The sequence below is a fragment of the Astyanax mexicanus genome, chromosome 23, assembly GCF_023375975.1.
Source record: "Astyanax mexicanus isolate ESR-SI-001 chromosome 23, AstMex3_surface, whole genome shotgun sequence".
NCBI lineage: Eukaryota > Metazoa > Chordata > Actinopteri > Characiformes > Acestrorhamphidae > Astyanax > Astyanax mexicanus.
In genome coordinates this window covers 24,794,467-24,866,555 of record NC_064430.1, presented here as the reverse complement: position 1 = coordinate 24,866,555, position 72,089 = coordinate 24,794,467, and the positions used below count along the sequence as shown (strand labels likewise).

The 72,089-nt window shown below is 37.8% G+C and overlaps 1 protein-coding gene and 1 pseudogene across 1 annotated transcript; both read left to right on the top strand.

The window, feature by feature from the left end:
• Window positions 1-36,209: 36,209 nt before the first annotated feature.
• Window positions 36,210-63,751, top strand: cdh5 (cadherin 5). Its single transcript, XM_022664914.2, has 12 exons — window positions 36,210-36,646; window positions 42,813-43,022; window positions 44,124-44,412; window positions 45,469-45,585; window positions 46,273-46,440; window positions 47,612-47,790; window positions 49,443-49,696; window positions 50,919-51,055; window positions 51,665-51,777; window positions 52,013-52,115; window positions 54,709-54,951; window positions 57,518-63,751. Exons 2-12 carry the CDS (start codon window positions 42,813-42,815, stop codon window positions 58,006-58,008), a joined length of 2,304 nt encoding a protein of 767 aa, XP_022520635.2. The 5' UTR covers window positions 36,210-36,646; the 3' UTR covers window positions 58,009-63,751.
• Window positions 63,752-67,343: 3,592 nt separating this feature from the next.
• On the top strand, window positions 67,344-69,912 carry LOC111191016 (uncharacterized protein K02A2.6-like; annotated as a pseudogene).
• Window positions 69,913-72,089: the final 2,177 nt, after the last annotated feature.

Below are 72,089 nucleotides of genomic sequence, written 5' to 3'. Positions count from 1 at the left end.
TCTCTCTGAGGATTTGCTAGGTTATCAAGGACACGCTGGCGAGCATGAAAGACCCGCTAAAGATTCCATCTCACGCCGTATCATCTGTTCAGCTCAGTGTCGGAGGGAAGGCCGCTTCCATTAAGCGCTGCTGCCCGCCGTCCAATGCCATTTCATTTGTCAGATTGGGCGGCGGGTAAGTGCCCGCGATGCATCATCTCGTATTGCTTTCCTGATAACAAGAATGATAACTAAGCACTTTCCCAGAAGCCTCGGCTAACAGCAGCAGCACAGGTAGACTGGGAGACTAATGTACAGCACACTCTGCAGAAAGAGCTCTAATCTAATGTACAAAATACAGGCAAAAGTATTAGGACACTTGCTTACTTTTTTATTATTTTTATTTATTCAGGAGTATTAAAAGAGTTTTAGAGTTTTAGAAGTTTATCCAGGTAGCTGTCTCTACAGTCTCTACTGTGTAGGAAACACTTTTTTAGCAGATACTATGGACACCATAGCAACCAGTTACATACATTATAGCAAGCACCTAGCAACCACATAGCACCATGATAGCAACCACCATGGACAATTTGGCAACCAGTTACGAACACCATAGCAACCACCTAGCAACAAAATAGCAACCACCATGGACTCCAAAGCAACCAATTTGTCACTCTAATGCAGCCACCTAACAACCATTCAGCAACGTAAAAGCATCCACCATGGACAGTTACAAACATCAGAGCAACCACTTGGCAACATAAAAGCAACCACCATGGACACCAAAGCAAACAGCTACTCACACCAAAGTAGCCACCTAGTAACCACTAAGCAACATAATAGCAACTTCCATGGACAACCAGCTGCAAACATCATAGCAACCAGCTAGCAACACAATATCAACCCAGAAGGACACCACAGAAACCAGTTGCAAACATCATAGCAACCACTTAGCATCATAATAGCAACCACCATAGACACCAAAGCAAACAGCTAGTCACACCAAAGCAGCCACCTAGCAACCACTAAGCATCATGGACAGTCATAGCAAACATCATAGCTACCACCTAGCAACCACAGTATTACTTTAAAATTAAGCTTCCTTAAAAAGGGTTTATAAATAGTTTAAAAACATCAATAAGCACCTACAACACAAACAGAAAGAAAAACAGTAAAAATAACTTTTTTATTATATCAGTTTATAACCTAATTAATAACCATTAATAATATCCGTTGTAAACTATTTATGAACCCTTTATAAAGGAGCAGCATGATTTTAAAGTGATACTGAAATCACTTAGAAAAATAATAGCAACCACCATGATCATTTTGACAATGAGCGGCAAACATCATAGCAACCACTGAGCAGCCACTTAGCAACACAATAACAACCTGGGCTAATCTGCCATTTCATTGGTTAATACTCTCTAATCTTTATTCTAATTAATAAAATGTCTCAATATGTGTGAAGGAAAAGAATACACAGGAAAGAAGAGAACACACCATGTCCATTCCAATGGATGCAGAGTCTTAAATAGTTAATAAATGAAATTATATTCAGCAGATAAAAGTAACTTTTACTGTCTAAAACTGCTTTTATCTGCTTTTTCCACACTGACCCATCCTTTTCTGATTTGGTGTTGTTTTTTATGTCACAATACTGGAGCTTGAGGTCATCCCAGCTTGTTGCTTTTTGATGGTTAAGTGACTTTGAGTTCCAACCAACATCTGTACAACCCAATTTTCCTTTTTCAGAATTCCCTTTGTCACGCCGCTCTACGTAATAAAAAGTGTATCTGATGATGAATCGTCGCTCATTTAATGAGGCAGGCAGCTTCAGAGAGAGGTCTGTGTTCCTCTCTGTGTTTAGAGGGAAATTTATTTATTTCATGTTGAATTTGTTCTGAAGCGCAGCGTGCAGTGTTAACACGCTGCGATTAGGTCACACACTGTTCCGTCATCTTCTAAATAAAGCCAAGCGCTCTCCAGCAGCAGTGTTTAACATGATGCAGCCGACAGCGTTCCGACCGCCGCTCCGGGGAAATCATCCCATCCTTTATTTCATCCTTTCCTTTTGTTCTATCTTTTCTTTTTCCCATTTAGAATTATGATCACAGCGACGTGATGGATGGTCCAGAAGAGGCGGCCGTCCTCCTCCCTGTGAAAACCAGTCGTCTTGCGGGCGGAGATCGGTCTCCCGGGAGAGGCCGCAGTGTTTTCCTCTCCGGCAGGTACGAGTAAGAGTGTCCCCGTGGCTTTTCAGACGGAATGACAGCCCCAGACTGGAACTATCGATTTTTCTCTTTTTATATTTATATATTTCCCTCTGGAGGAGCCTCTGGAGACGATGAGTGGTCCTCGGTGGGTTTTCTGCTGGACAGCTCCGGTGTCACGCCTGGGTTGCGACTATCCATGTACGAAAATGGAAAATTCTGCCATTCATAAAAGTGATCACGACCTGAAGAGAAGATGAATTTTATCAGAATCTGGTTTATTTCACCAGATGTGGTCAGTATCGGCCGAATACTGTATCTCACCATTTGATAATATAATGATATATTTTATATAGTCATTCATCAAAGCATTAAAACTTTGTTAATTTGTTCATTTTTGAAATGACACAAATAAATGAATAAACATCCATAATTCATTGCAAATGCAACCAGAGGATTTTTGAATAGTATGGAAAACCCACATTAAACAGGACATATTGTAAGTTCTTTACACAAAATCACTCTCACATAAAGATAAAGACCAGCTCTATTTTTTACCAGTTTCAGTCCCATTCATAAAAAGCTGTTCCTGGCCAGTATACACTGAGCGTTTACCACAGCTCGTGCTAACCTGCAAACTGCTGACTTGCCACGGACAGTAGGTATAGATCCCTCCCTAAGACTGTTATCAGCAACAAATCCAGAAGTCAATGGTGCAGCATTAATATTAAATAAATGTATCTTTTCCAGAGACGTCCATGCCTTTTTCAACAAGACAATGCAAAACTGGCCTGCCTGTAGTCCTGATCTGTTTCTAAAAGAGCAATAGCGACCCCATACTGTTATGCACCTTAAAATGTGTTTGCAGGAAGGACAGGACCTTAAAAAACACCGGAAACACTTAATCACTTGGTATCTTCAGTGCTACAATCTCTTTTAAGTATTGTGTGAAGGAATGGTAACATTACAAAGTGATAATAATGCTTCATACAGTTTGCAATCAAACAAAAGCAAGCCAAATAAAATATTAGAAACACTTTTTTTAAATACCATACCCTTGGCTTCTATTGATAATCTGTAGTAAAGTCAGTGCAAAGTATCATACATTTTTGCACAGTCAATATACAATACGAGACAGTAAAATAATGACAGCATAGTTAAAGCAAAGAGATTCAGTTAAATGAGCAAAGTGAATTAGATTTTAAAAACCTCAAAAAGCACATCGCACATCAAACTCAACACCAAACACAAGCAAATCTCTGATTCCCCGAGAACAGTATGCAAGCAGTACAGTTTGTAGAATGTGTAGCGCGCTCTGCGGTATACCCTGCGCTGCCGAGACGTCTTGCTGTGGTTTTAAAGTGTTTAAAGGAGTGTCACGCCACCTTCCACCTCCAGCCAACAAGCAATTAAGCCACAATTACAATAGCAGGTCTATTTATATCCCTCTTGAAGTGCGGCAGCAGCGACGGCAGCCGCGCAAAAGTGCTTAATTCTGCATATTATCCGACTGGAGCGGATCCCACTGAGAGCACAACATGGCTTTAAACTCCAACAAACTTTCCCCAGCTTCTCCTCGGGCCAAATGCACCAAATTCGCTAATTAGGACCTCTGTGACATATGGTAAACATTCGCTGGCGATTACTCCGTCTGATTTTTATTATTTTTTTTTTCATTTCCTGCACATTTATTTGAGTTTAATTCACCTTGCGCCCGAACACGACGGCTCACGTACGCTCTTACTGCGGGGAAAGACCTTTGATTAGCGCTATTAGAAAATGACAGAAACTTAAATTGCCTACGATAAATGAACAGCTCCATTGGGAAAGAAGGCCTCAGCCCACTAATTAGCAATTACATTAGACAGCTTTGCATCTCCGGAAGTTTCTACACCATGAAAAAGGCCCTCCCACCCAGCAGACAATACATGGGTCCATCACGGTTCTCCAGATTTAATGCTAAAACGGGTAATTGGGAACAGCTTGGGTTTGCTTCATTAAAGGCAGCAGCTCTATGGGCTCGTGCAGCAGGCAGATATGTTCCTCAGCTGTGGTTTTGCTCTGTAAACTCCTCCAGAAGCATCAATCGCAACAGCTGTACGGCTTTATTTGGAAGAACCACTTTAGAAACTCGCTCACTTTGTCTTCCAAAGGAGCAGAAATTTGGTTTAATAAGCTGCTGTTGAGTCACATCAGTTTGAAGAATTGAATTGAGACTCAACTAAATCAAAAAAAGACCATATATAAACCAACTTTGGCAACTTTAACACCAATGGCTCCACTGAGATGTAGACTCATGTTTAACTCAAAACTAACCCTCTGATCTGTCATAAGGGATTGATGTGAGCTGAATGTGCAGAGAAATTGTATTGAAGGGTTTACCAAACTAGGGGGTGGAGCTTAGACACAGTACAGAGGAGCACATGACTGGTGCAAGTGCAATTTAAAACTGCTTTTTCTTGAATTTATCTGCAGAACCTGTTTGAATCAGTCGGACTGAACTCAGTTTCTGTTAAATAACTATTGTGAGAAAATTGGTAGGTTGGTAAGCTTGGTAAGTAATGGTACATCTGCACTACCTCATACTATTATTCCTGTACCAACTCAAGGTTCAGTCAAAGACTTGCCTAGACTGACAGAGTTCTGAATTTAAGTCTGTACTGGCTTACGGCTGGATTTCAGACATGTTTGTTCGGCCTCAAGTTTAGACTTGATGCTTAACTGATCGGCTCAAGACTCAACAAATTTATATTTTTTTCTGTATTGGCCAAGACTAGATGTAAAGAGATTTAAAGAATATTCAAAGACATTCTAGGAGCATGCAAATTACATAACATAAATTAACATATTTTTGTAATAGCTATATGAAATATTTGAGTACTACCAAATTTTCTATTTAATAAATTCCAATTTCCTGGAAAGAACAGCTATAAATGAACAGATATGTGCCAGTGCATGCCCTCCTCTGCCCACTACGGGCAGGACAGTGTATCAGTATCATTATATTTATTCTATCCTAATTTCAATTGTATCACATCATATTGTTACATGTTGCCAAATAACAGAGGAGTTCTAAACTCCCTACATCTCACCCCCCACCCAATTTGACTTATTAAAGTTACTGCTTCGTTACTCCACATGGTGGCGTTATAATCTCTAAATGAATAGCGAACATATGAGCTTGCGGTGAAGATTATAGGTCATCAAATTCTGTCAAACTGACACCAATAAATCCAAAAGTATTTTATCCTCTTCAGTAACACCAGTGATGGTTATAACGGCGTTGGAATCAACAGCGTTACTCATGAGGTTACTTTTTTCAGTAACGAGTAATCAGGGGGTTACGGGGGCGAGTAACACGAAAGTAATGCAATAGTTACTTTTACTGGTAACTAGTTACTTTTATAGTGGAGTTACTTTTTTGGAGAAGTAACTAATTTACTTTTTCAAAGTAACATGCCCAACACTAAGTAACACAGATGCTTAAAGTACTGTAGAGATTTGTCTTGCAATTTATCATGTATTGCAGAATCACAATATTATGATAAAATCATTCTCGTGGGCAAAGTATCATGATAATATTGTATCGTGAGATGCCTTGTGTTTCCCACGCCTGATGCCCACAGTGCGGTGAGGTGGAACAGGGTGGTACAGCAACTAAAGTGGTACCACTTTAAAATAAGAATACCTTTATAAAGGGTTTATAAATGGTTTACAATTAGGTTATTAATGGTTACTAATTAGGTTGTAAATGCCTTAAAAAACATTAATAATCAGTTATAACACATACATAGAAAGGGCAACAATGACATGTTGTTTGCCAAATACTGAACCCACAGCCATCTATATTGTTGTCCTTTCTACGTATGTGTGTTATAACTATTTATTAATCATTTTTAAGGCATTTACAACCTAATTGGTAACCATTAATAAACTAATTGTAAACCATTTATAAACACGTTGTAAGGGTGGTCTTATTTTAAAGTGGTACTACCTAAAGCTAAGGAAATGTGTTGATTCACCTACAGAGTTTTGGTTTTATTCTGTTTGTATTTAAATCCACTTGTTGGCGTTTTCACAGCATCCCTGCGCTGCTTTAAAACAACCCCTGAGCGCTGTGGGTATCCTCGTGCTGTGCCAGCGCTGATTGCCTGGCATGTGTTCCACAGACCTGCAGCTGTTCGCTTTACCACCGACCTTTTGTGTGAACAGCCTCGGAGTCTCGTAAACAAAACGCCGGGTTTAAACAGACTCATCACGTCGTCACGCTGTGTCATCTGCCTCCATTCTCACCTGCCCCGCATCACAAAAGCACCAATTCAGAGCCAAATCCTGACGGGAATACGGAACGACGCGATGACGTTGTGAGAGCCGCGGTTTACGCACTAACACCGTTACTCACCGGGTGTGAATTTTCTCATTGTTTTTTTTTTTCTTTCGGAAAGCTAATTTCTTAGCACTTTGCTGGCGGCCGTGGAGAAAAAAACAGTATCTCCCACTGTTTCAGGACCAAGAGCAATATAGTGCACATGCTGATAAAACTGATACACACTGTCTGAATCAGTGTGAAACACAAATAAAAACATAAATGAATAATGAATGAATGCATTCACAACAGCTTGGAAGATGCACCTTTGACTTTCATTCGCAGACTGTGTAAACTAGAGATATTAAATGATTTCTTAATATAGTGAAGTATAATATGGTATGGCATGACAAAAACCCAACTTAGTGTAGTACACAGTACCGGTAAAAAGTTTTAGAACTCCCCTATTTTTTTTAGTTGTTCATTTTTAATTTTCAACTCTTAGTGACAACTTTTTTAATGCACTTCAAGTGTCTGACATCTAATTGTACTCTTCACTGCTGAAACTGAGACTTAAGCCCCATCCGGACGGGATTAGTGTCTCAGGGGGACATCTGTGAAAAATATTTCACACTTCTACTCAGTGATAAAACTCCTGCATCTGGACTTGTGAATTGAAAAAACAGGAGGACCAGTGAGTTTTTAGGCTTTTTTTCTCAGTCACATGACATCACAGCGTTCAGTAGCTCCTCCATTTCCACTCGCTGTTGTGTTTTTAACAGAAACGGAAACGCACAGCCAAAGTTTACTGTAATTACGGTGTGTGGCAGTGGACAAATGGCTATTTTATTAAATGTGAGGAGACAAAACTCAGAGATGTGCATCCGGACAGGATTAAAATAACTGGAGGACCACAGAGTTCACAAAAAAGCAGTAGATAATTCAGCCTGTAATGGTTTTTTCTTAGACATGCTCTGAGAGACTAATCCCATTTGGATAGGGATTAAGTCCAATGTTTATTGTCTGTTGTTTTTCACTGGTGTGTGTGTGTGTGTGTGTGGATGAGTGCTGATTCTAAATGGTTGAGTGTAAAAGGTGATTGTAAAGCATCCTTGGGTTTCTAGAAATGTGCTATAAAAGTGTAGCTTTATTTATTCATTCATTCATTCATTTATTCATCCCAGAATCCCTGATGCCTCCAAACCAAGAAAGGTCAATGCCACTTCTGGATATGGTTTATGTAAAGCTTTAAATGTTTTTACCTTCAGTTTTAAGTAGTAGTAGTATTTGTGAATGAAACTCTGTAGTGCTGGGGGGTTTATATTCAGCTCTGGAAAAAAAAGGAGAGAGCGCTTCAGTTTCTGAATCAGTTACTCTGTGTTTGCTATTTGTATAGGTTTATGCTTGTGTAAAATAAAGAGTTTTAAAATCTACAATATAACCCTGGTTTTTAATCAGAGTTTTTATGTATCTTGGCATCATGGTCTTCTCCTCCACCAGTCTTACACACTCCTTTTGGATAACTTTATGCTGCTTTACTCCTGGTGCAAAAACTCAAGCAGTTCAGTTTGGTTTGATGGCTTGTGATCATCCATCTTCCTCTTGATTATATTCCAGAAGTTTTCAATTTGATAAAATCAAAGTAATTCATCATTTTTAAGTGCTCTCTTATTTTTTTCCAGAGTTGTACATTTAGTAGCCCATGGCTTGTATTAGGCATAAATATTTGGGCATGTAGTGGATTTATAAGTGGTATATGTGGACTTAGAAAGCATAGTAAAGTGACAATATAAAAAGTATAACCTTTTTGTATTGTGTATAGAGGTTTTTATAATACAGCACAGCAGCATAAAACTGGCAGTGTGTGTGTGGTTGTGTGTGTGCTGTGCAAGACAGAGCCCACCACTTGAAAGCCCCCCTTGCCCCTCCTGCCATCTGTTGCTGCAACTTGCCTCATTTCACCGGGATGCGCCGGCGCTGCTCTGAGTAGCTTTCATATCGTCTCCCTCCTGACTGGATCAGAACCGCTCTCAGTGTGTGCTGAGCTGACAGGGAGTTCTGGCACTACATCAAGGGATCCGGCGCTGTGTGAAAGCCCAAGTTTCAGCAGTGAACACACACTGCTTTAAGGTGTACAGAGGAGTGTGTACTGCGGCGCGCTGACAGACGCAACGGCCTTGTTTTACTTCAACTAAACACGTCCCACTGTATAACCCATCACTGTATGTACAGCCCAGACCATTACTGTATATACTGTAATATACAGTTGCAAAAAAAGTGTGAATTACTTGGGATTACTTTGGTTTCTACATAAATTGGTCATTAAAGGTGTTCTGATCTCCATCTACATCGCAACAATAGACAAACACAGTCTGCCTGAAACTAATACCACACAAAAAAAAATATGTTTGCATGGTTTTATTGAACACAACATGTTACCATTCACAGTGAGGAGGAAAAAGTATGTGAACCCCTAAGCTAATGACTTTTCTAAGAGCTATTTGGAGCCAGGATGTGATGTGATTAAAGGATGTGTTGGTTAAAGCTGCCCTGCCTTATAAAAACAAACACCAGTTTTGAGTTTGCTGTTCTTAAGAAGCATTGCTTGATGTGAATCATTCCTTGTACTAAAGAGCTCTCAGAAGACTCAAGAACTGTTGACTTGCATGAAGCTGGAAAGGGTTACAGAAGTATCTCTAAAAGCCTTGATGTTCATGTGTCCACGGTAAGACAGACGCTCTACAAATGGAGAAACTTCAGCACTGTTGCTACTCTCCCTAGGCGTGGTAAAGTCCTGTAAAGATGACTGACTGCAAGAGCACAGCGCAGAACGATCAATGAGGTGAGGAAGAATCCTCTGAGGAAGAGTGTCAGCTGAAAACTTACAGAAATCTCTGGCACATGCTCACATTTTTGTTGACAAATCTTCAATAAGGAAAACATTAAACAAGTATGGACTTCATGGGAGGACACCACGGAGGAAGACACTGCTGTCCAAAAACAAAAACAAAAAAATGCTGCATGTTTGAAGTTTGCAAAAGAGCACCTGGATGTTCCACATCAGAACTGGCTAAATATACTGTTGATAGATGAAACCAAAATTGAGTTGTTTGGAAAACACACAGAGCTATGTGTGGAGAAAAAAGGCACATCATCATCAAAACCTCATCCCAAAAGTAAAACATGGTGAAGGGGGCTTCACGGTTTGGGGCTGCTTTGCTGCTTCAGGGTCTGAGCAGTTTCAGCAGACTGTGTCTGTCCATTGTTGTGACGTAGATGAAGATCAGAACACATTTAATGACCAATTTATGCAGAAATCCAAGTATAATCGCAAAAGGTTCACATACATTTTTACTCTTGCAACTTCTATACCAATCCAGCCCACACATTAAATTAATCACAGGGCCAATAGATTCACATTTACAGTATCTGTTCTAGAGAGTCCTATTCTATTGGCAGTACTTCTCTACAGGGAGCTGTAAATTCATTGGACATTTTATTGGAAACACCCATGCTTTACCCACATTTTTTAGTCACTTTATTAGAAATCTTTACCTTACCTTATAATATCAGTATAAAACACAATTTCACCCCTGTAGACCAATCAGAGCTCGTTCCGCTCGTTCACACGCTTTATATACAGCAGATAAAGAAATAGCAGTTTATAATGATATGTAAATCTGCTCAGTGTGTGTTTATGATGCTCCTGCTCTCAGACTGATCAGATCTTCCTGATTATCTCTCAGTGTCTCTCAGTGTAGCAGAGAATCCCGCAGATATAGCTATTATTATTATTATTACCATCAGACAATCAGACAGCAGCAGTGAGGTGTTATTATCAGACTCTCAGCCTGATTTACTGCCTAATCCACTACACGCCAGTGTGTGTGTGTGTGTGTGTGTGTGTGTGTGTGTGAACTGGAGAGATAACTGTCTCTGAATGCCGTCCAACTCTGAAGTGTCACCCCTCCACCGTAGGTAAACACAGCCGCTGTAATTATTATACAGGCCAAACTCCATCACTCCATCACTCTATTACTCCATAACTCTATCACTCCATCACTCTATCACTCCATAACTCCATCACTCTATCACTCCATCACTCTATCACTCCATAACTTCATCATTCCATCACTCTATCACTCTATCACTCCATCACTCTATCACTTTATAACTCCATCTCTCTATCACTCTATCACTCCATCTCTCTATCACTCCATAACTCCATCACTCTATCACTCCATAACTCCATCACTCCATCACTCTATCACTCCATCTCTCTATCACTCCATAACTTCATAATTCCATCACTCTATCACTCCATCACTCTATTACTCCATAACTCTATCACTCCATCACTCTATCACTCCATAACTCCATCACTCTATCACTCCATCACTCTATCACTCCATAACTTCATCATTCCATCACTCTATCACTCTATCACTCCATCACTCTATCACTTTATAACTCCATCTCTCTATCACTCTATCACTCCATCTCTCTATCACTCCATAACTCCATCTCTCTATCACTCCATAACTCCATCACTCTATCACTCTATCACTCTATCACTCTATCACTCCATCACTCTATCACTCTATCACTCCATAACTCCATCACTCCATCACTCTATCACTCCATCTCTCTATCACTCCATAACTTCATCACTCTATCACTCTATCACTCCATAACTCCATCACTCCATCACTCTATCACTCCATCACTCTATCACTCTATCACTCCATAACTTCATCACTCCATCACTCTATCACTCCATCACTCTATCACTCTATCACTCCATAACTCCATCACTCCATCACTCTATCACTCCATCACTCTATCACTCTATCACTCCATAACTTCATCACTCCATCACTCTATCACTCCATCACTCTATCACTCTATCACTCCATAACTCCATCACTCCATCACTCTATCACTCCATCACTCTATCACTCTATCACTCCATAACTTCATCACTCCATCACTCTATCACTCCATAACTCCATTACTCCATCACTCTATCACTCTATCACTCCATAACTTCATCACTCCATCACTCTATCACTCTATCACTCCATCACTCTATCACTTTTTAACTCCATCTCTCTATCACTCTATCACTCCATCTCTCTATCACTCCATAACTCCATCACTCCATCACTCTATCACTCCATCTCTCTATCACTCCATAACTCCATCACTCCATCACTCTATCACTCCATCACTCTATCACTCTATCACTCCATAACTCCATCACTCCATCACTCTATCACTCCATCACTCTATCACTCTATCACTCCATAACTTCATCACTCCATCACTCTATCACTCCATAACTCCATTACTCCATCACTCTATCACTCTATCACTCCATAACTTCATCACTCCATCACTCTATCACTCTATCACTCCATCACTCTATCACTTTTTAACTCCATCTCTCTATCACTCCATGACTCCATCTCTCTATCACTCCATAACTCCATCACTCTATCACTCTATCACTCCATAACTCCATCACTCCATCACTCTATCACTCCATCTCTCTATCACTCCATAACTCCATCACTCCATCACTCCATCTTTCTATCACTCTATCACTCCATAACTTCATCACTCCATCACTCTATCACTCCATCATTCTATCACTCTATCACTCCATAACTTCATCACTCCATCACTCTATCACTCCATAACTCCATTACTCCATCACTCTATCACTCCATCAATCCATCACTCTATCACTCTATTACTCTATTACTCTATTACTCCATAACTCCATCACTCCATCAATCCATCACTCTATCACTCTATCGCTCCATTACTTCATCACTCCATAACTCCATCACTCCATAACTCCATCTCTCTACCACTCCATAACTCCATCACTCCATAACTCCATCAATCCATCACTCTATCACTCTATCACTCCATAACTCCACACACAGCAGCTCAAACTGTTACAACAACCTCCAAGGAGGAACCTGCAGAGATGGAGACCACAAGCATCACGTGATAAACACACACACACACACACACACACACACACACATAACAAATCTGATTATAAATATGTTTTTATGATCCACACTGCAATGACAGTCTCTGACCACTAGATGGAGGCATAGGGCTGTCCAAATGTCTGCTGAATAATATTTATTATAATAAAATAGAAAAGTGCTGTAAAAACTGGTGTATACACTGTAACAAGTTCCTGTTCAGTCATAAAACTGTAGCTCGCAATGCATTTTGGGAGAGTGCAACAGTGCACACTGATGGTGAGTCAATGCAAATAAATGAAAATAAATGATGTCACTAGGGAAGATGCATGCATTAATATGGTTCTACAATATTATAAATTTCAATTTAGTAACTAAAATATACTTCAATGAGCGTGAGTTACAAAATGTGAATTAGAATTCAGGTTACTCAGTGCATTTTAAGTGTGGAAAGATGCACATGCTCAATGAAGAACCCGAAAGAGTGTAGTTTATTCAAGTGTATTTAACATTGACTTTACTAATAATACATAAATCTTTACATAAATATAAATTAGAAGCAAATCTATAATGTTACGTTTTATATTATTCCATACTGTATTATATTATCTCAAACTACACTATATCATCCTATATTATATTATCCTAAACTGCATCATATCATCCTATACTATACTACACTATACTATACTATATTATTATTTACTATCCTATATCATCCTGTACTATACAGTGCAATACTAAAACACCCTTACTATACAGAATAAGTATATACTATACTATACTATAGTATATCATCCTATACTATGTCATCCTGTGTTTACGAATAATACAATGATGTATGTTTTTAGTGCACTGATCCACACTGCAGTAACAGTCTCTAGCCACTAGATGGAGGCACAGATCTGTTTAAGTTCCTATCAAATCAACAAACATTATATGTCCATATATTTGTGGACACCCGTTGAAATATGCACGCACACACACACACACACACAAACACACAGCTTGTCTAGTCCTTGTTGAGAAGTACTGCCAAAAGAATAGGACTCTCTGGAGCAGATACATACAAATGGACTTATTGGCACCATGTCTAATGTCATGTGTGAGCTATAGAGGGGTATAAACCCCCAGTATTGAGCTGTGTACATTTTTTTTTATACATTTTATACTTTTTCTATCCAGCAATGCCTCTGTAATGTCTGCAGCATGTGGATTTGCATTGTCTTGTTGAAAAATACAGGACATTCTGCAATAGATGGAATAGGTGGTCTTGAAGGTAGCATAGAACAGCGTTTCTCAACCTTTTTTCTATCACGGCACCCTTTAAATATATGCGAGATGTCAAGGCACCCCAGTTTACGGACGGGGGGGGGGGGCGAGTGCTGGCGCAGTACTTCAGGTGAGAACGGACGGGGGGGGGGGGGGGGAGTGCTGGCGCAGTACTTCAGGTGAGAACGAGGGGTGTTGCTGGCGGAATATGAAATAAAATAGCGCGTGCATCGCGTGGGGGACAAAAACTTTACAGTGTGTCCCAATTTAGGGGCTGCATCCTTCAGAGGCTGTATTCGAAGACAGATTGCGTCACAGCTGCGCAGTAATACACCGCCTCTGTGGGTCGCATCCTTCAGAGTATGCTGCCTGTGAATTGGGACACACCCCGACACGAGCTGACTCTGGAAAGGAAATATGCACGTGAGGCGCAATATTTTGACGGCACCCCCGATGAAGCCAGACGGCACCCCAGGGTGCCGCGGCACCCTGGTTGAGAAACACTGGCATAGAAAACCAAAAAAAAGCACACACACACACACACACTTGAAGTGAGCTGATGGGGGGAGGGGTGTTTAGACTAAGTTGTCAGTATCTCTCCTGGTAAACGAGGTAAACGAGGTATAGAGGGCGGCCGCTGTGCAGAGACTGCAGTGCTATTACTCGATTGTAAACGCCAGAAAAATCAGCGTACGCAGTGAGATTACTGACAGCAGCTCCAGCAGCGCACAAAAATCATAATCTATAATTCATACACACTCACACTCACACACACACACAGGTCTGGAGGAACAGAAATCACCGTGAAGAATAGATCACACAGCCTGGAGTCTGATCACTAACGGCAACACGTTCACTAATATTACACAATTCACACTTCTCCAACTTCAGTGAACGCAGAAACACACACTGACTCTAAAATCACTAAGAATGAACCTCTTACGCTGTTTTTGCTCAAAATGTTCTAAAGAAGTTTGCTACATCCTGTCATTATTAACTACGTGGGTGTAGTTTTCCTATACTTGACACTGATTGGTTTGTGGAAAGGCATGTGTCAGATGTTAGCATGTTGTTAGTTTAGTAAATTGATTTATAGGTGCTGTGTCAAATTCTGCCTCCATGACAAAATCTGACTCCCTTTAAGCGCAGTTGCATCCCACAGCAGGATTAATCTACAGTTACAGTAGATACAGAAATCAACAGCCTAATCTTTTGTACTCATACTAACGCATCCTGCTTCTGCATACAAAGGGGAGACGGATTTCGGCACAACACCACTTCACTGTAAAAAAAAAAAAACATTAAAAAAACATTTAAATTGTTCTCCTCATTAAGGTTCTTTTTAAAGTGGGTCTAACTAGATCATCTTTAGCAAAATTGACTAATTGTTATTATTGATGATTTATGATTATGGCTTACAGTCAATAAAAAAGCAAAAATCAGCATATCAGAACATTTTAAATTTATATAGTAAGAACAATTGGCGTTTTTGGCAGTGTGGGCAGTGTGCCAAGTCCTGCTGGAAAATGAAATCCACATCTCCATAAAAGTTGTTATCAGCAGAGGAAATCTATAAGATATGAAGTGCTGTAAGATTTTGTGGGAAAACAAAACTGCACTGACTTTAGACTTGATAATAAAACACAGTGGATCAACACCAGCAGATGACATGTAAGAAGAACAAGTTGATACATTAAAAGTTAAAGTCAAAAATGCCCAGTTTCCAACTTTTTACACTAATGAAAGATACAGTAGTTGCGCAAACTACATGAATTTGATAGATGTTAAACATTTTGTTGCCAAAAGTACTAAATTGGTCTTATATAATATAAAAAATTTCTGAAACACTGATTTTCGGATTTTAAATAGCTGTGAGCCATAATTAACAACAGTAAATGAAATAATCACTTAAATTAGATTACTCTGTGTGTAATACATCTATATAATATATGAGTTTCACACTTTTAACTGAATTATTGAAAGAAATTAACTGCTGTGCAATGACTACTCTATATCACATCCAAGCTACATTTTTATTGTGTTTCCCATTTAAAGATATAATATAATATAATATAATATTAAGACATGTAGGGGCGTACTCCTTTCTGGGTGATACTCTATGTATGTTTTGTCCAAAGTGATTTTAGATAGGATTTTGCATTAATGTGTTAGTATAATAATAGATAGTTGAGTGTACCGTACAGGATGAACAGATGGAGTGAATGGGGTGAAATACTGGAGTACTGAAGTACTGGAACTCTGGAGTACAACACACGGCAGCAGCAGTATGAGTAAAGAAACTGTGGTTGAGCTGAGAGTGGGAGGAACTGGTTTAAGGCTATGAAATTGAAGATATTTGAAAACCGGGGGGAAGTGGGGGGGCAGAAATACATTAGGGGGGTTTCTGAGGGAAGTGTTTTAATCTGATTCTCTGAATGGGATTATACGGGCCTCCTAATCTGGACTAAACGCGATAAAACAGGTCGGAAGGTGTGTACGCCGGCGACGAGAGGGGAAGCAATCAGGAGATGAGGAGATAAAGGGATTAGATCTGATAATCTCACACTTTACCTCGCCTTCTGGATCCCGCCGCTTCAGTCGGGCTGTTTCCACTGATGTTATTCTGAATTTCCATGTTTTTTGATTTGCGTCCCAGCTGTGGAATGGGGAGGAATGGGGCGGGAGAGGGGTTTAAATGGGAAAAACAACTGGGAATTGAGGCATGTTGGAGTTTTGAAAGTTCATGGCTTTAGAATACAGAACATAGCTGACTGAACTGGAGTTTTTCTTTTACTTTTGATTTAATTATAAGCAAATTTATCATGATATTATCATAAAATTATCCTATTATTATATAAGTTTTTTGTATTATTATTTTAACTATTTATCCCATTTATAAGACTTCAAACTATACAAAAATCATATTTTCCAGCTTATTCACTTTTTATTTTTCACTATTTTTTTTACTTTTCTTTTCTTGTCATGCATGCACCCACCCTGTAATGGCAAGCTGCATAACAGGGAGGAGAATCACAGAGTGAAAAATCCTAGTTTAAACTGGATTTTAATTAATTCAATGAGTTGCAGACATGCTTAATCATTTATGGTGACTGTTTTTTTTTCAAAGATATAATTAGATTTTCTAAAATTATTTAAACTTATGCTTTTTTATTTTTTTGAATATTAAAAATGGGCCCTATTTTACATTCTCTTCAATGTATGTCACGATGCTCATTGCTAGCTGAAACCCAGCCAACAGTCTATTTTTTAATTTTCTTGCACCTGCACTGTTAAAATAGCAATCCGCCAAAGTCAGTGCACACCTGGCTGTTAAAGAGAATGATGAGCAAGGGATTATTTCAGGTTATACCCAAAACACATCCATGATTAATAACTGAAAGCCTGAATTCCAGGTGACTCCACCTCATAAAACTGACAATCAAGCAGAGATGTGTAAAGCTGTCTCAATTAAGCAAGAGGTGCTACTTTGAAGAATCTAAAATATATAATGTTTTTTGGTGTTTAAATAATTATGTATTGTTTTCTTCATAGTTTTGATGACTTTAGTATTAGTCAGGTTTGACTGGTACTGTACAAAGCAAAGAAAAACAGTATAAAATGTGCATAAAGTTCTTTAAAGCATGGTTATCATTGCTTGTATGAAATTTAAACAATTTAAGCAAACACAGAAAATTGTGTTGATATTAACCCAGCTGGGAAATCTACAGAATAGTTTATATTGTGTATACCTTTTATTCCTTCCTGTCTTTGTTTATGCATTTACTCTTAAAATTTCCTATGTGAGAAAAATCTTTCATTTAAACAATAATTATTTATTATATAAGAGTTTCACATCCATACTTTTCATTTTTTATTGCTTATGTCTTTATTTATTGATAATAAAAGCAGAACTCCAGTATCAACAAAAGCTGGCTCTTAGCCAGACCCCTAGGATAAATAATCCTGAAGGAAATATTAAATAAACACAATAATATTCTCAGAGAGATATCTCAGCCTCTGTATTAAACCATATTTAAGGGTTTAAGGGGTGCACAGACTGAATGGCCTAGATTTTGCTTTGGGTTAATCTCATTATTTTGGTTCTTATGGCTCCAACATTATTAAAAACAGTTAAATAAAGGAAATAAAAGAGATTTTCTACACTTAAAAGGGTTTTTAATAATTGTTGGACAAAATACCAAATGTATTGTACAGAGATCAAGCAAAACATTATGACCACCTCCTTGTTTCTACACTTATTATTCTTTTCGTTAGCTCCATTGATCATAAAGGAGCATTTTGTAGTTATAATTATTAAAATAATTGACTGTTGTCTAGGTTGTCTAGGTTTTAATCAGTCAGTGGCGCACCAGTGTTTTTCACTGCCAAGATAGCAATATGCAAGAAATTTATTTTCTTAATTCTTTTTGTAAAAAAATCCACTGTTGTGTAAAAGCAACGGAACAGGTCGAGGAAGTGTGTTTTTACAAATAACATCACAGCTGGGATTTGGTCATAGGCACAAGCCACACTTCCTCTTTTCTTGTATTGCTTAGATAAATAAACTGTTCTGGTTGGGGTTTAAGATAGCAATATGCATCAGTGTAAGATAGCACCAATGCCTAAAAGTGCTCCTTCCGACCCACTACAAGCTACTGCCTACCACTAAGGACAGACCTGCAGACCAGTAGATATATAGTATGTAGTGGGCACCACATGACCCACTGGTGGAGAAACCCTTCTGTAGAGCATTTCACACCAAACCCACTCTGAATGAGCCTGTTCACATCTTCACTGTTTAATTATGTATGCATTTTGAGAATGCAATCCTGTGTTTGATTATTGATATGTTTGCATAGCAATGCTCCAGTGCACCAGCTTACATACACACACACACACAAACCAAAAGCATACACACACACAGTCATATCTCCAGTGTGTGAAATTGAGGACAGACGCGGACTGGGTTTAATTTTATTTTCATGTTTTCTGTTCATAATTCATAATTCATGCCGTACATGAGTGCCTCTTCACGGTGACTGACTACATTGGAATAAAGTGGCTTTCGCAGACTGTGTGTGTGAGTGTGTGTGTGTGTGTGTGTGTGTGTGTGTGTGTGTGTGTGTGTGTGTCTATGCCCAAACACAAATTATCCATTATTTCTGGTCTGCTTAGTGGGCTGTGTGACTGACTAGCATAACTAGCACACTGTTAGCATCGCTACCGTTACAGTTCCTGACCTAGCTTAGCAACACTATCATGATGTTATCATCATAGCATCACTATGACGCCATTAGCATCACTATCACACCATAGAACAGATATATGAGCATCACTACTGTGGTATTAGCATCACAGCTTCAAAGTGTTAGCCTCATCCATTTTAGTAACAGTTCTATGCAGCCAATAGCAGTCTGGCAAAACTAGGCATCATCTCTATAATACAGGTGAATCTTAAGAAATTAGAATATTGTTGAAAAGTTACTTTATTTCAGTAATTCAGTTAAAAATGTGAAACTCATATATTATGCAAATGTATTAAACACAGAGTGATCTATTTTAAGCGTTTATTTATTTTGTTGTTGATGATTATGGGTTACAGTCAGTGAAAACCCAAAAATCAGTGTCTCAGAAAATTTTTATTTTATATATAAGGCCAATTGGTACTTTTGGCAGTGTGGGCAGTGTGCCAAGTCCTGCTGGAAAATGAAATCCTCTGCTTCAAACTATCACTGATCATCAGTAAATTTTACATTTCATTTGTAAATCAAGGGATTGGAGTCTGGAGGAAGAGTGGAGAGACACACAGTCCAAACTGCTTGTTTAGGTCTAGTTTGAAGTTTCCACCAATCAGTGATGGTTTGGATAGAGAGACATGTCATCTGCTGGTGTTGATCCACTGTGTTTTATTATCAAATCCAAAGTCAGTGCAGTTTTGTTTTCATGCAAAATCTTACAGCACTTCATGCTTCTTCCCTCTTCTACTGACAACTTTTATGGAGATGCAGATTTCATTTTCCAGCAGGACTTGGCACACTGCCAAAAGTACCAATTGGTCAAATTATATAATATTCTAATTTTCTGAGACACTGATTTTTGGGTTTTCATTGGCTGTAAGCCATAATTATCAATAACAATAAAAAAACACTTAAATTAGATTACTCTGTGTGAAATACATCTATATAATATATGAGTTTCACATTTTCATCTGATTTACTGAAATTAAGTAACTTTTCAATGATATTCAACATTTTTGAGATGCACATGTAGCTGAACCGTTAACAAAGTTCTGCTGATCCGGTTCTGTTCTTCTCTAAAGCTCTATAGGTGAAGTTCCTCACTGTGCTGAAATCTCATTGGTCGCTTTGGATGTTTACGTCTCAAGCGACTTCTAAAAATATGCAGTGATGGCAGTGGATCTGGGAGTAATACACGGAACTAATTAGCGCTATAAATACGGAGATAATCCGTGATATGTAGGAGTGAAGTTTATTTAAGTCTGTGCCCGCAGCAGTGCCAGCCCTGCCAGCGTACAACCAACCCCCCCCCCCCCCCCAAAACCGTAACGCTAAAAACATCTTACTGAGCTTCAACTATTCCTGTCTCCTTCAATCTCTCCTTCTCCTCCACCTAATTGTTATTTATTAGATTATTATTTATATTTATATATAGGAGACAACGCAAAATCAGAAATACAGGTTACAGCGAATTTATATGGCAACAAATCTCATTTATTCCATTTGTATTCTTAGACAACAGTAATATCAATATGAAGACTAATATGACATATTATTATGTACATAATGGATTGACCACATTATGTACGATGAACTTTCAGTATTTTGTCTTAATTATTCAGTATATAACCTGGAAAATTTGATATCCATACTAAATATGAATTTTTAATATGTACTATTATGTATTTAGTATCCAAGATTTAAAAAAAAAAAGATTATTTAGATTTTTTTAGAATCTGCTATTAGTAATTCAGTATTTACTATGTTATTCAAAATCCACTACAAATGATTCAGTATGTACAGTGAAATATTTGTACTATAAGTTATTTAAAATCACATATTTAGTAACTATTTATATTCTTTCAGTATCTACAATGGATTATTCAGTATTTATTTATTGATATCTACAATAACTTATTGAGTATCCACTATGAATTATCAAATGTCCACTACAAATTATCCTCTCCAAAAATCTTATTTGAACCAGTTAGTATATATCAAAGAAAGTAAATATTCAGGATCCACTATGAAACTGTGTATTTATGATTAATTACTTGAGTGTCTACTTTAAAGTATTCAGTATCCACTATGAATTATAAAGTGCCCAGTAAAAATTATTTAGAATTCTCTTTGAACTAATTAGTATCTATTAAAGAAATTAATTATCTAGGGTTCACTATGAAATTTTGTATTTATGATTAATTACTCATTGTCTATATTAAAGTGTATAGAACAAAAAAAAGATTCAATATCTTTGATATTTATATTCTTTCAGAATCTGCTGTGAATGATTCTTTATCTATTTATTGATATCTACAATAACCTATTCAGTATCCACTATGAATAATTAAATGTCCACTACAAATTATCCTCCCCAAAAGTCCTCTTTGAACTGTAAAATATTCAGTATCCACTATGAATTGTTAAGTGTCCACTACAAAATATTCAGAATCCTATTTAAATGAAATAGTATCTTAAAACAAAAGTAAATATTCAGTGTCACTATGAAATGCTGTATTTATGACGAATTACTCTATTATTGTCTACTTTAAAGTATTGAGTATCCACTATGAATTATTAAAGGTCCACTACAAATTATCCTCCCCAAAAATCCTCTTTGAACTAATTAGTATCTATTAGAGAAAGTAAGTATTCAGGATCCACTATGAAATTGTGTGTTTTTAAAGAATTACTTGAGTGTCTATTGTAAAATATTGAGTATCCACTATGAATTACGCAGTAAAATTGCCATTTGAATATTTCAGATTTCCGTGTGATATATTCTGCATGGTATTCAGTGTAAAGTGACTTTACTCTGTTAGTCTAAGCATTATTTTCAGATGGAAACCTAAAGCTATGTGCCAGAAACATTAAATACTTTTAATAATAAGTGAACTGAAGAACTGAAGAGTCACATTAACTTCATAAGCAGTTTTATTATGAGTGATCAGGAAGTTATAAACTTCTTCTTATAGACTTACAGCCTCGTAATCGAGTGCACTTGATTGAACTTCGGTTCTCTTGGTTCCTCTTTGTTCTGGAGGTGAGGGTTTTATTCTAGAGGTCCTGGGAAAGTGTATTCTCATTTGATAAAATCACGGAGAGGGGCTGAAGAGACGGAGACGAGGAGGCGGGGTATTAAAATCCCGTCCCAAATCGTTTATTTTTTTCCTGATATCGCTGTATTATGGATCAGCCCCTCCCCCGGCTCAGAAAGGCTTAGAAAGCTTCCTCTAATGGATAACGCCGCTCATCCCGGCCGGCTGCACGGAGCAAGACGGGATAAATTACTCTCGCTCTCACCCCCACCCAACCCCACCAGCTGCCGGAGACTGACACCACCCGGTTACGGAAGATTTCAGAGCCACAGCGACCCGAAATATCCTCCCACTGCCAGCTAACAGAACCCCTGCAGCTACAGCCTCCACAGACCACCTTTAGAATAGAGTTTAGATCCTGTGCCTGAACTCGGGTTCAAGAAAATGTGACGTCTGTGACGTACAGTACAGGCCAAAAGTTTGGACACATCTTCTCTTTTTCAATGCGTTTTCTTTATTTTCATGACTATTTACATTGTAGATTCTCACTGAGGCATCAAAACTATGAATGAACACATGTGGAGTTTTATGTACTTAACATAAAAAGGTGAAATAACTAAAAAATAAAATGTATATTCTAGTTTCTTCAAAATAGCCACCCTTTGCTCCGATTCCTGCTTTGCACATTTTTGGCATCATTCTCTCAATGAGCTTCAAGAGTTGGCCACCTGAAATGAAAAGTTTTCCAACAAGGAAGGAAGGAGTTCCCAGAGGTGTTTATTAGCACTTGTTGCCACTTTGCCTTCTTCACTCTGTGAAGCTCCAGCTCACCCCAAACCATCTGGATTGGGTTCAGGTCCGGTGACTGTGGAGGACAGCTCATTTTTTGTTAAGTACATAAAACTGCACATGTGTCCATTCATAGTTTTGATGCTTCAGTGAGAATCTACAATGTAAATAGTCATGAAAATAAAGAAAACGCACTGAAAAAGAGAAGAAGGTGTGTCCAGACTTTTGGCCTGTACTGTAGACATCTTGTTTTTAATGCTTTTTTTATTTTATATAAAGCAATGGCGTGATAATGACAATACAGCAAAGTAACAAATCAAACTGTGTTTTAAAAATAAAGTTGCACAGGTGCCCGGTGCACACTCCACCTGTCCCTATTACACACCTGACTTGCAGCGCTGCACAGTGCAGTGTATAGCCTTGTTACTGTTTTTTGTGTTTTTGCACATAAGCTCTCGACTATAAGCTCAATATAAAAATTTTGTTTGTTTAGAATTTATTTTCTATTATTAAACCATGGTAAATTATATCAGATTCGAGAAAAAGTCATTCGGACATCGTTCTTGTAGCCTAATTTACAGATGTTTCCATTTTTTATGTTTTATGTATCTTTTAGAGATCTGTTCTTAATAAACATTTTTATAAAAATAATAGGTCTATGCTTCTTCAGTGTTGCAATGTTAATTAATATCATTCTGACCAGATTTCGCTTCTTCATACAGCCTGGAAATGTTAAAAGCTTAGTTTTAACGCTGTACTAACTTACAAATGTTGGGTTTATATGGGTTTAAATGTTGACTCAAACTCGCTATTCCAAAAAGACAATGCTAATCCACATGCTGCTGCCTTAAAGACACAGATGCTATGCCACCAGACCTATATCTGATTGAAAATGTGTGTTATCAAACGTGAAAACCAAGGTGGAGTCCAAACCAAAGGTTAATGTGTTTGTTACATTGTATACTGAACCTTTAATCCGGTTGGTTTTGGTTTCACACTGCAGTTTAGTGACTAAGCGCAATAAAGAACTTTACTACATCCAGTCATCATAAGCTACTTGAGCTACTTAGTCTCAATCTCATATAAAATTGGTCTCAATCTCATATAGGTTTATGTTTGAGTAAAATGAACATTGTTGTTTTATTCTATAAACTACAGACAACATTTCTCCCAAATTCCAAATAAAAATATTGTCATTTAGGGCATTTTTTTGCAGAAAATATTTTTTATGCATCTTGGCATCATGTTCTCCTCCACCAGTCTTACACACTACTTTTGGATAACTTTATGCTGCTTTACTCCTGGTGCAAAAATTCAAGCAGTTTCATACCCTAAATAAGACAAAAACAGTTTTAATATAATGTGGGATTTACTTTATGGAATAAAGTAAATATAAAGCTCTGAGGTCTAAAAATATCACGTTCTGGCGGCTTATTCACCTTTATTTTTACTGGGCTCTTAAAAAAAACACCCCTGTGAGCCTCAGTAAAAGCCGCGGTCCCTACAGGGCTGACGGGTGTGAAGCGGGCGGCGCCGTGTGAAGCGGGATGGTAACTCTGAGCCCGTCTGTTATTTCGAGACATGTCTGATGTGTTTTTGGGGGCGGTGTATTTGTGTCAGTAATCAAAGCTCAGCCTGGTTCCTCACCAGCGCTGCAAGCTGCAGAAAAAACATAGCGAGAAATAGAAGCTCATGAATTCAGAGATAAGAGTGAAGCTTCTTCAGTGGGATGATAAAAGAAAGAAGAAAAGAAGTGAAAGAGTGAGAAATGGGGAAATCTGTGTTGACAGACGAGTAGACGGGTATTTATCTGTCTCTGGATGACCCTGTTTGACCCCAAAGCCAGATGGAGATACATGTTTTGGAAATAAGTACTTTTAACTTTTTTTATGGAATTTGACATTAAAATTAATTTGAAATATTGCAAATATTTGGTGATAAAAATACACTTTAAATTTTCAATTTTCAAAAAAAAAAAAGAAAAAATTCAACTGAATTCAACTTAAAAGCTCAGTTTAATCATTCTAACAAAGTATGAATTCTGTCAACTTAAAATGACAAATTGAACATTTTTAATGCATATTTTCAACAGTGAATTCTACACCTCACATCTTCAAAACATAAAAAAAAAACTAAAAAAGTATTTACGGATAAATAATATATAAAAAATATGACTATAAAAATATATTCAACTATATGTAAATATTATTTAGAAAAATATTTAAAAAATTCAAATTAACATTTTGGTCAGTTTTAATTTTTTTTTATCCAGATTAGAATCTCTATTTAATTGTAAAGTTTTCCCCAATAAACATATAATTTTACTTCTATATATTGCAATTACTTACAAATATCATCATTACATTCGCATATATATATATATATATATATATATATATATATAAATATATATATATATATATATATATATATATATATATATATATATATATATAAAGATTCATTAAGTGAATAGAAAGACCAGACTGGAATTTATCAGGAAGTACAGAGACTAAAGCCTGTGGACCGATTATGACCGATTACTGACAAGACAAAGATTGATCTTTACCAGTGTGATGGAAATGATAAAGTTTAAAGAAAGAAAGGATCTGCTCATGATCTCAAACATACCAGCTCATCTGTGAAACACCGTGGAGGTAGTGTCATGGCTTAAGTTTGCATGGCTTCTTCTGAAATTAGTTAATTAATTATTATATAATAGTTATTGATGCAAAGGGAACTCTACAGAAATATTTAGATTTTGAATCTAAATACACTGAAATAAAAGCTGAAATATTGATATTTTGTTTCTTGTTATATATTTTATTGTCAAATCTAAAAAAAGGGAAAAAATAAAGGGATTGGTTTCACAGTTTCAATACAGTTTAGAGGGGAATGTACTTCTAACACAGGTTCAGAGCCGGTTTCCTCTCGATTGGTCTCCTGACCTGCAGTATGTTGGAATGTCCACTTCAGCACTGAACCCGTCCACTTCCTCCAATTCAAACAGTAGCAGCATCCTCATTCAGCTCTCAGACCTGCAGCTTCCTGTTTAACCAGCGGAGATCCTTCAGATTCCACACAGCTGCTCTCACACACAAACACACACACACACACACACACAAAACACATACACACACATATGGCTTTCTTCTTGCCACTCTTCCCAAAAAGCCAGATTTGTAGTGCACACAACTAACAGTTAAATAGTGAAGAGATTCTCCCTTCTAAACTGTGGATCTCTGCAGCTCCTTCAGAGTGACCATGTGCCTCTTGGCCACTTTTCTTATTAGTGCTCTCCTTGCTTGGGCTGTCAGTTTAGGTGGACATCCATTACTAGGTAGGTTTATAGTTCTGCTGATCACATCTTACCAGAGCACATTCTTGGACATGTTTGCTATGTTCCCTATAAGGACTTCTCATGATTTGCTTTCAAAATTGGCTTTTTTTCTTGCCACTCTTGCAAAAAAAGCCAGATTTGTGGAGCACACAATTTAACGTAAACATTGGACAGATTCTCCCACCTGAACTGTGGATCTCTGCAGCTCCTCCAGAGTTACCATGGGTCTCTTGGCCACTTGTTTTATTTGTGCTGTCCTTGCTTGGGCTGTCAATTTAGGTGGACATCCATTACTTGGTAGGATCACATCTAACCAGAGCTCATTCTTCTACATGTTTGCTATGTCCCCTACATGGACTTCTTATGGCTTTTTTTTCAAAAATGGCTTTGTTCTTGCTACTCTTGCAAAAAAGCCAGATTTGTGGAAAACGCAACTATTTTAAGTTAAACATTGGACAGATTCTCCCACCTGAGATGTTGATCTCTGCAACTCCTCCAGAGTGACCATGGGCCTCTTGGCTGCTTCTCTTGTTGGTTCTCCCTTGCTTGGGCTGTCAGTTTTTAGGTGGACATCTATTACTTGGTAGGTTTGCAGTTGTGCATACATTTGTGGGTTTGTGTATTAGGGTGTATGAATAATTTTATAATTTTGATACAATCTCCACTATAGCCACTCAATGTTTTTACTATAGCCTTTCAATGTATAGCCACTCTATGTCTTATGGCTGGCTTTCAACAGTTAACACAGTTTCAACAGTGGACAGATTCTCCCACCTGAGCTGTTGATCGCTGCAGCTCCTCAAGAGTGACCATGGGCCTCTTGGCTCCTTTCATAATTAGTGCTCTCCTTGCCTGGGTTGTCAGCTTTTAGGTGGACATCCATTGCTTGGTAGGTTTGCCATGGACACCTACTTAGGTTAAAAATTAGTTTAAATCTGACATTTGTACAGAAATTTAAGAGAAATGGTTAAGAATGGGTTTTAATATGTTAGAGAATCAAAAAATATGGAAAACTCAACCAAAAAACAAAGAATATGGGCTCATCAAAAGCACTAGGCAGAAAAATTCTGTGGATCTAAAGCTGTAGTTTCTTCTGCAGGACGTGAGCAGTAGATTAGTTCCAGCTCCAGAGAGGAAGCCGAGGCTGACGTTACGGAAATGACTGCACAGGCTGGAGCTGCTTGATTAGAACACACTGATGAGATTAGCAGAGCTGACCGCTCTACCGACTGGTCTGAGAACAGCTGGACAGCACTGTGAAGCGAGTCGGTCTGATTACAGAGGTGATGTTGAATAAACAGCTGGTGAGATAACGCTGAGTTACGTGGAGGTGGAAATATGACCAACACTGTGACTAATCTTACTGTGAATAAAATTCTCTAATTATAGAATTCAGTCCAGTCATTTACACAATCCTGATATGCGTTTTAAACCAGACAATGAGGAAAGTGGTTAACGACTGGTCAGCAGAAGCTCTCGTTCCAGGAGCTACGTGACCCCAGAGCAGGAAACAACCTGGAAACATCAGCATAGAAAACATCCAAGGAACTGTTCCAGGAATTCTGATAAACAGATAAACAGCACAGTAAAGTTAAAACAAGAACCGATACCAAGCTTACTGCCATCATTATCAATGCAATATTGCTTTTTTGTGGGTATTTATGTATATAATTGTATATATTGTATATTTATTGTATACACAGCTCTGGAATATAATCAAGAGGAAGATGGATGATCACAAGCCATCAAACCATCAAGGTGAACTGCTTGAATTTGTGCACCAGGAGTAAAGCTATAAAGTTATCCAAAAGCAGCGGGTAAGACTGGTGGAGGAGAACATGATGCCAAGATGAATGAAAAAAACTGTGATTAAAAACCAGCAGGGTTATTCCACCAAATATTGATTTCTAAACTTTTAAATCTTCATGAATATGAACTTGTTTTCTTTGCGTTATTTGAGGTATGAAAGCTCTGAATCTTTTTTTTTTTTGTTATTTCAGGCATTTCTCATTTTCTGCAGATAAATGCTCTAAATGGCTAAATTTTTATGTGGAATTCGGGAGAAATGTTGTCTGTAGTTTATAGAATAAAACAACAATGTTCATCTTACTCAAACATAAACCTATAAATAGCAAAATCAAAGAAACTGATTCAGAAACTAAAGTGGTCTCTTAATTTTTTTTTTCAGAGCTGTATTTTGCTGGATTTAAAGCTGGAACTCCAATGGGGATTGGACAGCTGACCATTAACTGTTGTCAGGGTTTTAATCAGTCAGTGGCGCACCAGTATTGCCCACCGCCAAGATAAAAACACAGCAGAAATTTACCTGAACACACTTAACCTCACATCTGCGTAGATATGTATGATGTATTCCTAAACTGGGTAGTGGAAATGATCTAATGTTGGTAGGTGGCTGTTATGATATACAAAGATTACCAGATGTCAGTTAGCTTAAGCTTTATCCGGATGGGACTAGTTTCTCAAGGAGATGTCTGTAAAAAATATTAGTGATAAAACTCCTGCATCCGGACTGCAATTGAAAAAACAGGAGGACCAGTCACATGATATCACGGTGTTCAGTAGCTCCTCCATTTCCACTCACTGTTGTGTTTTTAACGTGAATCTCCGTGGAAACTGTGCTGCACCCAAAGTGTAACAGTGCGCGGCAGTGGACAAATAGCTATTTTATTAAAGGCAAGGAAACTCAGAGATGTGCGTCCAGACGGGACTAAAATTACCGGAGGAGCACGGGGTTCCGAGAAAAACTGTAGATAATTCAGCCTGTAGTTTTCTCAGAGGACGTCTGAGAAAAACATGTACATGATCGTTCTGGGCGGGAATAAAATCACAGAGGATAATAGATTACCCCCTGAGATACTAATCTTGTCTGGATAGAGCTTTAGTTAGCTTATACTTGTTACTAATTTTGGTTATTGGTTGTTGGAACATTGATTGGTGGTTGCTATGGTATACCTCTACCTCAGTTACCTCATGAGATGGAAAAATAAGTAATGTTGTTTGGGTAAATTTGACAAAATGTTGTTTAATCGTTTATAAATTATGAATCACAGTCCATTCAGCTGACAAATCCCAGTAGGAGACTGTAGAAATGTTTTTTTCTTTTTCTTTTCAGTGGAAACCTAAACTCTACAAATGTAACTCCAATTAAAGCTCATCACTTCATCTCACATTCCTCCTGATATATTATATTTAGACATGACCTGATTTCAGCACACGGAAAAACATGAAAACATGAAACGCCTTAAAATAAAAAAATAAAAAAATTAAAAAAACACCACACACACAAACACACACACTGGATAATGTTCTATTAAGCATGAAGAAATAATATTTGTGAAATCTCAAGCCAGGTTTTTGCAATATCACAGCTACCCCCGATCCCCCCCGATCCCCCCCGCCAACCCCCCCGTCCTCCACCCCTCCATGAGGCAATCCCAGCGCTGCCGTTTCGCTCCTCGGCGTCTCTCCGAGTTTGTTATTGAAAAAAGGTATGAAGGGCGAAGACGCCGCGCCATGATGAAACTCACTGGCAATTTAGGCTGTGAAACCTGAAGGGAATATGTTGTGGGAATTAATGAATTCAGCGTGTGAGTCGGAGGAGCGCTCGGTGAAAGCACAGCTGGAGCGCCGGTTCTGCACCCCGGCCCTGTTCTGGAGAGTTCTGCTCCAGGTTGTCTCGTATTTTTTTAGCACTAAAAATAATGCAAGCGCTGATTTTTGATTTTACACGCCTCGTTCACCTTCATTCTCTTCTCTCCACTGTTTTATAGAGCAGAGCTAAAAAAAGACAAATATATCACGCTGTTTATTTGGTTGCGTATCTTATAAACGGCTCATTAGACCAGCAGAATGGAGGAACGGCCTTCGGACTCGCAGCGTTTAAATAAAGAAATGTTTAAAATCTTCAGAAAACAACTTGAGTGAAAACTGGCATAAACCTGGATACATTTAACTTAAGCTTAAATAATTTTAGCTTATAATGATTTTTACTGACAACTTGAGTCAATTACACTTAAAACTTTTAGTTGTTATGCCTAAATGTTGTAATATAAACTACTTTGCAAAATAATTATTTAAAAATAATTATTTCATAAAAATGTTGCATTTTATTGTCAGGTCTCAAAATAGATATTAAAACAGATTTCAAGTAAAATAAAGATTTGAAATACTCATAGGCAACTACAGGGGTTGGACAATGAAACTGAAACACCTGGTTTTAGAGCACAATAATGTATTGTGGTGACGGACAGTTCTGGTGGAAACAGGAGAGTTGAGGTGCACATTGAATTCTGCCGTGATTTGATCAGCCGTGGTTTTATGTTTATTGGATACAATCCGGGTTGGCACCCGAACATCCCTTTCAGACAGCTTCCTCTTACAGCGTCCACAGTTAATCCTGTTGGATGTGGTTGGCCCTTCCTGGTGGTATGCTGACATTACCCTGGATACTGTGGCTCTTGATGCATCACAAAGACTTGCTGTCTTGGTCACAGATGCACCAGCAAGATGTGCACCAACAATTTGGCTTATTTTGAACTCTGGTATGTCTCCCATAATGTTGTGTGCATTGCTGCAATATTTTGAGCAAAACTGTGCTTTTACCCTGCTAATTGAACGTTCACACTCTGCTCTTACTGGTGCAATGTGCAATTAATGAAGATTGGCCACCAAGCTGCTCCAATTTAGCCATGAAACCTAAAATCCCACACTAAAATGACAGGTGTTTCAGTTTCATTGTCCAACCTCTGTACCATTTAACCTAAGGTAGCCGGGGGTTGGGGGGGTTCAGCAGGTTCTGGGTTTTGGCCTTTGGTGTGTGTGTTTGTGTGGAGTGTGGATTCTCTCGGTGGAGGTTGTGAAGGCGTTGCACGGCGTTTGGAAGGATTGCACCAGTCTGAATGGATCACTACTCAAATCCTGAATGAGTGGCGAGTGTGTTTAGGAGCACGGCGCTCTGTGGAAGCAGCACGCCGAACCCTAATGCTGTGAAAAGGAAAGCGTCGTCAGTGCTGCATAATTTAGCGCAATCCTCCAAAACAACAGGATGCATTATCTGAGGAGTCCTGGGGCGGTCGTCACCGTCACAAGAGACTCAGCTTATTAAAATTAAAAGCTTCAGGAGGGTGAACGTGGGGTTGGGGGAGCATGAGGCTGTGGTGAACGTGGGGTTGAGGGTGGCGTCTTGTTCAGATTGCAAACGTTTCTTAATCTGCCAGGTCACTAGATTTATCACCAATCGAGCATCGAGCCTAATCAGTCTAATATTGTAATCACTTACATACAGTTCTGGACAACAATTAAGAGACCACTTTAGTTTCTGAATCAGTTTCTCTGTTTTTGCTATTTATAGGTTTATGTTTGAGTAAAATTATGATAATTGATATTCTATAAACTACAGACAAAATTTCTCCCAAATTCCAAATAAAAATATTATAGTTATTTAGAGCATTTATTTGCAGAAAATGAGAAATGAGAAACGAGAAATGGCTGAAATAACAAAAAGTTATTTTTAGACCACAAATAATGCAAAAAAACAAGTTCATATTCATAAAGAGTTTTAAGAGTTCAGAAATCAATATTTGAAATTGAAATAATCACAGTTTTTATGCATCTTGGCATCATGTTCTCCTCCACCAGTCATACACACTGCTTTTGCTACTTTTGCTACTTTATGCTGCTTTACTCCTGGTGCAAACATTCAAGCAGTTCAGTTTGGTGGTTCCTCTTGATTATATTACAGAGATTTTCAATTTGGAAAAATCAAAGAAACTCAGCATTTTTAAGCAGTCTCTTATGTTTGAAGCTTTAAAGGAGGTTTGATTGCATTCAGCAATGGAAACAGCAGAAAAAGTAGCAAAAAAGTATTTCCTGGAAAGCAGGATAAACCCTATTTAATTCCCTTGATTGTAGAAAAAAAAAACAATAAATGTGTAGGTCTCCATATAATATGTTTGTCCATGTAGTATATGGTGTTTGCAGTGTGCAGAAATAAATAAATAAAAATAATAAAATCACACAGAAGTCCCGTTTGGCCTGAATGTGGCAAACTAATGAGCCGAGCTCAGAGTGAGTGTCTGATTTCTTTAACTACACTGTGTAAGAGTGTGTGAGTGTGTGTTCCAATCACACTCTAGGGTGGAGAAATGCACACACACACTCACACACACACACACACACACTCTTACAAACACACATACTATTCCCTTCCCATCCCACCCTGGGGTGGATGTTAGCATCACGTTAAGGGAATGTTAAGATCAGTCAGCAGCGCCGCTGAGCCGTACGCTACGGCGGCACAGAGTACAACACAAATACCCTTACTGTACATTACTGTATATAGATATATTTACTATTTCTAAATCATTTTTTCAAATCGTCAGATCATCAGTCATTCATTTTGTTGTTTTGTTTAAAGCATTTGTTTTATATTAAAGCATAATATACATATTCATAAAGTTTTAAAAGTGTAGAAATCAATATTTGGTGGAATAACCCTGGTGGTTTTTAATCACAGTTTTAAATCATGCATCTTGGCATCATGTTCTTCTCCACCAGTCCTACACACTGCTTTTGGTTAACTTTATGCTGCTTTACTCCTGGTGCAAAAATTTAAGCTGTTCAGTTTGGTTTGATGGTTTGTGATCATCCATCTTCCTCTTGATTATATTCCAGAGGTTTTCAATTTGGTAAAATCAAAGAAACTCATCGTTTTTAAGTGATCTCATTTTTTTTCCAAAGCAATATATGTACAGAGAAAGACAGAAAAAGAGAGAGAGAGAGAGATGCTCGCTCGGCCTGTCACCAGTATGAGGCTGGTTGGACAGATGTAGGGAAATCAGAGCGTCACTGGAAAAGCCGCGGCGCTGAACAACAAACAAAAGCTAAATGTCAGCCGGCAGCCCTCGGGCGCTCGACTTAGGCCTGCTGTCAAATAAACTCTCTCTCTCTCTTTAAACTAATCCCAATAAACTGATGCGCTCTCGTCCGATTAGCCGAGCAAAACACTGAGAGCGTCTGACGGCTCACTCCATCCGTCCGCACGGCTATGTTCCACCGAAATGCTGCTGCTGAGGTCAGCCATCTGCTAGAGGGGCTGAATACTTTTGCACGTCACACTGTTTTTTAGATTTTTATTTGATAAAAATTTTGAAAACCATAATTCATTTTCATTCCACTTTTTCCACAATTACGTACTACTTTCTGTTAGTCGATCAATTAAAATCTCATAAATAAAATACATTTGTTAAGTGTCAAGTTGTAAAGTGGTTGTAAGATGACAAAATGGAAAGAAGTTCAAGGGGTATGAATACTTTTGCAAGCCAATGTAGATAGCAGTGAGACATACAGAATAACAGGTAACAGATATTATACACTAAGTATGTCTCTCATTTCATAGAGCAAATATACTGTAATAAAACAGGAAGAGGCGGAGCTACAGTCTCTCATTTATTAGAATGAATATGCTGTATAAATTAGTAATACTCTAAATGTAGGTATTGTTATATATTTACTAAGAAGGCGGAGCTAAAGTTTATAATTAATCAGAGTATATATACTGTATATTAATAACACTTTAAATGTAGATATTGTGATATAAATTAAAGAAGAGGCGGAGCTACAGTCTCTAGTTAATTAGAGTGAATATACTGTATAAATAAAAAAAACTCTAAATGTAGGTATTGTGATATACACTGAGGAAGAGGGGGAGCTACAGTTTATCATTAATTAGAGTACATATACTGTATATTAATAACACTGTAAATGTAGATATTGTGATATACACAGAAAGAGGCGGAGCTACAGTTTGTCATAAATTATAGTGCATATATACTGTATATTAATAAAACTCTAAACATAGGTATTTTGATATACACTGAGGAGGAGGTGCAGCTACAATCTCTCATTAATTAGAGTTAATATACTGTACAAATTAATAGTACTCTAAATGTAGGTATTGTGATATACACTGAGAAAGAGGCAGAGCTACAGTTTATCATTAATTAAAGTGAATATATACTGTATATTATAAAACTCTAAATGTGGATATTGTGATATACACTGAGAAAGAGGCGGAGCTACAGTTTATCATTAATTAAAGTGAATATATACTGTATATTAATAAAACTCTAAATGTAGATATTGTTATATACGCTGAGAAAGAGGTGGAGCTACAGTCTCTCATTAATTAGAGTGAATATATACTGTATATTAATAAAACTCTAAATGTAGGTATTGTGATATAAATTGAAGAAGAGGCCGGAGCTATACTCTCTCATTAATTAGAGTGAATATATACTGTATATTAATAACAATTTAAATGTAGGTATCGTGATATACACTGCACTGGCTAAGTAAGAACACATCAGTGGGCGGAGCCTGAGAGGATTGTTGGTTATTAGTTTATTTATTAGTTTGTTTATCTGTTTATAGAGCACGAGCTATGTTCGCCCTGTGGCTCCAGTGTGATGCTAAAGAAGGCGGGGTGTGTCTCGGCTGATTGGACGGGGGTATAAAGTGAGTTGGCGAGACTCCGCCCCTTTTCTCCCACACCAGATTAGATGTGAAATGAGAGATTTTAACAGATATCAGAACCCTGAAATCTAATCCACTGCAGCTCACAGGATTAACTATATAACCTGTTTATCATAATCCTCATCCCATAGATCCCAGTAATAACCCACTCCTCCCTTTCTCTCTCTCTCTCTCTCTTTCTCTCCATCACCTCTCTCTTTTTTCTCATGATTCTTCTCATAAACTTTATCCACTTCTTTCTTTCTTTCTTTTTTTCTTTCCATCTATTCTTTCTTTCTTGTTTCTTTCTTTCTTTCGTACTTCCTTTCTATTTCTTTCTTTCTTTCTTCCCATCTATTCTTTCTTTCTATCTGTTCTTTTTTCTTGTTTCTTTCTGTCTTTCTTTCTTAACTTTATTACTTAAATTTCTTTATTTAGTTTTTTTTCATTCTCCCTCCTTGTCCCTGTTCTGTTTTCCTCTCTCTCTTTATCCACCACTGCTCTCTTTCTTCTCCTGATACTTCTCTCACACTTTATACACTTTTCTTTCTTTCTTTCTTTCTTCTTTTTCTTTTTTCCCCTTAATGTTCCCATTGTTCTATCTCTTCATTCTGTTTTTCCTTCTATTCATTCTCCCTCTTTTTCACCTCTCCTTGTTTTTACAGTGTCCCCATTTATTTTTGTCTCCATTCTCTCTGTTTCCCATTTTCCTCTCTTTTTTCTTTCCCTTGTTTTCTTTCTATCCTCTCTCTCCATTTCTCAGTATCTTTCATCTCGAGTATTATTTCTTTTCCTCTTTATCCTCAATCTGTATTTTTTCTGCCTCTCTTTTTATTGCCTTTCTTCCAGTTTCTCTTTGTTCTTTCTCTTTGGTCTCTCTATTATTTCTTTCTTAATCTGTTTCTTTTTTTCCTCTCCTCCTTCTTACCATCTTCTTATCTTTTACTCTTTTTTTTACTTTTTTACTTTCTGTCTAGCTTCATTCATTCATTCAGTTTTTTCTTTTTTTCTCCATCGCACCACTCTTTCCTTTCCTGAATCTTCACTCACACTACTATTATCCCTTTCTTCTTTCTTTCTTTCTTTCTTTCTTTCTTTCTTTCTTTCTGTCTTCTTTTCTTATTTTTTTCCTTTTCTCTCTCTTTTTCCCTCTCTCTCTCCTTTCTCTCAGTATCTTTTATTCTCTCTCCTCTCATTCCCTTTCTTATTTTACCATTTTCTCTCTTCTCTCTCTTCTGTATAGTCTTTCTGTAATTATTACACATTATTTCTTTTTTCTCCCCTATTCTCCTCTCGCTCTCTCTCTCATGGTCTTCCATTTCTGCTCTCCCTTCTTGCACTCACACCTTTTCTTTTCTCTCTTTTTTCTTAACCCTGTTTTTTTTCTTTCTCTCTCTTCATCCCTCACCCCTCCCTCCTCCTCTTCATCACATCTGGTTCTCTCTGCACCTCCTTCACTCTGTCTGACTCTCGTATGATGCTGAAGCCTCTCTCTCTCTCTCTCTCTCTCTCTCTCTTTCTCTCTCTCTCTCTCTCTCTCTCTCTCTGGTTGATAGGAGGTTTTGAGGGGTCAGTGTGAATAACAGGAAGTTGAGGCTGGGCTGTGGTTCTACTGGTCGCTTGGGCTGGACGTCCCCACAGTTCACACTGGTTCACACTGCTGGAGTGAGCTGGAGTGATTTCCTAGAGTGAAGTGGGGGAGTGCGCTGGAGTGAGCTTCAAGAGTGTGCTGGAGAGATTTCCCAGAGTGCATCCAGAGTGCTTTTGGGAGAGTGAGACGGAGTGATTTCCAGGAGTGTGCCAGAGTGACCGGGGAGAGTGCACTGGAGTGACCTGGGAGTGAGCTGGAGTGAGCTGGAGAAACAGACAGTGTGATTATTTTATCTCTGGATTAATACAGAAATCTAAATCATCTGGAAATCAGAACATCATCTGGTAGGAACACTTATTAAATAAATAAAGTTTAAGTTATTGATTTATTTTATTTTATTAAGTTACAATTCAAACTATAAGAAAGACTACTATTAAAAGTTACTACTAATCAATGTATTTGTTATAAATGGACCAAAACTAAACCTTAATACAGGTAGTATATTTGAAGTATATTTTAGTATACTCCAGTTATTAATTGGAATATACTTGAAATATATATTTTTATATTTTAATGTTGATCGTTTTAAATTCTGTAATTTGAGAAAGTAGGCTAATATCATTGATTGATAATAGTAAGTGTTTTTAATTCATATATTATTTTTTAAGTTATTTTAAAAGGCATTTTTCTCGTGTTTAATCTTATTTAACTAAAAGACGATTTCAATCTTTTAAAAACACAAAAACAGAGTTAATGATTTTAACTTAATTTTTTGTAGGTCATCAATACAGGATATAAAAATGTATTTTAAACACTATATCCACTACATACAGAAACAGAAATTGGGATTCCATGATCTGCGTGATTTTTCCTTGAGTTAGAAAAGAAGGAAATCCTGAGACACTACTGCTGCTGCTACTGGGAATTGTGGGAATTGTGGGTCGGGAGTCAGCTGTATTAGCTGTCTTCTGGGACACAGCGAGAAAAACAAATGCTTAAACATCTGGCCAGCTTCATCTCCCTTACGCAACAGATACTTCAGGTTATTCTTAAACCCGAGAGAGAGACGCATGCTCTGATTCCTCCGCTGATTCTGATTCATCAGATCTAAAATATCATAACAAATATAAATAATAACAGGTATCAGCAGGTGCGAAATTAAAAGAGATATACAGTATCTCTGTATTTATGGATTTATATTTTATATATTTTCTTCTTTAAACATATTTTTATTATCTCTCTGTAGATTTACAAATCAAAAGTATTTCTAATTATGGAAGCTCTGGATATCTGGCAACCAAATGATTTCAGTAAAAATAAACAAGAAAAGTTTGGTCCCACGTTATAAAAAGTGTCTGTAATAACTGTGTAGTTACACATTAATAATCCATGTAATAACAGTGTAACAGTGATGGTGAGCGTGATGTGGTGATGGTTAGTGTGACGTGGTGATGGAATGATGGTTAGTGTGACGTGGTGATGGAATGATGGTAAGTGTGAAGTGGTGATGGTGAGCATGATGGCGTGATGGTGACTGTGATGTTTTGATGGTGAGTGTGAAGTGGTGATGGTGAGTTGGAAGTGATGGTGAGTGTGGCAGGGTGTTGGTGAGCATGACGGGTGAACAAAGTGAGTGTTGGTGATGGTGAGTTTGAGGTGGTGGTGAGTGTGATGTGGAGATGGCTAGCGTGACTTTGTGAGGGTAAGTTTGACGGAGTGGTGGTGACTGTGATAAGGTGATGGTGAGCGTGTGTGGGTGAGGGTGAGCGTGACTGGGTGATGGTGAGCGTGATGAGGTAATGGTGAGCTTTATGGGGTGGTGAGTAGCGTGAGGGGCGATGGTGAGCGTGATGGGGTGGTGGTGAGCGTGACAGGGTGGTAGTAAGAGTGATGGTTAATGTGATGGGGTGATGGTGAGCGTGATGGGGTGGTGGTGAGCGTGACAGGGTGATGGTGAGCGTGATGGGGTGGTGAGTAGCGTGAGAGGCGATGGTGAGCGTGATGGGATAATGGTAAGTGTTAGTGGGTGGTGAGGAGCAATGGGGTGGTTGTGGTGAGCATGGCATGGTGATGACAGGGTGGTAGTAAGAGTGATGGTTAATGTGATGGGGTGATGGTGAGCGTGATGGGGTGGTGGTGAGCGTGACAGGGTGATGGTGAGCGTGATGGGGTGGTGAGTAGCGTGAGAGGCGATGGTGAGCGTGATGTAGGGCTGGGCGATATGGAAAAAAATCTTATTACGATATAGTTTTTCATATCAGCCGATATCGATATGTATCACGATATAAATCAAATCACTTTCTGTTACACTTAAAGGTTTCTATTTTTACTCAGAAGTGACAGAATAAGGGAGTTATGGACAAAATCACTAGCAGGCTCAGAGCCTTGTGGACAGACACTAGGATGTTAACATCTTGCCAGGTGGGTACAGCTTTTAAATTAATTTTAAAAAGGGGACAAATATATAAACTAAAAAATATGTAAGACCCTTTACATTATATGTCTGTTTAATTTAAATTGCAATAACACTTTATTTATTTTTATAAAATTATATTTAATCAAAAGATCATTCCCCTCCCTGAATGCAGGCAACTACATAAAGCAAAATACAAGAGTATATCACAGTGTTCATTTTGACAGGTGATTTTGATACAGTCTTAGTCTTTTCACTAAAATGTATAATAGTTTTAGTTACATTTTAGTCTATCGGATATTATTAGTTTTAGTCAGATTTCAGTCTAGTTTAATTTTGGTCATATAAAAAGTATGTATTACATATGTTTTACTGTTTTTCTATTTTCTATTTGTTGTAATTTTAGATAATTTACTGCTTATGTTTTTTTTTAAATAAGAGCCTTTAGTTTTTTTTCATTTAAATTAAGCTAACATTTAAATATTTAAAAAAAAAAGTGGCCTATAATGGAGGTGGGAGGAATAAAGTCAAGTTTCTGAAATGATCCACTTCTACTGCAGTACAGATTTATACTAACATTACTGGCTTTCAGTAGACTAGACTTACATTACTTAAGTGTATTTAAAACTCCAGTTCAGTAACAGCAATGTTTAGCTCAGTTCAAATACAGCTAGACAGGGGATGGTGGAGAGGGGAGGGGAGGGGTTGTACTGGGCTGAGCAGCAGTTCAGCGTGCTGCCTGATCTCGTGCTGCGCCTTTTCACAACGCTACTTAAACGGGAAATAGAAAATTTAGTTTATCGAATTTCTCGCCCCGACTTATCGCGATATATAGTTTCCTCGATAACTATCGATATCGTTTTATCGCCCAGCACTAGCGTGATGGGATAATGGTAAGTGTTAGGGGGTGGTGAGGAGCAATGGGGTGGTTGTGGTGAGCATGGCATGGTGATGACAGGGTGGTAGTAAGAGTGATGGTTAATGTGACGGGGTGATGGTGAGCGTGATGGGGTGGTGGTGAGCGTGACGGGGTGATGGTGAGCGTGATGGGGTGGTGAGTAGCGTGAGAGGCGATGGTGAGCGTGATGGGATAATGGTAAGTGTTAGGGGGTGGTGAGGAGCAATGGGGTGGTTGTGGTGAGCATGGCATGGTGATGACAGGGTGGTAGTAAGTGTGATGGTTAATGTGACGGGGTGATGGTGAGCGTGATGGGGTGGTGGTGAGCGTGACGGGGTGATGGTGAGTGTGATGGGGTGGTAGTGAGTGTGACGTGAATGTGACGGGGTGATGGTGAGCGTGACGGGGTGGTAGTGAGTGTGACGGTGAGCGTAACAGGGTGGTGATGAGAGTGGCGGGGTGATGGTGAGCGTGACGAGGTGATGATAAAGATGAAGTGTAAAAGCGAGCAGACGAGTGTCAGGCCGAGTTCCTCGAGCTGTGTGTCGCAGACAGATTGCTGGAAGCTGCTGCACTGTGATTAAACCTATTTTAATCCACACACACACACACACTCACACACACACACACACACAAACATACTTCACCCAACCCATGCATCAGTGTGTGGTATTAGGGCCATCAAACAACTGTTCTACAGTAATAAACACACAGTCTGCACAGCTTACTTTACTGAAAGAGAACTCAGAGAACAGACCCTGATAAAATCTTAAGGTTTCTTAAGGTTGTTTCACACTAGCATTTTTTTCTGGACACAGAAGGCTCTGTACATTTGAAGTGTGAAAGTGTGAAAGCTGTTTTGGAGCTTCCTGGTTTTGGTCCAGAGTACCGATCTCTGGTCCTCCTGAAATCGGTGGTCTGGGGTTTACTTCAGGCAGACTCTGTTGCGATTAGTCCACTTCAGGTGTGGAAGCTATCCGCTCCCTGTGCCATGTGTAGGATTACATGACTGGTTTATTGTATATGATGCTTCCTCTTATGTCGTTACACACATTTCCATATACAGCTCTGGAAAAAAAAAATAGACCACTTCAGTTTCTGAATCAGTTTCTCTGATTTTGCTATTAATAGGTTTATGTTTGAGTAAAATAAACATTGTTTTTTATTCTATAAACTACAGACAACATTTCTCCCAAATTCCCCCCAAAAATATTGTCATTTGGAGCATTTATTTGCAGAAAATGAGAAATGGCTGAAATAACAAAAAAGATGCAGAGCGTTCAGACCTCAAATAATGCAAAGAAAACAAGTTCATATTCATAAAGTTTTAAGAGTTCAGAAATCAATATTTGGTGGAATAACCCTGGTTTTTAATCACAGTTTTCATGCATCTTGGCATCATGTTCTCCTCCACCAGTCTTATACACTGCTTTTGGATAACTTTATGCTACTCAAAAATTCAAGCACTTCAGTTTGGTTTGATGGCTTGTGATCATCCATCTTCCTCTTGATTATATTTCAGAGGTTTTCAAATTGGTAAAATCTAAGAAACTCATATAAACATTTAGTAAAAAAATGTCCAAGCGCTTAACTGGTACTGTATATTATATATGAAGGCTGGGTAGACTGGTGTAGAGTCATGATTGGGGGGGTTGTGGGGGGGTTGGGTGGTGGGAGGTGAATTGCAGGAAGGGTGTGAGTGTCTAGTGGCATTAGTGTAATTACAGTACGTCCCAAATCCCAAACTAAACATGGACATAATTCTCCCCCACCACCACCACCCTCCTCCACCCTCCTCCACCAACGTCCTCCACCAACCCCACCCCCCACCCACCCATTGTGCTTCACTTCCACCCTCTGATAAGAGAATTCTGCTCATGAGCTCAGAGTGATTCACATATCAACTGTAATTTCCTCAGACATTTCAGATATAGCACCTATACATACAGTACCAGTTTGGACACACCTCCTCTAATTCAATGTGTTTTATTTCTTTTTATGATTTTAAATACTGAAGACTACACTGTAAACCCACAAATTAAGTCTGTTTTATGTAAAATTGGATATTTCCAAACATTAGTCAACTATTATACATTGGGTGAACATTTGTGGGCATGTTTACATTCATACGAAGAGCTTTGAGTTGAGTCATCTTATGATATCTGAGTTTCTGATACTCTGATACCATCAGTGTGTAGTCATTTCCCCTGGAGCTACCTTTGATAAACTTTTAGATCATATATTATAACTGACTGTCTGTCCTCTAAATTCACCTTTTCCAGGCTTACAGTGTGAATATTTGTAAAATAAATATTTCAGTTAAATGGAATTAAAAAAAGTAGGAAGAAATCAACATATTTATTTATTTTGAAGATTTTTGGCATATTATCTGGTGTAGCAAACGCAAAAAAAGTGAAATCAACTCCCCTTTTAGTTGTAATAACATGAAATTTTAATTTATGCTAACTCAAATTTTCACTTCCCATTATTTAAAAAAATGGCCAAACCAGTTAAAGTAAACTCAACTTATTCATTTTTACAGTATAACAATTTTTTAAAAGTTAAATCAACTTCACTTTTAATTTTAATAACTTGATGTTTTAAGATATGCTCAACTTTTTTGGAGTAAATTCAACTTATTCACTTATATAAAGTGTATATTAAAGTTGTGTAGGGGGGCACCGAGTGGTCCAGTGATCTAAAGCACTGCCACTATGATGGGGAGCTGGTTCGAATCCCGGTCATGCAGCTTGGCATCAGCTGTCAGAGCCCCAAGAGAGCACAATTGGTCTTGCTCTCTCTGGGTGGCTACAGTAGATGGTGCTCTTTCCCCTCATCACTTCTAGGGTGATGTGGATCAGCACAAGGCTGCACCTGTGGGCTGATGTATCGGAACCGAGTCGCTGCGCTTTCCTCTGAGCGTTAGCGCTGTGGTGCTATTTGGCAGGGAGAAAAGGCTTGGCTGTTAGCATCATAATAAACCAGCTTCAACAATGCTAAGTTCGGCTCTTAACAGGGTTTTCACCTGAAGGTTTTATCCAAAAATTAGCTATATTTTAATATTTGAAATGTCCAGTATAGCATCGTTTCAGTTATTAGTATAGTTCATTCTTAATATTAGTTGTTAATATTTTAAATTTATCATTGATGTTTTATATGTTCTGTAGTGAGTAACTGCGGTGTGTTTTATCTTCTCCAGATGATGATCCATCCTGTCCAGAGGGTGATGGGCTGGACGTTGCTTTGGACAGGGCTTGTGGTCCTGCAGTTTGTCCTCAGTGTGGCTGCAGATGTTGAGGAGGTCCATCACAGCTCGGTTCTGCAAAGACATAAACGAGAGTGGAAGTTTAATACGTACTTCGCTAATGAGGAGCTGAGAGGAAGGCTGCTTCCACAGAAAATCGGACAGGTAAGAACTTCTAAAAGAGCTTAAAGGTCATCGTAATATTCATATGTAACCACAGAGCCTGGTTGTAGATGGTTGTGGTGTTGTGGAGATGCTGTTGGAACAGCTATGGAGAAACTGCTTCAGCCTGTTTTAATGCCTGTGAGAAACGTCACCTAAATGAATCATCAAGTGCTTCTACCAAACATCAGCCTAAAAGAGTTAAAAACTTGATACAATGAGAATTTTCAGTTTTTAATGTTAGTTGATTAAAAGACAAAGCAGAATCAGTCCAACAGTTGGAGTCAAAATACATTATAGTCAGTAGTTAAAGACTATAGAGACCAGAATGTTTGTTTTAAACATTAGATATCTCATTCATTATACCTGGCCACTTTGTGTGGCTCAAGTATCAGGATTAAATCTTGATAAGACCAAACACTCCTGACTGGGTAAGTTAAATTTACTTAGAACATTTCAGATGATATGTTTTCTCAATTTTCTAAAGTAATGTTTACTGAAATTTTGAGTTAATAATATTAGTTATTATGTCTAATTTGTGAGTTAATGTATGGTCATAATAAGACTTGTTTCTAATTTTAATTTAACTAAAAAATATATATACTCACAGAAAGTACTTTCATCATTGTAATTTATTATCCTCAAGTTTACTTAAGGTAGCCTGGGGGGAATGACTACACACTGATGGTCAGAAACTGGGGGACACACCCAGTATGCAAATAAATTGTGCAAAAAAAAAAAGAAAAGAAGTGGTCAGTGGCAATAGACTAACTCAGTTATTATAAGCTGATTTAATGTACGTATATGTGGTTCAAATATTCAGTTAATTCACAGCAGTTGTAATTTTTGGAAAAATATTTTTTTTTACGTAAAACAGACTTAATTTATTCAAGTTAAAAATAAAATAATCGTGGGTTTACCAAATGAAGCTAAGTATTGCTATGTCCATTGTTTAATTAATTGGGAAAAAAAACATGTGTTTTGTCTGAATAAACCAGTTAAAATGTCTAAAATTAATGAAAATTAATGGTAATTGTTTTAGAAATATTATCAATTCTACTGATTCTAAGAAGAATTCTACATGATTTTTTTCTCTGTTCTCAGTTAATGAACACAGAAGCCGAAAAAAAGCCCGACACTGAGTTTCAGATCTCAGGGGAAGGAGCGAATGAGCTCTTTACAGTGAACAACGTTGGAGAGATCTTTGTCACAGCAACTTTAGACCGAGAGAAGAAGAGCAGCTACAAACTCAGCGCCCAGATCAGAAACTCCAGCACTAAAGCAAGACTGGAGCCAGACGCTGAGTTTCACATCAAAGTCCTGGATATAAACGACAACAAGCCGATTTTCTCAGATATACCGATCGGATCCGTCTACGAGCGAGCAGCTAAAGGTACGTCGCCATCAGCAGAGATACATAATAAAAAAAGTCAGAAACTGTCAGAAATCAGATGATGAGAAGTTAAAATGGAATGGAGCTTGAATGTGTGAATGTAATGATGATTTATGGTAGTTATTACAATATTTGAGTGAAAGGAGTAAAAGTTTATTGTGTAAAGTGTAGAAGGATTGAAAGTCTTACCATGAGACCTGGATTTAACGCTAAAGACAAAATGTACATTTCTCACCAAGAGGTACACTACCCAAAAGTAACTTCTGAAAGTCTTTTTTTACATGGAAGTGTTCAAAGCATTTTTATACCCACACTGACAAAAATGATGAGTAAAATTTACTTTAAAAAAGTTTTGCACCTTACTGCACTTGCCTTTTTTAAGTAAATTTAATTTCAGATAGATATAAGTATCTTCAACTTGATTTCAAGACTTTAATGTTACATAGAGTAAATAAGTGAACTGAACTTCAGTCAGTCCTTTCTTTTAGTAACCTTTACTTAATTTCTGCATAAAATATTACCTAATTACAATTACTTAATTTATACAATATAACTCAAATAATTTATAATACATGTTTATGTTATAATTCCTGAAATGGAAATATTATTAGTTAAAACACACACAAATATTTACATGATCTCAAATTTTAGGTAATGTTTCTATACATTTTGGCAGCAGAAAAGACAGGAAATCCACTGACTGATTAAAACCCTGACAACAGTCAATACTCAATTGTCAGAGGTCATTCTAATAGGTGCTCCCAAAGCAAAAACCTGACATTTAACTAAAAAATAAACAGAATAAAGAATAAAACAACATTGCTGTTCCCTTAAATAAGATGCTGGTGTATCTTCACAGGTCAGTATCTGTCTCTGCTGAGACGTGCAAAAGTGCTGCACTGTTAAGATACGAAACGCACCAAAATCAGAGCTCACCTGCCTTTTAAAAGGAATGACAACTGACACACTGATTGGTTTATTTCACAGTATGCACAAAACACAGCCATGATAAATTAAGAGAATTAGTTTCAATTCAAAATATGTGTTTTTGTGCAGGTACCGAAGTGATGACTGTAACTGCCACTGATGCAGATGATCCAACAACAGCCAATGGGAATATTGTCTATACACTGATGAACGGAACTAACTACTTCAGAATTTCAAATCAAACAGGTGAGTACAGTGTAGAACATTTCTTGTAAATTTTACAGTAAGGATTGCAAATAATAAAGGATTGTAAAATTATAATAATTCACTGTGGAGAAAGATTACAGTATTTTACTATATATATGTATATAAATTGCACTTTATATTGTAATAATAGGTACACATCCACTGTAATTAACAGCAGAACCACTGCAAAGTTATTGCATTGCTGTTCTCATCCAGCATAAAGTAATTCTGTCCAATAAAGAAAACTGCAACTTGCTCTTATATCCTACAACACTGCAGCCAGACAGTTACCCATTAAACAGAAATAAAAGATAACTTTTTTTAGAAATAAAAGATACTTTTAAAAGTTCTCAGATCTCAGAGATCTCAGATCTCAAAATAGATTTTAGGTGTTCTGTTTAAGAAGAGTTTAGTTTTTGGGAAATGCATTAACTCCATGATTGTTCTGTGAATCTGATACAGTACAATAATGAATCAGTTTCTGTTTTGCTAACAAAAATGTTTTGCTAAAATCACCCCCCTTATAATTCATTATCGCATATTACTAATACATACTAAATCAGCTAAACACACATTCAAAACATATATTTATTTACTTTGGACTGATTGGATGCAAATGAATGGAGAGTTTAACATGTTTGTTGTTCCTTGTTTTTTATCAGTGAATCTCTTTATTTGCTTGTTTAGGTAGAATCACAGTTGAGGACAGCCGATTGGACCGTGAGACTCAGAGTCAGTATAAGCTCGTAGTCCAGGCCTCAGACATGTTCGGCCAACCTGGAGGATTTACGACCACCACCGTCGTTACTGTTAATATAAATGATATTAATGACAACGCGCCTGCTTTTACTGGAGGTATGTGAATATCATCTCATTTTAGTGCATTCTGATTCTGCAAACTGATAAATTCCTACTAAAAAGCATCCTGGCATCCACCAGAGACACCATAGCAACCACTTCGGAAAGTAGTCACCTAGCATCAATCTAGCATCCACCTGAGACACCATAGCAGCCACCTAGCAACACCTTAGCATCACTTCAGAAACACCCTAGTAGCCACCTACCAAAACCTTAGCATCACTTAAAAAAACACCATAGTAACCACCTAGCAACATCTTAGCATCACTTCAGAAACACCCTAGTAGCCACCTACCAAAACCTTAGCATCACTTTAAAAAAACACCATAGTAACCACCTAGCAACATCTTAGCATCACTTCAGAAACACCCTAGTAGCCACCTACCAAAACCTTAGCATCACTTAAAAAAACACCATAGTAACCACCTAGCAACATCTTAGCATCACTTCAGAAACACCCTAGTAGCCACCTACCAAAACCTTAGCATCACTTTAAAAAAAACACCATAGTAACCACCTAGCAATATCTTAGAATCACTTCAGAAACACCCTAGTTGCCACCTAGCAACATCTTAGCATCACTTCAGAAACACCCTAGTAGCCACCTAGTAATACCTTAGAATCACTTAAAAAACACCATAGTAACCACCTAGCAACATCTTAGCATCACTTCAGAAACACCCTAGTAGCCACCTAGTAATATATTAGAATCACTTAAAAACACCATAGTAACCACCTAGCAACATCTTAGCATCACATACGAAAACCCCTACTAGTCATCTAGCAACATCTTAGCATTTTGTTCAGGAACACCCTAGAAGTTACCTAGCAACACCTTAGAATAAGAGACATCACAGCAGCCACCTAGCAACAGCTTAGCATGAATTCAGAAACACCCTAGAAGTCAAGTAGAAACAACTTGTAGTCAGCTAGCAACAACGTAGCCTCCCTTCAAAAACAACATAGTAACCACTTAGCAACACATTAGCATCACTACACTACACACCCTAGAAGTCACCTAACCACAGCAACCACCTAGAAACACCATAACGGCCAACTAGCACTCTGCTGAAAGCCCCGTAACCCTGAAGCTGGAACTGATAGTGTGGATTTTTATGTTAATAATTGTACTGAAATGTACTGAATGATTCTATACTGGGTTCTGCAGGAACCTTTAGATTTATGGTGAAAGAAGACGTGAAGACGCCGTTTGAAATTGGAAAACTGACTGTAAAGGACCAGGATGAGAAGCAGAATAAAAACCCTATGTTTACGATCCAGGGAAATAACGATCTGTTCTTCGTGAATCGAGACGACGATGGTGACGGAGCTCTCATAATCAACAAGGTACAGCTGTACAGCACCATTCACCCTGTTCGCACGCAACACACTTACACTATATACTAGGCGTGGGCAATATTATATCGTATACAATATATCGTAACACAGAAATATCGTGATATAAAAAATCCATGATAATAATGTCTTAAAAGTAGTCTATTATTTACTGTGAAGCTTTAGGTGTATTTATTGTATAACTGTTTTAGTTTGCAGTTTATATGCATGCACTAAATATTCTGCAATATTTTTTGCTGCATGATATTATTTTATGCTATATTATTTATTTTGCCACATTATGATTATGCTGTTATACTCTTATACTATATTCCTGAAATTAATGAATTATTTTAGTTTTCCTATATCGCCAAGTATATCGTTATCACAAAAATACCCTGAAATATCGTGATATTATTTTAGAGCCATATCGCCCACCCCTAATATATACTGTTCAAAGTGGATTTCCACCAGTTAAAAGTTGAGTTTGATTAAGCTTCTATATTGGTCTTACACCTTTAAAATGTTCTTTTTACTCCACTATCTCTTTTTTAAACGTGGTTTAGGTTTTGGTTCCACAAAGAACCATTTAAAAAAAATCTTAAATAGGTTTTTTTCTATATTTTTCCTGTATTTAATAAAGCATTTACCCATTTATATAGCTCTAATACAATGTACAGTTCTATATTAAACCTCTCTGTCTTTATTTACCCTGTAGCTCAAGTGACAATTGTATCTAGGTTTGTCACAATACCTATTTTTTAGGATTATGTTAGTGCATCTCCAAAAATAGAATACCTTTGAAAAGTTACTTTATTTCAGTAATTTAGTTCAAAATGTGAAACTTACAGTTTTACAGAAAACTCAAAAATCAGTGTCTCAGAATTTTTTTTTTATATCATTAAAATAAGGTACTTTTTTAGCAGTGTGGGCACTGTTCCAAGTCCAGCTGGAAAATGAAATATTCCGCATCTTCATAAAAGTTGTCAGCAGAGGGAAGCATGAAGTCTATACAGCCTATATATCTATATAATATATGAGTTTCACATTTTGAATGAATTACTAAAATAAAGTACATTTTCAGTGCTATTCTAAGTGTTTTAGATGTACTAGTATATTTTTTCTTATTTTTTATTCTCATTTTAAAATATTTTATTTTTAATATTTTACACATTACTTTTAAAGTCAAACAGGTGAGTAACTGTACTATAGAAAGTTTCTTGTTAATTTTACAGTAAGGATTTTACTGTATAATAAGAAGAGTCATTTACAGTCAACAAATTACAGAGTATTGCAGCTTTTTTAGAGCTGTAAATTTTTGTCATAAATAAAAACCTAATTTAACACTGTAATTATTCTTTACAACAATCATTTGTTCTTTAAATGTTTGGGGTCCTGTAATAAATATATAATAATGAAGAATTTATTGTTCATCTATTGTTATATTAATAAATCGACAATGTAATTATTGTGACAAGCTCACTTATATAACATCAAATGTACAAATAGAGAAAATGTTAGTAAAAAAAATAGCAAAAAAATGAGCAAATGATCAATGTGTCTAGTTTTTTTTATGTCCTGGATTCTGAATAAAGGCATCCTTTATAACTGCTTTCTAGAACTGATATTATAGAATGATGACGATTTATGGTGATTTCACACAGGGTCTGGACTACGAGACCAATCCCTCGTACAGTTTCATGGTGACGGTGAGCGAGGCCGACGTGGTCCAGCCCCCGGACTCTCAGCGATCTGTGGTGACCTCGGCTCAAGTGTTCATCTCGGTTCTGGACGTTAATGAACCGCCGGTTTTTACCCAGACTGAGTACAACTTTCAAGTTCATGAAGGTCAGAACAAGAACAAAATCGTTGGATCGGTTTCAGCCAGCGACCCAGACAAGCCTGGTTACAAAATAAGGTAATAATAATTATAATAATAACAATTTACCATTATAAGACACTAGTAAGGAACAAGGGTGTCCCCATGTTTTCCTTCTAATTTAGCGGGGGTTGTAAGCTAAGTAGTAAAGCTAAGCTGAGTAAACAAAACTATAATTCGTTTAAAGAAACATTAAAAGGTGAAACAAGCGCTCGATGTTAATCTACACAGATTTCTCTCCTTGAAACTGTTTATTTGGGTGAGTAAAGCAATTTCTTTTATGTACAGTAAGCTTAGATTTCCATATTTCCACTAAGGCTGGGTGCAGCAGCATTAGCATTAGTGGCTAACGGCTAGCGCTATTCGTGTTACGGTAAATCAGCTCGATATTAGCTAGCTGTTCTTCCCACATAGCTTGTTTTAATTTGGTAAAAACACAGACTACAGTTTAATATACTTGCTTCTGAACAGCAAAAGGGTTAGTGCTTAGCACGGTTAGCAGCTAATGCTAATAATGCTTCAGCAGTGCTAGGCAGGGTGAGCAGCAAGCTATAGGCTGATAATACTCACCTCTGAACAGCAAAAGAGCTAGAGCTTAACATGGTTAGCGGTTATATATGATTTATCAAAATAAATAATATATAATGGGTGATAATTAATATACGATTAATTATAAATTCATTAAATTCTTCCTATTTTTTTTCTTTTTATGTTTATACAATGAGAAATATCTGGTAACACTTTAAAATAGGGCTTCCTTATAAAGAGTTCATAAAGAGTTTATAAAGGGTTTATAAATGAGTTTATTAATGGCTATTAACTAGATTATAAAAACATTAATAAGCCTGGATGCTTATCTTACTTCTGTAAAATAAAATAATAAAATAATCAGTATGTAAAATAATATAGAAAGTCAGATTAATTAAGTTAAACTAATATAATATGTTAATGTATACCACATTATGATTACTGAAAACAACAGGGCACTGTTTCCCTTTCTAATTATTGTGTTGTAACTGCTCACTAATAGTTTTAAAGTATTTACAGTGTAATTAATAATCATTTATAGATGCATTTATAAGCCATTTATAAGCCCTTTATAAAGGAGACTTATTTAAAAAGTGGTCCCAAATATATCTGTTCTTGGTCTTGACAATTCGTGGACTTTAGTGGTCTTGATTTGGACATTGTCTCTGTTTATTGTGTGTTTTAGAGGAGGTTTGTGAGAACCGTTACCTACTGATCATGTTCTTTGCTTTAGTTACGCCATCAGGAGCCTGAAGTGTCCACTGGAAATAAACCAGCAGACCGGTCAGCTCACCGTGAAGGAAGAACTGGACCGAGAGTCTGAGGAGTCTCATATATGTGAGGTCACGGCACAGGAAGGGCCTCCGAGCGGTGAGTCACAGAACAGATAAAAATATTTAATATTTATTGTTCTCTTAGGCCGTTTTCACACCAATACTTTTTGTGTCTGTTAAAACGGACTTTGGTTTGATTGAGCAGGTGTGAAAACGTAAAATATACTCCTTTTATTTGAGCTAAACTGCTGATAAGGTGCAGTTTAATCTGATTTATCAGCCAGATAACGCTAATTACCACAGCTATAAACAAACGCTGTCTCTTCTGCTCCATGCTGTTTATCCTCGCGGCCTGTGCTGCGTTCTCTGCGTTCACCACAGGCACAGCTCATCAACACTGTAGTATTTGTGTGTTGTATTCCAAATACTTTTGTTCAAGAAAAATTCAAGCAAAATTGTCCTCCAGTTACTTGATGCCCTGTAACTAACTACTCATTCTCTATGTTACCTTGATGTGTTGTGCAGAAAAAGGTGGATAGTGTAGCTTCAAAGAAGGGTAAATCCATATTAATGGCTATGGATTTAAAAAGGGATCTATCTTAACAACTATAAATAAAATCTTTTAAAACAACTAATCAACTAAACTAACACTAATGTTTCCTACCAAACACATGATCATGAGAGTCTTCTTGGTCTTCATCCACAGGACTAATATCCTACGCCATGGTCAAGCTGAAGGTTCTGGACATCAACGATAACGACCCAGTACTGGTCAACGGGAGCAACGTGTACATCTGTGAGAAAGATAAAAAAGGAGAGGTGAGGAATTAAAAAAATATCTGTATCATATCAATTTTACCCAGTTTTTTTCCCTTTTTGCTTCCCTCATATTTTTTTTTTTGCAGTAATTTTAACACACTATTTCTGAACCTTTAAGACTGACTATTCTGTATTGTGGGTGGGGCTAAACTGCTGTAGGCTGAATAATTTTTAAGTATTAAGTATTTTTTTAAGTATTTTTGCATTTTATAACCCTCTTTTCCTCTCTTTGCAGATAATTGGAACTATTGGTGCGTTCGACAAGGACATAAACACTGGAATATTCCGCTTCACTCTGGCAACAAAGACTTCCAATTTCTCCCTTCACGACAACTTAAGTAAGAACATCTTTCATTCAGTCCTAAAACAGATCACAGAGATTTTCAAACCTGCTGTATATAGACATATGCCAGCTTTAGCAAAAAATTGAATGTATAACAGGATCTACAGGCACAGCTGTGGTCAACATCTGTGGATAAATGTTCTCCAGGATCCATATGGAACCTGTAGACCTCGATGTCCAATCGTATCTCGTCTTGTATCCTAGCTAGAGGCTCCAACAGGGTCTAAACCAGGGGTCGGCAAATAATTATATATAGCCACGGGCCAGATATTTTCCAAGCCATTACGTGGCGCGCCACAATAAAAATTCTGTTTTGGTAAATGAAGTGTATTGGGATGGAGGAGTGCAAGAGACTAGTAGCTCTCCAGCCCAGAGGGTTGTTGAACCCAATTGTAAAACAGTTAAATTCAAAGCACATATATAAATATAAATTAATAAACACACTGCTCCTTACGCAGGATCAAACCCGTGTCATCAGAGTCGCGCTTCACTACACTACCGCTGCCCTGGCTAGTGAATTGGGACACGGCCGGGAAAAAACACCCTTATAAGGAGATACGGAGGCCAAGAACGTGAGGAAAAATGAGAACGGACGGAAACTAAAGTCACGTCCAGTGCACACCTTTAAATTACAGTAGTTTCCCCCAATAAACTCAAATAAAATATTTTTTCAATCTAATATTTACTTCAACTTCATGCAGGGTTGATTTTTTACATGTTTTAAAGTGTTTTTAGCCTACTAACTTTCTCAACCAGCACCATTAAGATTAGTATATAATTTATGATTGATAGTATTAGTATGTACAGTACATAAAGTATGCATTAGGCATGTAGCTTGCTTTGTCTTAGTGGTGTATACTAATCACCGCGCTCCAGTGAAGATTTAAAGTTTAAAGTGCTGGTCTGATGAAGGTCTGATGAAGGTCTGATGGTTGACTCTCAGTCACCGCTCTGAAGTGTCCAGACGGCGTCTCGGTTCTCATTCCTCACTTTTTCTCAGGCGTAAACCAGAATGGAACGAAGCGTTGTACACGTGCTGAAAGATGCATGAGGAACAAGCTTTTTAAAACCAGCAGCAGCATGAACACGGTGAGCACCACGGGGGGCCACGAGATGCTGTGAGAGCTTTTTCAGAACAAAAAAAGGATTTCCTGCTTCTGCAAACACTGCAGCATGCTCAGCATATCATTATTGCACCTAAAACAGCCATAACATTAAAACTACTTCTAGATCAAGTAAATAAGGGTGTTTTTTACTCCAGCACTATTTGTTCTGGTAAAATGGACTCGGTGATTGGTTTGTACCATTAGTGCAGTTCAAATGAGCAGGTGTGAAAACAGTAATTGCACTCAAGTGCAGATCAAAACAACCGGATCAAGACCAGCTAGATGAGGTAGTCTGTGGTCTCAATCCGAATATCTGCACTGCACGTTTCATTAAAAACACTGTGTTTAAAAGCGCAGCAGGGTTTTAATCAGTCAGTGGCGCACCTGTATTTCCCAATGCAGACTTTGGGAAATTTGGCATTTATGGTTAAGTTGTTTTCTTTTGCTCTGATGAAGTTTTCTGCGTTTACATTTTCACGCCTTCGCTTTAGTGCACGTCATCTGCAGTGATGTAAGAGTCATAGTGAGGACTGCATGTTCCCACCATTGTGTTACATGTGATATTGTTAGGACGCCTCTGCATTCAACTGTCACACATATTTCAGCAGCACTGCTCAGCTACATTTCCCTAGCCTTAAACCAGTGATGTCCACTACTATACAGCAGTCAGTACCAGTAAACCGCACCAGTCAAAAGTTTAGTTTTTTTTTTTAAATATATTTCTATACAGTAAATGAGTAGTGAAGTGATCTATCAGACTATGAAGGAACACATTAGGAATCATGTAGTAACTTGTGTATATAAAGTGTTAAACAAACCAAAATACTCTTTTAAGCATTTAGGTGCTCTTATCTGAGAAGCTGTTATGTCCTGTGCAAAAGATCTTGCTCCTCCTTTCCTTGAGCAGTCCTGATGAGTGCCAGTTCCATCATAATGCTTTTGATGGTCTTTGCGACTGCACTTACAAAGTATACTTTCAAAGTTCTTGATATTTTTCAGATTGACTGACCTTCAGTTCTTCTTAAAGTATTTTTTCTTTACTTAGTTCAGTAGTTCCTGCCATAATGTAGAGCTATTTACTGTATACCTGTAACTCTACCTCTTCACAACTTTACAACTGATGCTACCAAAGAAATTCAAGTAATTAACTCTTGATGAGTTCAGCACAGCTGTTAACTAAAAGCCTGAATTCCAGGTGATTCTACCTCGTAAAACTGACTGAGAAAAATCTGTCTAATCTAAGCAAGAGGAGCTACTTTAAATATATTCTGTTGTTTAGGTCTTATAAATTATGACTGTTCTTCTAGTTCATACCTTTACATCATTTCTAAACTCCTGTGGACTTTTGAGTATTAAAGAACAGGACGAAAGAAGGACAATAATAAAGTATACAGAGACAGTTACAGAGTTAAATGTTGAATTGGTGTATGATATATTGTAAATACAGTATATTAATACGGCTGATATATATATTTTTTATAGATAACACAGCGAGCATCATACTGAACCATGGGGGCTTTAAGACGGATCATTCCGCAGAGACTACTCTGGATATTGATATCTCAGACAGCGGTTCTCCACCCCGGAAGAGCCGGAACACCTTACACATCCGAGTGTGTACCTGCTGGGAGAACCGGCGGGAGGAATACTGCCGGTCCTACGCCCAAACCGGCGTCAGCGTCAGCGCCCTCATCGCCATCCTGCTCTGCATCGCCACCATCCTCGGTACACCTACCTACTACACTATACACGGCCTACACATATACACTACCACTATACACTGCTCAAATTTATACACACTATCGCTATACACTGCTTTAATATATACACTACCGCTATACACTGCTCAAATTACTATACACTCACTGGCCACTATTAGAAACACCTTCCTACCTTGTGCCACCTTATTAAACACCTACTGTACATTCTTGGGCTTTCACTAACTGCCCACTTTATAAGAAACACCTACTGTACATTCATTCTTGGGCTTTCACCAACTGGCCAATATATTAGAAACACCTACTACTGTATGTTATTGGGCTTTCACTCAATGGCCACTTTATTAGAAACACCTATTGTGCATTCTTGGGTTTTCACTAACTGGCCACTTTATTAGAAACACTTACCTACTTTGTGTCACTTTATTAGAAACACGTACTGTACATTCTTGTGGTTCCACTCACTGGCCACTTTATTAGAAACACCTACTTACCTTGTGCCACTTTATTAGAAACATTCTTGGGCCATCACTAACTGGCCACTTTATAAGAAACACCTACTGTACATTCTTGGGCTTTCACTCAATGACCACTTTATTAGAAACACCTACCTGCCTTGAGCCACTTTATTAGAAACACCTACTGTTTATTCTTGGGCTTTCAGTACCTGGCCACTTTATTAGAAACACCTACTGTACATTCTTGGGCTATCACTAATTGGCCACTTTATTAGAAACACCTACTGTTTATTCTTGGGCTTTCAGTAACTGGCCACTTTATTAGAAACACCTACTGTACATTCTTGGGCCATCACTAACTGGGCACTTTATAAGAAACACCTACCTGCCTTGTGCCACTTTATAAGAAACATTCTTGGGCTAGCACTAACTGGCCACTTTATTGGAAACACCTACAGTTTATTCTTGGGCTTTCAGTAACTGGTCACTTTATTGGAAACACCTACTGCTGTATGTTATTGGGCTTTTACTAACTGGTCACTTTATTAGAAATACCTATTGTATGATCTTGTGACTTCAGTCATTGGCCACTTTATTAGAAACATCTTCTCTACCCTTTCATTAGACTCCCTGGCCATTTTATTAGAAACAGGGATAAATATATCAGAATGTGTTTTGATTGGGGGTGTGATTGATTCAGGCCGGCTGTTTATAAAAACACACATCAGCCGCTGAGCGCAGTGTAGATGCTAACGAGAGGCTCGTCTCTTCACTCATCAAACACAGACAGCGCAGCGCGTTGATTAGCTGCTCTGAATTCATTATCATCCCGCTCCCCGATGAGTGATCTGTGTTTAACGTTCTCCGTCTCTCTGTTTTCACACGTTTCACCATATGTTAATCTCCACAGAGAGACACGCGGCACGTTAACGACATCTAACAGAAACACATACCAACAAAACACAGCAAACCCCCAGCCAGATGATGTCATTCTCTGTACAAACACACAATCTGATCTGATCCGATCTGATCCAGTGATTTAAAGGGAAACTTAACCCCCGATTTAGCTGACTGCACCCTCAGCTCAAATTTGAAAAATGCGAAAATAGGGAGGGGTAGTTTGGCAGGGGCACTGGGTGATGTATGGGTTTAGGGGAAGGGCAGGAGGGAGAGCTAATTGGGCTGAGCAGTGTGCCTCTGACCCGCAACCACAAGCTTCCCTCTGCTGACAACTTTTATTAAGATGCGGATTTCATTTTCCAGCAGGAGTTGGCACACTGCACACTCTGCCAAAAATATTGTAACAACTGATCATATATAATTTAAGTCTAATTTTACTCTGAGACACAGATTTTTGGGTTTTCATTGGCTGTAATCCATAATCATCAAACAATAAAATAAATAAACGCTTAAAATAGATCACTCTTTGTGTACATAATATATGAATTTCACTTTTTGAACTGAATTACTGAAATAAAGTAACTTTTCAATGATATTCTAACTTTTTGAAATAAAACATAAGAGAGCACTTAAAATGATGAGTATCTTTTTTTTTTTACCAAATTGAAAACCTCTGGAATATAATCAAGAGGAAGATGGATGATCACAAGCCATCAAACCAAACTGAACTGCTTGAATTTTTGCAGCAGGAGTAAAGCAGCATAAAGTTATCCAAAAGCAGTGTGTAAGACTGGTGGAGGAGAGCATGATGCCAAGATGCATGTTTACAACTGTGATTAAAAACCACCAGGTTTATTCCATATTGATTTCTGAACTCTTAAAACTTTATGAATATGAACCTTTTTTCTTTGCATTATTTGAGGTCTGAAAGCTCTGCATCCTTTTTTTGGTTATTTCATCCATTTCTCATTTTCTGCAAACACATGCTCTAAATGACAATATTTTTATTTGGAATTTGGAAGAAATGTCCGTAGATTACAGAATAAAAAACAGGGCTATATATTTAAATTATCTAACAATCGTTAGATGGTACGTTAGATTGCTTCAGTCACTCTGAAGTGTGATGGATCATTGGGTCACTGATTGGTTCGGTCAGTTAGCACAGCTAGTGTTTTTGATGATGCTAATTCTGATTCTCGTCTGTCGCTGTTGCAGTGATCGTGATCCTGTTCGTGTTGAGGAAACGTTACCAGAAGGAGACGCTGGTCGCTCTGGGGAAATCGGCCGGGGAGATTCACGAGCAGCTGGTGACCTATGACGAGGAGGGCGGAGGAGAGATGGACACCAACGGCTACGACGTTAGCATCCTGTCCTCGGCCTGCCACAGCGGGACCCTGCGGGTGGCCCCGGGGCCCGCCATATACGCCGTGGCTAAAAAGCCCCCGGCCTGTAAAGGAGACATGGCCATGATGATCGAGGTGAAGAAGGACGAAGCGGATCACGACCGCGACGGAATTCCCTACGACACTTTGCACATCTACGGCTACGAGGGCACGGAGTCGTTAGCGGGATCGCTGAGCTCTCTGGATTCGTCGTCCGTCGGATCCGCTGTGAATTACGACTTCCTGAGCGACTGGGGGCCGCGGTTCAGGACCCTGGCTCAGCTTTACGGAATGGACGAATCGGACTCTGACAGTTCGTACTGATCTGGGAACATCTCGACCACTCGCCATCACAAACGGATCGGTTCCTTCAGGCAGAACCACGTTAGGAATGTGAGGAGGGTGGAGTTAATTTGGTTTCTTGTTTTTGTTTTTGTTTCCATTGTTGGCTGAGCACCAGTGTTTGTCCTGCTGGTGGTAATAATGATTACAGCAGCTGGACCGACATCTGTCATTGGAGCCAGATTGTGTTTTTGCATTCAATTACAGTCCCTTAAGTTCTAGATACTGTACCTACATTGATTTTGACTCAATTACCACCTTTTATATAAATAAAAGTAGATGTTTTACTTTTATTATACTAGATAATATTTTAGCCTAACAGTGTTATCATTAAGATTAATTTTTGGGGAAACACACCCCGTCCATTATTATTCGATTTTAAGATAAAGAGGACAGAAAATAAATCTGTTTATTTTAAACGTTTCAAAAGGTAAAATAGCCTAAAACAGCCTAGTCATTAAACATTCAAAACTTAGGCATAAAGGGGACTTCTTACTGGAAAAACCTCTTCGAGAGTGCCATTACCGAGCAATACTGGTCCTGCTAAATCGTTTCTCAGCTAATCACATACAGGGGTTGGAACTAAATGTGTTACAATCCAAATTAAATCATGAATAAAAGTATATACAGCATACTACAGGGATTCTACAGTATCTTACAGCATTCTTACAGAACTTATTTCATTGCTAAAGACATGAGTTATTGCAAATCATTCATATTAACATAACTACTAATATGTGGTTCTGATCACAGCCGCTCTGATACATTACTGTATGTTTTACTGGGATTGATGTAAGATATCATACAGTAGACAATAGGCGGATATCATAAGACCTTCTAATCCGCAAACACACGTGACCCCTGACCCCGACCATATGTGCACGCGTGACAAAAAAACAGGATTACGTATCGCCATATCGTATCATGGTATAACATGAGTTCATTCACTAGTTAGTATTTCAAATGATTTAAATGAGGAAAGGAAAAGCCTGAGCTATTCTGTGTTTATACAGTGTATACACAGTAGATTGGTGTATTGTCTCACACACACACACACACACACACATATACACAAACACACACAAATATAGACATAGACATACACACATAAACAAACACACACTCATCGTAAATGAAAAAGAGAAAATAGCCTATATATGTTTTTCACACTACATCACACAGACTTGTTTTTTTATTCCTTTGCTGTCCATCAAAAGTTTGGGGACACCCCTCTTAATATCAAAATTTGTTAATATAATATAGCTGTTCACAGAATTGTTTTTAGAGTGCCATTACTGTGAGATACTGGCACTCATTATATAACCTTTTTATTAGCCTATCAGCCAATTACACTGGAAGGTCAGAACTTACTGCAGTATAATATATATTTTTTTTGTAGCTTGTATCCTTTGCATCTATTTAATTTCACAATAAATCAACCAATAGAAATGCTAGAGAAAAGAAAATGCCTCTGAATTAGCATGAATAAAATGTTGTGCAAACTGCTGTGTTGAAGACACAAGGCTTTTGTTTGACAGTTATGATATATACTGACATGCCAAAAGTCATGGAACAGCAGTAACAGTGAGTAACTTGATCATATGTGATCACATGCCTTACATGACATGGGAATATCCCACACCCTTTTACAACATATTCGGATATCAGTACTTTTACAGTATTTTTTTGGACTGTTTTTTTTATATATATATTTAGCTTCAGTTTCTGCTTTTAATAATAGATGAAACAAGTTTGATGAATTTCTTAATGTGCTAAATATCAGCTGATCCAAGCATTAAAGCTAATTTAGCATCATCAAGCCTTTACAGCAGATTATACTTATTTTGATTGCAGAAAAAGGTGTTGTCCTTAAACTTTTGATGGTTGGTGTGTTTTTTTATTCTGTATTTTTTTTATATATCATTGTTATTTTTGAAGAAACACTGTATGTAAAGAGTTTCTGAGTGCAGGAGGTTTAGGAAAGTTGCAGTGGTCAGCAGCAACAGTGGCAGCAGCAGCGGCAGCAGCAGCGGCAGCAGTAGCGGCGCTGGCCCGTCTTGGCAGGAAATGACCGCAGCGCTGTGGGAGCAGCAGAGGAAGTGGTGGCAGCAGGGCAGTGACAGAATTAAAGCTCAGTAAAGGAGAGTATTTGACAGGCATCATCCTCACGCCGATTGTTGTGAATAAAGCAGAGTCCTCTGAGATCGGCTGTAATAAGGCAATAGCCGAATTCTCCGGAAGCGTGCGGCCGCTCACTCGCTCGTAAAGAGTGAGAATTAACTGCCAACAACTTTAACCTCTCGACCAGAGCGACGCTCGGCCGCGGCTACTGAGCAAAATGCCGAGTATGATGAAGCTGGTTGACCAACATGACTAATATTGCCTAGTATTTCCACGAGCCCAACAAAACAGACAAAGCTTGTTGACTACCATGACCAAACTGGCCCATCCAGCATCCAGAACCAAGCATGTTGATCATTTAGACCAACCAGACTAAGCTGGTTCACCTGTATGATTAGCCTTACCAAACCAGGGTAGGTAACCAGCATGACCAGTATGACCAAGGTGGTTGAGTAGCATGTCCACCACTACCACCATAATCAACCTGGTTGACCAGCATGACTGGTATTATCAAGTTGGCTGATAGGACTATTTTAACCAAGCTGGTTGACCAGCATAACCAACCTGATCAAACTGTCCAACAACATGACCAAGACTTTTGACCATCATGACCAAACTGGCTTCCTAGCTTAACCAGACTGGTTCACCCATATGACTTGATTCTGACCATTAATATGACCAACCTGACCAACTGCTCCACCCGTATAACTAGCATGACCAAACTAGGTAACCAGCATGACCAGTATGACCAAGGTGGTTGAGTAGCATGTCCACCACTCCCACCATGACCAAGATGGTTGACCAGGATGACTGGTATTACCAAGTTGGCTGATATGACCATTATAACCAAGCTGGTTTACCAGCATGACCAACCTGACCAAACTTGCCAACAACATCACCAATATTTTTGACAATCATGACCAAGCTGGTTGATTATCATGATCAAAATGGCTGACTAGCTTGACCATTGACCATTAATATGATCAACTTGATCAAGCTGGTCCACGTGTATGACTAGTATGACCAAATTGGGTAACCAGTATGACCAATATGACCAAGGTGACCACAGGTTGACCATTATGACCTTGCTGGTTCCTCAAAGTGACCAAATTAGCCAACCAGCTTTTGCCAATCATAGCAACCAGTAACAGTAGCTTGATGGCCAGTTTGGTCAAGTTGGTTGTCTACCCAAATTGGCATTGTGAAGCCAGACAGTTGTAATGGGAGTTTTTGGGTTTGCCACAGCTACCCATTGGCATTGGTTGTTGCTAGGAGTTTGCTATAATGTACCTTCTTAAACAGATTCTCAGTTACAGTTACACTCAAATAATCAGCCTATCAGCCAATCACAATGGAAGGTCGTAACTAACTGTGGGATAATAACAGTGAATAAAACTAAAGAAACAGCAGGACACCCCATACAGTAGCAGGTTGTGTTTTTCTTGTTTTGTTGAGTTTATTCTTCTTTAAAACTCTTCTTTCTAGTGCCCGCTGGTCCCGCAGGTCTCAGGGCTGACGGTAAATCCTGTGAGGATAAATAGAGAAGATTAGCTTCCATTGTTTGTTAGCGTTAGCCATTCTCCGAGTGTTTACCTTTGAATCACAGACGGCTACCTTCGTCTTCATCATTACACACAATACGAGGAAGCCATCTTCCCCCCTTTCCTGCCAGCGATCCCATTCAGCGCTACGCTCACATACGCTAACGCCGAGCCACCCCAAATACGGCCACTTCCTGTCCGTGCGTGTGCTTCCTGTTCTCTTATCTGTTAAGTGAAGTCACACATTGGAGCGGCTTCCTGTTTTCATTCCAGAGGGAAAATCCCAGGAAATCTGTTCAAGAAAAACTGTTAGCACAAACTGTGACGCTAACCGCTAACGGCTAACCGTTAAACACTAACATTTCAGAGTTCTGATTTACTTCTGATTAACTGATGTTTTTTTTTCTTGCTCCACTGGTTATTGTGTTTTTATTGGTTTATTTTTTTCTGTAGTCTGTTTCCAGTATAACCCAGTTTTAGTGCATTCATTTTTACTGATTTAGTACCAGTATTATATCCATAACTCTGTCTGAACTGCTGTTTTATATGTACTGATGCCGAACTGCACGCTGTAAGTGCAGTCACTTGAATTCTTAACCACTTTACAATAAGACTGTCCTTTATTACTGTAATAATGAGGTCGTAAACATCTTATAATTCATTAATAATCGGTTTTAACACACTGTTGGTTCAGTTATCAGCTTTAGGCTAGAATAATATACAGCTCTGGAGAAAATGACGAGAGCCCTTCAGTTTCTGAATCAGTTTCTCTGATTTTGCTATTTATAGGTTTGAGTTTATATGTTTGAGTAAAATAAACATTGTTGTTTTATTCTATAAACTACAGCTAACATTTCTCCCCAATCCCAAAATTCAGACCTCAAATAATGCAAAGAAAATAAGTTCATATTCATAAAGTTTTAGGAGTTCAGAAATCAATATTTGGTGAAATAACCCTGGTGGTTTTTAATCACAGTTTTTTTTTATTCATCTTGGCATCATGTTCTCCTCCACCAGTCTTACACACTGCTTTTGGATAACTTTATGCTGCTTTACTCCTGGTGCAAAAAATCAAGCAGTTCAGTTTGGTTTGATGGCTTGTGATCATCCATCTTCCTCTTGATTATATTCCAGAGGTTTTCAATTTGGTAAAATTAAAGAATTTCATCATTTTAAGTGCTCTCTTATTTTTTTTCCATAGCTGTATATTGCCCTACACCAATAAAAGTCCTAACACTACATTGCCTTTTACTCTGTAGTAAATATAACCTTGTAAGTCCCTCTGGATAAGAGCATCAGCTAAATGCTTTGTAAATGTAAATGTAATGGGTAGGTTAAATGGTTCAGTTATTTTTAATTAAAATTAAAATTTAAATGATTTATAATGTGTTTATGACCTCATAATTTGTCTGGTCTAATTCTAAAACATGTATTATAAACATTATTAACCCTTTATAAGGGTGGTCTTATTGTAATGTGCTTTCTTAACACTGTTATTTCTTTTTTTATGCATATGTTAAAAAGGCAATAATGTCTCTATAAAGAGGAAAATGTGCAAAAACACTGGAGGAGAATCAGAAACACTGTATATAGAGAAGCGTGCCTGCTGTTCAGGTGATGGTGTGATTTTATTATTGTTGTTATTGTTATTATTATTATTATTATTATTATTATTATTATTATTATTATTATTATTATTATTATTATTATTCTGTTCTGTATGGGGGTAAACGCTCACAATCAATTTATACTTGATAATAACTGTCTGTCTGTCTGTCTGCTGGTGCTGAATGACTGTTTTATACAGTGGATGAAGTCTGCTGAGGTACTTCCTCAGGCTGTCCACTAGGTGTCAGTGTTGTAATTGCTTATTTTTGAGTGTGTGTGGTTGTAAGTTTGATTACAGTATAACTGAGAGAGTGTGTGCGTTAGTTTTGTGTGTGTGTGTGTGTGTGTGTGTGCGTGTGCGCTATAAAAGCAATACGTGCCTTTAAAAAAAAAACTTTTTTATTGTTTATAATCTGTAAAATCATCAATTGTTGCCAATTTTGTATTCAAACAATAAACATTTTACACCCAAAAAATAAAAGTTATTAAAGTGCTGCTTTAAACCACAAGTACAATATAGGTGTTCCTAATAAAGTTGCAAAGAGAGTAAAAACACGAGATACTGTAGGTGTTTCCAATAAAGTGGCCAGAGAGTGGACGCATATGCTGGGCAGGTGTTCCTAATAAAGTGGTTAGTAAAGTTAGGCACATGAAAGGTAGATGTTTCCAGTGAAGCAAAATTTTATCATTTATTTTATTTATTAGAATTTGGGGAACCAATTGCCTTGAAAAAGTAAAAATATAGCTGTTATTTTATAGATGCTTACTACATATCTAGTATTTAATTTGATGTAAATCACATTTTATTTACACAGATTAATTAAGCTGTACTGGCTTTAAATAGTAATAGCAATTTATAACTATGCTATCACTATGCTATATTAATAGCATAGTAAGTAAAGTTAATATATATACTAATACATTTTAAAAAATTGGAATATCATTGAAAAGTTACTTTATTTCAGTAATTCAGTTCAAAATGTGAAACTCATATATTATATAGATGTATTAAACACAGAGTGATCTATTTTAAGCTTTTATTTCTTTTATTGTTGATGATTATGAAGCTTACAGCCAATGGAAACCCAAAAATATATTATATATTAAGACCAATTGGTACTTTTGGCAGTGTGGGCAGTGTGCCAAGTCCTGCTGGAAAATGAAATCCGCATCTTCATAAAAGTTTTTTGAGAAAATTTGAGTGATGTTACCTTTTACAGTGTACTAGTAGGTGTTTCTAATAAAGTGGCCAGAGAGTAAATTTCCCACCAGCAGGACACCAGAGATAAAAGCAGAGGAAATCCCATCACACACACACACACATACACACACATATTCAGCTGGGACTTCCTGTGTCCTGGTTCTGCTCTCTGAGAGAGAAAAGCCCTCCAGGCCTTCAGTCTGATTGTCCTTATCAGAACATCTGCTCTCCACTATACAGCCAAAAGTATAGGTACACCAGCTCCTCTTATCCCTCTTTTATTATCCAGCAGCTTCTGATATCTGCCCCATAAAAAAACAGAAAGGTATTTTTTTTGCAATTAAATTAAACCAATACAAGATTTGTTTCGTATTTCCAAAAATGTCCAAACACACGTCTGTCACACACACAGTTTTTAAAGCTGAATGAATGATGATTTATTCAATATACAGTAGTATTAGTAGTAATATAAATATATATTCCTGTGTATTTTGTGTCAGAAAAAGGATAAAAATACAAAAATAAAATAAAAAAAATTAAAAATGAATAAATTATTAAATTAACTATAAAAGATTGTTTTTTTTACTTTTTTAAAGCAGATTTGTCAGTCAATATAAATAGACCTTTCTGTGCATTTGTGTCAGAAAAAGGCTAAACATACATAAATAAAATAGAAAATAAAATTTTTTGTAAATAAGTAAGTAAATAATAGAATAAAGGTTTTAAAACATTTTTTAAAGAAGGTTTTTTAGACATTATGTCTTTATGTGTATTTTGTGTCAGAGAAAAATGGTAAAAACACATAAATTAAATAGAAAAATAGAAAATAAATCAGTAAATGAATAAATTATATTTATAAAGTAAAAACATATATATACATATATATGTGTGTTTTTACTTTTTAAAGCAGATTTGACCAGTTCAGTAAAAATCTCTTAATCTGACAGGTAATCCAGTTACTAGAGCGAGGCTGATAAATACTGATGTTTGTAAAAAATCATGGATGAGATATGAGTGGCGGAGGGATACAGGGTGCATGGTATTGTATGGTTAATAAATCTATTTTTTCTCCAGTATTTTCATCAGTATTTTATGCATTTCTATTAAATAAAATACTTGTCTGTGTAATACACAGAGTGGCCGGAAAATTTGCCCATTTGTTTATCTCACAAACGTGTTGTTATGATGATGTTGCGGTGATAAAGATGCTGGTTGCTAGGGTGTTGCTGGTTGCAGAGGCTAGTGTCTTTAAAGCTTAGAGAACCTATAGAGAGGAGAACACACACTTTACAATGCAATCTGGGATTATAATTATCATTATTCGGCTTAAAGTTTATGGACAGATTTAAATGAATTCCTATGGGAGTGTTTTGATCACAATAGTTTTAACTGGCTCTTATTAGGAAAAAAATTATATCAAACATTGTGGTCTGAGATAAGACGGAAAAAAGGTTTATTAATAATAATAATAATAATAATAATAATAATAATAATAGTAAAGATGCATTACAAATAGTAGATAGATAGATAGATAGATAGATAGATAGATAGATAGATAGATAGATAGATAGATAGATAGATAGATAGATAGATAGATAGATAGATAGATAGATAGATAGATAGATAGATAGATAGATAGATAGATAGATACTTTATTGATCCCCGAGGGGAAATTCTAGAAATAGTGTGATTATCGATGACACATTTATTACAGGGTATGAACTAAGATTATTGATAAATATATTTTAGTTTTAGTAATATAACATGCATTATATTATATTATAAATGTATATATATATATATATATATATATATATATATATATATATATATATATATATATAATATGATATACTCACACAGTCCTTGTTGTTGTGTAAATAGATCCAATATAGTAAATATTATGGCTAATACTGTATATTAATAGTATTACATAGTGGTGTTGCTTTTATGTAATACTCATACTCACAACATTAAAAAAACATGCCAGGAGGAACATCAAACTAAACAGAGTGTGAAAATGTACACACACACACACACACACACACACAAGATATAACTCTGCACTCTCAGTCCCATGTGGTTTCTTCTGACCATGCCGTGATAGCCAAAGACAGACTCTTTCAGATGGTGGCAGAACCGTTGTGGCCCAGTCTTGAGTTATTGAATTTAACGCATTATTTGCAAAAAATAAAAATTCATATAAAGTCAACCATACATTGAAAGTTGCCGAAAGTCGCAAACCTGATAGCCAAAGACAGTCTCTTTCAAATGATGGCAGAACTGTTGTGGTACTGTGGCCTAATTTTGAGTTATTTCACCCCCCCCCCCCCCCCCCCCACATGTCACATCTGGCGACGAGGAAACTGGTGTGTTGAGCAGTGAACAATAATTCAGCTCTTTGGACCTTTTTTTTTTAAAAGAGGACTGTGCAAGGTTTTTTTTGCAAGACATCCAGAGCATGGCAGCTATGGTAGGAACTCTCACTCCTTTTGATAATGGAAATCAGTCCAGGGAGGAGTATTGTGAAGTGTTATCACATTTGTTCAAGGCAAATGAGATTACAGATGCTGCTAAGAAACGTGAAATTCTTCTTAGCTCGGTCGGAAGTCAAACCTACAGCCTCATGAGACACTTGTTAAGTCCTACCAAACCAGGGGAGAAAACCTATGATGAGCTGGTGGAACTGCTGAAAGCGCATTACAACCCCAAGCCAAGTGAGATAGTACGCACAGCTTTTCAAGTTCAATTCAAGGAACAGGAAGCCAAAAAAGAGTGTTTCTGAATATGTGGCTCTACTTCGTGAACTGGCTCAACACTGCAATTATGGAGATAAGCTGACAGAAATGTTGAAGGACAGGCTTGTTTGCGGTATTGAAGAAGATCGCATGCAACATAGATTGTTAGCGGAGCCTGAGCTAACATATGACAAAGCCCTGAAGCTTGCTCAAGCAATAGAGACTGCTTCTAAAGATATTCAGGATCTTCAAGGACAGAGTAAGTCTCACAGTGTCGTGGCAGACAAGCGGGAGATGGTGCGCAAGTTCTTTGCAGGACCAAAAGCTCGAGATGGAAATTGCTCACGTATGGTTTGCTACCGATGTGGAGGTGAACACATGGCGACAAAGTGCCGGTTTGCAAAGGAAAAATGCCACAAATGTAAAAAAGTGGGACACATTAAAAAGATGTGCAGAGCAAAGGAAAACAAGCAGTCAGCCAATCACATAAGTGAAAATTCCAACTCAGAAAATGAAGCTGAAGAGATATTCAATCTCAAAAAGTACACAGGAGAAAGAGTAGAAACCTTAGGTGTAGCAAAGGTCAGTGTAGTGTACAAGAACATTGTCAAACAACTACCTGTAGTAGTAGTGGCAAGTAAGGGTCCAAATTTATTTGGGCGTGGGTGGATCAGAGAACTGGCTGTAGACTGGTGTTCTTTAAACCAACTTACTGAGACTACACAGACAGTGCAGGACGTACTGGCACAGCATGACATGGCGTTTAAGGAAGGATTGGGGACATGGAAGGGTCCTCCCGCAAAAATCCCTGTTGACAAAGAAGCTGTTTTAAGGTTTTTCAAACCAAGACCCATTCCCTATGCAATGAAGCAGAAAGTGGAGGCAGAGATAGATAGGCTAGTAGAGGAAAACATTCTAGAACCTGTGAAATTCTCAGAATGGGCAGCGCCTATTGTTCCAGTTTTAAAACCGGACAAGTCAGTGAGAATTTGTGGTGATTACAAATTAACAGTCAACCAACTATCCAAGTTAGAGCAGTATCCGATTCCAAGAGTTGAGGATCTCTTTGAGAAGTTGGCAGGTGGTGAGAAGTTTACCTATCAAGTCATGCCTATCAACAAGTGACTCTAGATGAAGAATCCAAACCTTATTTCACTATTAGTACACACAAGGGTCTGTTTGCAGTGAATCGACTTCCTTTTGGAGTGTCCTCCAGTCAACTTTGTTAGCTCCTCTACATCAGCTACTGAGAAAAGATACCAACTGGCACTGGGGAAAAGAGCAAGAAGCTGCTTTTGAGAAATCTAAAAAGCTCATGCAGCCATCAAACGTGTTAGTGCATTATGACAGTCAGAAGGATCTCATTCTCTCATGTGATGCATCACCCTACGGGGTTGGGGCTGTGTTGTCACATCGAATGTCCAATGGGGAAGAAAGGCCCATTAGTTTCATGTCGCGAACACTAACACCAGCGGAGCACAATTATTCGCAATTGGACAAGGAAGGACTTGCTGTGTGCAACGCTTTCACAAGTACTTGTATGGTAGAAAGTTTAACATTTGCACTGATCACAAGCCTCTTCTGTCCCTTTTCAATGAAATGAAAGCTGTTCCTCAGATGTTATCACCAAGAGTACAACGGTGGTCAGTAGCACTGCGAGCTTATGAGTATTTCATTATCTACAAGCCAGACAAAGATCATGGCAATGCTGACGCTCTGAGCAGATTGCCACTTCCATGTTCAGAAGTGGTAAAGGAACAGGAAGACAGAGTGCTAATGATGGAGGAAATAGCACTGGTGTCTGATGGTGAAGTGTGCAAGTGGACAACCAAAGATACTGTTTTGTCCAGGGTCAGAGAATACATAATGAGAGGCTGGCCAGAGCAGGTGATGGATCCTCAGTTTATGCCGTTTGCTGTTAGAAAAGATGAACTGAGTGTCCAAGATGGTTGCATCTTGTGGGGTGCACGTGTGGTGGTGCCAAATAGGGGATGCCAAGATCTCCTGAACCAACTACACCAATGCCATCCTGGAGTTACTCGAATGAAGGCCCTAGCCAGAAATTATTTCTGGTGATCAAAGCTTGACCAGGACATTGAAGCTACAGTGAAAAATATGTTCAGCTGTAGCCCCACTTCACCCATGGGAGTGGCCGGACAAACCATGGAGACGATTGCACATCGACTATGCAGGACCATTTATGGGACAAATGTTTCTCATAGTCATTGATGCTCATTCCAAATGGTTAGATGTCTATCCTGTACATGCAGCTACCTCTTCTGTTACCATTGAGTGTCTGCACAAAAGTTTTAGCATCCAAAGACTACCAGAAATGATAGTTTCAGTTAATGGTGCTTGCTTTATGAGTGCAGAGTTTAAAGAATTCATGTCAAAGAATGGAATTACACACGTGACTTCTGCTCCCTTCCATGCCTCCTCAAATGGTCTTGCGGAAAGAGCAGTTCAGACGTTCAAGACCATGATGAAAAAAGCTGGAGAAGGCAGCATCTCTACAAAAGTGGCTCAAGTGTTGTTCAGTTACAGGATTACACCGCAGTCTACAACAGGGAAGTCACTTGCAGAGATGTTGCAAGGTAGAAAACTTAGGTCAACCTTAGACCTGGTGAATCCAGACTTAAAGAGGAGGGTGATTGAGAAACAGGATAAACAGAAGTAGAGTCACGACAAGCAATGCCAAGGTCGAGAATTTGAAGAAGGAGTTGTGGCAATGACAAGGAATTTCAGTCATGGTCCTAAATGGATTCGAGGACTCATTGAAGAAGTGACAGGTCCAGTATCCTACAAGGTCAGACTGGGTGATGGCAAAATTGTACGAAGACATGTGGATCAGATTTTGGCTGGAACTGAGAACAGTCAGATCTCAGAGATGAATATGTCAGACAGACTTTCAAATCCACTGTTGTTAGAAACAGACATAGCTGAAACTGTCACAACCTCAGAAAAGGAACAGACAAAGGACTTTGTCAAGGACTCTGTGATTCCACATCGGCAGGGACAATCCGTGAGTGTCAGTGTCAGTACTCCTGATTCTCAGAGTGGTGAAACAACATTGCGTCGCTCTCAAAGGACTGTAGGGAAGCCTACTCACTTACAGGACTATGAACAGTAAAAACGAAAGAAACAAGAGAGGACACAATTGTTATGTTCATGTTAATGTTAATGTTAAAAGCTTGTTGTTTCTAGGTTTACTGATTTAGGTGATAGATCATTTAAAAAAAAGCCTACCTACTTTGTACTGAATGCAAATGGAAAAAGAAAGATTAGTTCTTGTGAAACAGTATCATAAACTTTTTTTTTGTGTTGTTTTTTCATTAAGTGAACTCTTTAAGAGGAGGGAAATATGTAGTAATGTGAATGTGTAAATGGTAATGTATTTGAGAACCAGTAGGGGGCTCTAGAGTAGAGCTACTGTGAGTGTCTTAGAAGAAGAAAAGCCAGTTGAAGCTGGTAGCTGCCCAGAGAACAGTGTTGTTGTGAGTTCCAGCACTTGGTTAATTAAAGACAACCTAAAGGTATGGTTGGTCTGTCTTTTTTGTACTTTTGATATCACGGATATCACAGCGCTGTTGCTGGTGGAACGTGCTGCTACTGCCGGAGTGCTACGCTAGCTGCGCTGTTGCTGGTGGGACGTGCTGCTACTGCCGGAGTGCTACGCTAGGTGCGCTGTTGCTGGTGGGACGTGCTGCTGCTGCCGGAGTGCAACGCTAGGTGCGCTGTTGCTGGTGGGACGTGCTGCTGCTGCCGGAGTGCTACGCTAGGTGCGCTGTTGCTGGTGGGACGTGCTGCTGCTGCCGGAGTGCTACGCTAGCTGCGCTGTTGCTGGTGGGACGTGCTGCTGCTGCCGGAGTGCTACGCTAGGTGCGCTGTTGCTGGTGGGACGTGCTGCTGCTGCCGGAGTGCTACGCTAGCTGCGCTGTTGCTGGTGGGACGTGGTGCTGCTGCCGGAGTGCTACGCTAGCTGCGCTGTTGCTGGTGGGACGTGGTGCTGCTGCCGGAGTGCTATGCTAGCTGCGCTGTTGCTGGTGGGACGTGCTGCTGCTGCCGGAGTGCTACGCTAGCTGAGTGATTCTCATGAAGACCTTCACATTAACATAAAGTTTTTCACCTCATTGCAGCATTTTTTTCAAGTTGAGAACCTAAAATAGAATGTGTATTTTACTATATTGATTATTTTTTCATTCAATTTTTTTAAAAATAGAATTTAATTATCATTTGAATCTTATATGATCCAGAATAATTCTCATTACCGTTACAGTAAATGACGAAGCTAGATCCACGGTTCAAAAAAAATTTGGATCATTAATTTCATATTCCCACAACATATACCAACTTAACAGCACAGTGCTTGACAATTACTTTGATCTTGTTTTTTTATATATTTTTTTATAGTTAAGCAACTCTCAATACCGATACAACATTTGTAATATATATTTAAATTTTTTAATTGATGGAAATGATTTTAGAATATGTTTGATCAAAAACTCATGTGGACAATAGGTGATATATATATATATATATATATATATATATATATATATATATATATATATATATATATATATATATATATATATATACGCATATAACATTAACACTAAATATATATATATATATATTTTATTTGATCATTTGTGGTAATATATATATATATATATATATATATATATATATATATATATATATATATATATATATATAATGAATTACCACAAATGATCAAATAAACTCTGTTAAATTACTCTTTTAGCAGTCTTACATAAGAATCTCATTACCAGCTCAATGGTTCTCATTACCTTTATGGCCCTCACTATGGATGGTAATGAGAATATTGAG

Excerpts from the sequence above, each read along its gene's own strand:
- cdh5 (XM_022664914.2), top strand. The coding sequence starts at position 42,813 with ATGATGATCCATCCTGTCCAGAGGGTGATGGGCTGGACGTTGCTTTGG. Across the intron at positions 44,413-45,468 it reads CTACGAGCGAGCAGCTAAAG|GTACCGAAGTGATGACTGTA; the intron begins GTACGTCGCCAT and ends GTTTTTGTGCAG. Across the intron at positions 45,586-46,272 it reads CAGAATTTCAAATCAAACAG|GTAGAATCACAGTTGAGGAC; the intron begins GTGAGTACAGTG and ends TTGCTTGTTTAG.